The 72,089-nt window shown below is 34.8% G+C and overlaps 6 protein-coding genes, 1 long non-coding RNA gene, 1 other non-coding gene and 2 pseudogenes across 9 annotated transcripts in view; 5 read left to right on the top strand and 5 right to left on the bottom strand.

Annotated features, from left to right (window-relative positions):
- Positions 1-2,588: 2,588 nt before the first annotated feature.
- LOC148205124 (uncharacterized) lies at positions 2,589-3,026 on the bottom strand. The gene has a single exon (XM_088103178.1). It carries the CDS (start codon positions 3,024-3,026, stop codon positions 2,589-2,591), a length of 438 nt encoding a protein of 145 aa, XP_087959304.1.
- Positions 3,027-15,811: 12,785 nt separating this feature from the next.
- Positions 15,812-15,883, top strand: TRNAK-UUU (transfer RNA lysine (anticodon UUU)). Its single transcript has one exon. It is a non-coding gene; the product is annotated as a tRNA-Lys (tRNA).
- A 1,011-nt stretch (positions 15,884-16,894) lies between these two features.
- Positions 16,895-17,398, bottom strand: LOC148205123 (uncharacterized). The gene has a single exon (XM_088103173.1). It carries the CDS (start codon positions 17,396-17,398, stop codon positions 16,895-16,897), a length of 504 nt encoding a protein of 167 aa, XP_087959299.1.
- A 3,416-nt stretch (positions 17,399-20,814) lies between these two features.
- Positions 20,815-23,774, bottom strand: LOC124821984 (uncharacterized). Its single transcript, XM_088109939.1, has 6 exons — positions 23,436-23,774; positions 23,073-23,339; positions 21,706-21,857; positions 21,522-21,627; positions 21,291-21,437; positions 20,815-21,140 (listed from the first exon to the last, which is right to left on the bottom strand). Exons 1-6 carry the CDS (start codon positions 23,625-23,627, stop codon positions 21,009-21,011), a joined length of 996 nt encoding a protein of 331 aa, XP_087966065.1. The 5' UTR covers positions 23,628-23,774; the 3' UTR covers positions 20,815-21,008.
- Positions 23,775-32,406: 8,632 nt separating this feature from the next.
- LOC124849149 (uncharacterized) lies at positions 32,407-34,038 on the bottom strand. 2 transcript variants are annotated; one of them, XM_047327030.2, is made up of 5 exons: positions 33,719-34,038; positions 33,564-33,629; positions 33,364-33,449; positions 33,055-33,254; positions 32,407-32,650 (listed from the first exon to the last, which is right to left on the bottom strand). In XM_047327030.2, exons 1-5 carry the CDS (start codon positions 33,898-33,900, stop codon positions 32,549-32,551), a joined length of 636 nt encoding a protein of 211 aa, XP_047182986.2. In that variant the 5' UTR covers positions 33,901-34,038; the 3' UTR covers positions 32,407-32,548. The 2 variants fall into 2 exon arrangements, with proteins under 2 accessions (XP_047182986.2, XP_047182987.2); XM_047327031.2 differs by having other exon boundaries at positions 33,364-33,446; positions 33,719-34,031.
- Positions 34,039-48,022: 13,984 nt separating this feature from the next.
- LOC124820152 (WEB family protein At2g38370 pseudogene) lies at positions 48,023-49,035 on the top strand (annotated as a pseudogene).
- Positions 49,036-49,699: 664 nt separating this feature from the next.
- LOC124844095 (uncharacterized) lies at positions 49,700-50,296 on the top strand. The gene has a single exon (XM_047320952.2). The coding sequence runs from the start codon at positions 49,700-49,702 to the stop codon at positions 50,294-50,296; it is 597 nt and encodes a 198-aa protein (XP_047176908.2).
- Positions 50,297-56,667: 6,371 nt separating this feature from the next.
- LOC124845452 (uncharacterized) lies at positions 56,668-57,434 on the bottom strand. Its single transcript, XR_015785592.1, has 3 exons — positions 57,053-57,434; positions 56,844-56,954; positions 56,668-56,768 (listed from the first exon to the last, which is right to left on the bottom strand). It is a non-coding gene; the product is annotated as an uncharacterized LOC124845452 (long non-coding RNA).
- A 2,075-nt stretch (positions 57,435-59,509) lies between these two features.
- On the top strand, positions 59,510-63,195 carry LOC148205122 (uncharacterized; annotated as a pseudogene).
- Positions 63,196-71,371: 8,176 nt separating this feature from the next.
- Positions 71,372-72,089, top strand: part of LOC124847037 (RING-H2 finger protein ATL54-like) — a 1,662-nt gene continuing 944 nt past the window's right edge. The window contains exon 1 of the mRNA XM_047324427.2: positions 71,372-72,089. This exon is cut by the window's right edge and continues 944 nt beyond it. Within this exon, the coding sequence (XP_047180383.1) occupies positions 71,465-72,089 (625 nt within the window). The 5' untranslated portion in view covers positions 71,372-71,464.

Raw genomic sequence — 72,089 nt, 5'->3', positions numbered from 1 at the left:
CGAATGAAAGCTTAAGACAACCAATCGTTCTATCCCTATGTCTATGCAATAGTTCTCATGGGAGAAAACTCCCCAGTTCTAGGTTACTCCATATGTGTCCATATTAAAGAAAACCAATAATCATACCATGAATGAGTTAAACATAACAAGCATTGAGCAAAGGAGAATAACCCTAACAATTAATAAAAGAAGCATAAATAAGTTGGAATTATTTCAAATACATGAGAGTTTAGAGGTTACATCTTTCCCAACAACAAATTGAATTTAGTTCCCCCTTATAATGGAGAAACTAGATGAACAATGGAATGAGAATGAAAGATAAACCCTAAAAACAGAAAAGGAGAGCTTCCGCATCCAATTCTGCCTCTAGAGAGCTGAAAATGTTTGAATTTGCATCCCTTCTATCAAAAGATACTCCCTCTAGGACGTCCAAGTCCTTAAATACGGTTGAATTGGATCATGGGCCAAAGTTGTCAGCGCTAGCGCCCCTACTTAGGGCGCCTAGGCAAGCTTGCGAGAGAAAATGGCGCTCAGCACCCCAAGAAGGGCGCATAGGCGTGAAATGGTGCTCAAAGGCTGGCGCTCAGCGTCCCTGAAAGGGCGCCCAGGCGTGGTTACGAAACTTCCAGCACTGAGGGCCCTAGAAAAGGGCGCCCAAGTGTCATTGCGACCTTCTGCAGCCTTCTCTTCTGGTCCTCTTTTTGTCCTTTCTGGGTTCCAATTTCTTGACATTTTAAATCATCTTCGAATTCATCCCAATTTCCCTACAAAATCAAGGGAATTTAGTGATAAAATCCTCAAGTATAACCTCAACTCTCTTATTCATCAAACTAAGTTAAAAACAAGAGAACTAGCAAGTTTATAAGTCAAAAAGGGTTGATTTAGTATTACAATTGTATATCAGATAATGGTATTTTCAACCGTTATCACAACTCCAAACTTGAAACTTTGCTTGTCCTCAAGAAAAAATAAACCTGGCTTAACAAAATATCCAAACCATAATGGTCTAGCACAAGTAAATCACTCATGTATGCTCCTCATAAAAAGATTAGTCAAGATATAACAATGCTTTAGCCAATCAATCTTCAACTATGGTTCTCACATAATCAAGACATACACAACAAATGCAAACTCATGAATGATCAACAACCAAACAAGAATGTTATCCTATAATGCATGGAACAATTACTCACCAAGGATAGTGTTTCACTCAACTCAAAAATGTATGGTGAGGTGACACTCTTACACTATACTATCACAATGTCACATGAATCAACTTTGTCTTTCATTTAACCACAAATCAAACACACTCACAAGCAAGTTATCATCACAAGGACTTTTTGAGGCTTGTATTGAGGCTGGGCTAAGAAAAAAAATTGGTTTTTCTAGACAACAAAATTCCTTGAGTTAAGAGAGTGGACAATTTACTTCACATTAACCGTAATCTCTCTTTCTCCTTTTATGTGAGAAACCAGTCTTCAACTTTTCTTCTCTTTTCTTTTTCTTTTGCTTTTGCTTTTGCTTTCGCTCAATGCTCTTTAATGAATTTAACAAAGTTTGTTCCAGTTTTTCACAACCCCAAACTTGAACCATTCTCCATTACCATATAAACATACTCTACTAAACTCAAGGTTAGGATTTCAAAAAGGGTTTTATTCAAAATTTCACATTTAGGCTCAAGGTTCAAAGGTTAAAGAAAAACATTGTTCTTTGTTGGGTTCACATATTGGCATTGGCTTATAAGGGAGAAGAAAACATGGCCTTGATCATGTGTAACAAGCAAGCAAGTGGTTCAATCATAGAAAATTAGGAAAAATCAATCATGCTTCCAAAGTAATAACATTCAATCAATCGAAGACTCTAGAGTTCAATCTCTCATGGGTTAACTCAAGTTCCACATTTTGATAAACATCATGCCCAACATATTAATCATAATTAAAATCATGCATCACAACTATGAGCAACCACCATCTATGCTTGAAAGCGAAATCAATCATCATCTCAATCATGCATCTCAAAACAATAAAGCAAACACAAGACAATATTACTCATCACAAAACACCAAATCATTGTAGCAAACTATTTATCCAGTTAACCAAGTACATAGTTCAGACTAAAAACAAAATTCAAAATTGCATAAACTAAAGAAGTATGTTTAGAAAGTTGGGTTTCCTCCAAGTAAGCGCTTGTTTAACATCATTAGCTTGACACCATTAAGCTCCATCTGGATCTTTAATGTTGGCGTTCCTCCTTCCTTCATGACACCAACAAAATCTTAGCAATTTTCTTGTCACCAACTTGACTCTCTTAGAGTAAGGAGCCTTTATCTCAAAAACTCCATTTGCCTTAATAGTCTTGACAACCCATAACCTGTCCCTGAATTTCACTGGTGTGCCAAGTTTGGGTTCATCACTTTTCACATCAGGGTGTTGGTGAACCAGCTTTTCTTTCTTCTCTTCGTCCTCTCCTTCCACTTTTATAGAGAAACAACTAAGTTCTCTTTTTACCAACTTGGCAACTTTATCAGGTAGACTAGTCATTGATAGAACTTCATCTGTTGTTTTAAGACTAGTCTACTTAGTATGCTTTTATTGAATTGGCTGCCCAGCTTCAAAAACATTGAAAGTTACCTCTCTCTCTTGGTCCTTCAATGTTAAAACTCCATCATCTACATGAATGACAACCTTAGCTGTCTTCATGAATGGTCGTCCAAGAATGAGTGGTATCTCTACATTTTCCTCCATCTCCATCACTACAAAGTCCATTGAAAATTGGAGTTTATCTATCTGAACCACAACATTTTCCACTACACTATAAGGATGCTTGATGGACCTATCCACCATTTGCAACACCATTATTGTGGGTTTGACCTCTTGACCACCAATCCTTTTGAGCAAAGATAAGGGCATCAGGTTGATGCTAGCCCCTAAGCCAACTAGAGTCTTCCCTATATCATGATTCCCAATGGTACAAGGGATATTGAAACTTCTCGGATCTTTGAATTTTGGCGGGAGAGTCTTCTGCATAATGGCATTGCAATTGCCCTACACTTCAATTGTTTGCTCATCTAAATATTTCTTCTTCTTGCTGTGGAATTGCTTTATATGCTTAGCATAGGCAGGAGTTTGCTATAGTGCTTTGGTCAAGGGCATAGTAATCTCCAATTGCTTGAAGATCTCCATGAAACGCCCAAGTTGTTTCTTTTTCAGTCTTTGAAAAACTTTTTGGATAAGGAAGGGGCTTCTCAATTATTTTTTCTTTTTTCCTCTCATCCTCTTCTCCTTTCTTTCTCCTCTCAACTTTCTCACCTTCTTTTCTCTCAGCCTCTTCTTTTCTCTCTTTATTCATCTATTCTTTTTCACTCAACTCAGCTTTTTCTTTTCTCTCAACTTTTCTCTCATCTAGCATCGTGCCACTTCTAATCATGATGGCATTGCACTCCTCCTTAGGGTTAACTTCAGTATTACCCCAAAAATCCTGTCAGGCATCTCTTCCAAGTTCTTAGCTAGTTGACCAACCTGTATCTCCAAATTTCTAATGGCAGCTTCAGTTCTTTTATGGTTGGAGATTGACACTTGCATGAATTGTTGGAGTGTCTCTTCTAACTTTGTAGTTCTTTCAAATAAGGAGGGTTGTGGTTGACATTGCTGCTATGATGGTTTATTGAATTGTCCAGCTTGTCATTGACCCACTCTTGGGTGGGGTTTCCATCCTTGGTTATAATTACCTTGGCGGCCATGATTACCCATAAAATTGACTTCTTCTTGGGTAATAGCTTGCATGGCGCATTGTCCATTGATATGATCTCCACCACATAGCTCACAAAAATGATGTTGAGCTTGAGACACATTCTACAATTCTTGAGGCAGTTGAGAAATTTTGTTCATCAGAGTCTCCAATTGTTGAGTCATTATTTTGTTTTGAGCTAATAAAACATCTTGAGATTGTAATTATAGAACTCCTTTTTGTTGAAGTTGAGTTCTTTCACTGTGCATCTCATTATCATTGGTAGTCATATTTTCAATCAACTCAGAAGCTTCCTTTGGAGTCTTGCACTTAATATTACCTCCAACTGAGGCATCCAACACCAATTTAGTCTTCAAGCTTAGATCTCCAAGGAATAAAATGACTACTGTAGGATCATCAAAGCCATGTCTGGGCGTCTTCCTCAATAAACCTTTGAATCGGACTCATGCTTGACCTAATGTTTCATCCATGCCCTGCCTGAAAGAAGAAATTTCTTGTTTACCTTTGTTCACCTTTGATTGTAAATTTGTTCTCTAGAAAAGAGTTTAACCACATCTTAGCATTGCCTCTTGATGAGAGGGTCGCACCTCCCACAAAAGTTGTGCATAAAAGAATGCAGTATAGACTAGGAAGTGACTCCTAGGTCGTCTCTCAAGGACCAATTTGGGTTCAGTCTCAGATCACACACGAAGGGGGGGGTTTTGAAAGTGTTTTTGCGATTAGAAATTAACAACATTAAAACTGGAAAGTAAATACAACCAAACATAATTGAAAACACTGAAATAAATAAGCAAACCATGAGGACCAAATTGTCCAACAGATGACCGAACGGCTCTACATTGAGACTAAACGGTTTCTAAAACAAGATGTGTGAACTACTTAGAATGCAGGAAATGATAAAGAAACATATGATATCCTATTCAAATGCAACACTTAAAACTAAAACGCACAATGCAACTTGGAATAAACTTTCAAAGAAATGCATTTAAGGCTGTGGAGCTGCACCGTTTCTCCCTCATTCTCGGTTCAAGCTTGAAGATAATAATAATAAAAAAAAAAACCCGTGGAGCTCTCTCTCTTGCTGGACATAACAACCATCACCGCACACTCCTCTAAAATCAACCACCGTCTCTCCTAAAAGTGAATCCCGTGTGCACTTCAACAAATGAAATTAAGGGTGCGTGTGAGTCTAAAGAAAAATGAAGTATGCTTTTCATTTGCGTGAATCAATTAAAATGCAATAGAGAAATAAGAAAAATGCATATAATGCATTAACATTGGGATTACCGTGCAGCAAGAATAAAGCTTAATGGCAAATTCGAAATGAAGTCAGCACCTAAATTTTTTAAAGCAAGCCACATAATAAAATGAAAATAAAACCTCTGCTGGGTTCTTCTCAATCAATCATCACCGCTTTCTCTAAAAGAAAGAAAGGAAATGCATTGCTTTTTTTTTTCTACAATAATAATATCACCGTGCAGTGAGTCAGCTATTGTTAGAATTAAAAGATGAAAAGAGAAAGTGTTGTAACCACATGGCATCAGCAACGAGAATTCAGAAAAGATGCTAAAAATCATTCGATTCCTTCATTTCAATTTTCGGAGAAAATATTCAAAAACCCCAGAACAAGCAAAGCAAAGTGTGTTTTTTTTTTCACCGCCCGAGAAAAGAAAAACTAAAAAAAACCTAACAGAGTGTGGCGGCTGGGCACCACTTACTCCCCTCCATCTCTCTCTCATTTCCGTAACCTCCTTTCTTCAAAGCCAAGAAAGCCAAACTCATAGGTGGTGGCTGGACCTCTAAGTGTGCACTGGACAAAACCTTTTTCACCTCCAACCGAGAGCTCTCGCTTCTTCCTCTCTTCTTCCTGCACCGTGAATAATTTTTTTTTTCTTCCAGCACCACGTTTTCACTTCTCTGCTGGACCGTGAGTGCTGCAGACCGTGTGCACCCCTCCAATAACAAGCCAAAATCAATTCTTCATTTTTTCACTCCGTGACGGCTGGAACAGCTCCCTCTCCATCCCGTGAGTTTTTACTTACTCCGTGCAGCCCACCATTTCTCTGGACCGTGTGCTTATTTCTGCTTCCAGCCATGGGCTCCTTCTTTGCTGGACGCACCCCTTGACCGTGAAGAATGAGCGTGGACGTGTGCTGGATCGCTGCCCTCCAAAGTTGCTGTGTGCACCGCCTAAGATGAAGAACGTGCTGGACCATGAACGTGGCAGCTGCTGGGCCACTTCTGTGCTTTCATTTTTTTCTCCATGCCACCTCCAAAGTTCAACTATTCCAGCTGCTCATGGACGTGGCAGCACTTCACATTTAAATTGCTCTGCTGGACCATGTGCTGGATGCACCCCCAAAATTGAAATCCACACCTCCTCTCTCATTTAGCCTCTAAATGTCCCAAATTGTATTTCCAAAAATTTTCCCTACAATTAATAATGCAAATAATTAGCTCAAATCATTCAAATTAATTAAAATAAGAATTTCTGATCAAATTAAGCACAATTAGGAAAAATGGGAAAATACCGGACATTTAAGCACAATTCCCCGATTAATTCTAGTACAATAAACTAAGTGAAGTGAATAAAATATTGACTCATCACCTCTCAAAGAGAAAGGGAATAAGCTAAGTCTAATAGCTTCATTTGGCACGCCATTGATCTTCACAGTATTACATATCTCATTGAATATGGTCAGATGCTCATATGGATTTTCATGTGATAATCCATTGAATTGGTTGCTCTTTAGCAATTGAATCAATGCAGGCTTCACCTCCATATTTGCAGCATTAACCCTCAGCTTTGCAATACTATTAAAATGATGAAGGCCAATAATTGTTGCTTAATCTGTCAAGGTACGTCTACCATTCTTCTCTTCAGCCATATTTTTTGTTTCTTGGTCCGATCTTTGAGGTGAAGACTCTAAAAGAGTCTTAGAAGAAGGGAAAAGTTCTTTGGACGTCTTGTTCCTAATTTTTCTTCTACTATTGTTCGGACTTGCAAGAAGAGGTTCAGAAACTTTTGTGCTTCTAGTTCGAATTGTACCCTGCATACACTAGAGAACAAAACACTAGAGTACCCAATTAGCACCAACAGATAAAAAAGATAATTAAAGATAAAACAAAAATTAAAAACAAAAAGATAAAATTAAAGATAAAAAGATAAAATTAAAGATAAAGTCTAATCGGTTAAAAATCACACAAAAGTATAGTTTAAACCATGAGTCCCCGACAACGGTGCCAAAAACTTGTTAAGACCTCGGCAAGTGTACCAAATCGTATCAAGTAATAATAAATGGTAAGACCAAGTATCGTTTCCCAAGAAACTAACGACACTAAACAGTCATGTGATTACTCAACTAATTAAGACTTTGAAGAACAATTTAGGGTTTCAAATGCAAAACAAGAAAGTAAATATGAATGCAATTTTGATCAATTGAAGAGAAACGCAAAAGTGAATGATGATGTTGGTATTATGATATGAAGATGTTGTTGGGGTTTAGATTTCACCCAATCACTCTCATGCATATATGAATTCTTCTTCTTTATTAATTGTTAATGTCACTTTCTAAAGTACTTAGAACCTGATGTCTCGGCGAAAAAAGCTTATCCTTAATTACTAGTTTATAATGTCTTCTCTCTCCCTAATAATTAATTATGCATTACGAACGAAAGCTTAAGACAACCAAGCGTTTTATCCCTATGTCTAGGCAATAGTTCCCATGGGAGAAAATTCTCTAGTGCTAGGTTTCTCCGTATGTGTCCATATCAAAGAAAACCAATAATCATGCCATGAATGAGTTAAACATAAATAGCATTGAGCAAAGGAGAATAACCCTAACAATTAATAAAGAAGCATAAATAAGCTGGAATCAATTCAAATACATGAGAGTTCAGTGTTTACATCTTCCCCAATAACAAGTTGAATTTAGTTTCCTCGTGTCATGGAGAAACTAGATTAACAATGGAATGAGAATGAAAGATAAACCCTAAAAACCGAATACGAGAGCTTCCGCATCCAATTCTGCCTTCAAAGAGTTGAAAATATTTGAATTTGCGTCCCTTCTATCAAAATATACTCACTCTAGGACGTCCAGGTCCTTAAATAGGGCTAAATTGGATCATGGACCAACGTCGTCAACGCTCAGCACCCCTACTTAGGGCACCCAGACGAGCTTGCGAGAGAAAATGGTGCTCAACGCCCCCAAGAAGGGCGCAAGAGCGTGCAACGGTGCTTGAAGGCTTGCGCTCAGTGTCCTTGAAAGGGCGCCCAAGCGTGGTTATGAAACTTCCAGCGTTGAGGGCCCTAGAAAAGGGCGCCTAAGCGTGATTGCGACCTTCTGCAGCCTTCTCTTCTGGTGCTCTTTCTGTCCTTTCTGAATTCCAACTTCTTGACATTTTAACTCCTCTTCCAATTCATCTCAATTTCCCTACAAAATCAAGGGAATTTAGTGATAAAATCCTTAAGTATAACCTCAACTCTCTTATTCATCAAACTAAGTTAAAAACAAGAGAACAAGCAAACTTCTAAGTCAAAAAGGGTTGATTTAGTATTACAATTGTATATTAGATAATAGTATTTTCAACCGTTATCAATGTGAAGAATAGATTATTACATCACGTTTCCTAAGATATAATGCTTTGCGAAAGGTATGCGTTGCTTGATCATGCATCAGATTTGAAACGCACAAAGGCAAATATCGAATGTCGGTAGCCGATGTAGCGGTATCAGTTTTGTCATTATTTTTTTTTATTTTTAATAAGATTTTATTGTTTTAATTAAGTTTTTTATATTTTAATTAATTAGTTTATATTTTAAACGCCAAAGTTGAGTTGTAATTTCTGTTTGATAGTCAAATTTTTTATATTTTAATTTTTGTTGTTTTCAATTATTTTATGTTTTTATTTGTGTTTCTACTGAAATGGGACGAGGATAACCGCCTGTCTGAAAGTCCCGTGTGCCGAATGTCCTCCTTTCTCCTCGCTCTAGATAATCGATCGGTGTAGGGGGTGACATGCAGAACACACTTCGATGCTCATGTCAGAATTTGTTTATGTAGGCTTTTAGTAACTCAATAGTGACTAAAAGGTGAGTTTACCACAAGATTAAACTCTTATTTATAGAGTTCATAAAAGTCTGATCAATTGATTTACCTTTTAATGGTCATTTAATACCTGTAATAACCAGTCATCAGTAGTCGTTACCGTATTGATTGCACTTTAACTGCACATAACTATTGTTTGGACCGAGCGGTTGAGAGGCTTCTTCCTGCACATTGACCGCTTGGTCCTTTCAAGCCAGTAGATCATCGTACCTGATCGGTCGGCTATAAGCCCATAGTAACATAGGCCCCCCAAGCCCTAGCAAAATCTTAGATATTGCGTAGGGTATACCAAGTTACCCCAATCAGTAAAGGAATTTACCTAAGTTTCCAAAGGTCATGAAGATTCACACAACGACATGTCCCCTTAGGCTCTGCAAAAAGGCGGGAAGCCGTTTGTCCGTTCGGTCCATTAGCCTAACGGGTACACATACAATACACAAGTTCCCCAAGTCCAAGCACACTCTTTATTGTAAGAAGTGCGCATGGCTTATTGTAGGTTTAAGAAAAGCCGCGTACATGGTTTTAGGGAGTTCGCACTTCCCTAAGTCGAGGAAACTCAGGTGAGAGTTACGAAAACGTTCCTTATTGAGCGGTAAACTCTAGGCGTTCACTTGGAATGTTCCCTAAGTCAAAAATGTTAAGGTGAGAGCTACGGAAGTGTTCCTCACCGTTCGGGGGACCCTAGGCTTTCACTTGGAACGTTCCCTAGGTTTGAAAGATTCAGGTGAGAGCTACGATAGCGTTCCTCACCGAACGGTGGTGGGAACTCTGTAAACGTTCCTAACCGAACGGTGGACACTAGGAGTTCACTTGGAACGTGTTACCAATGAGAAGCATTGGTGTGTTGAAGACAATGATTTTGATGATGTTACAAAGTGAAGAATATGAAGACCCTTGTTGCATTAAGCTTAAAAGCATTCTTGTATGTTGGTCTACGAGGAAAGGGAACAAGAGCTCAAATGCTAACCAAACAGTGTATAACAATTGAAGACCAAATGGTCTCTAACAAATAAAGACCGAACGCGATTAAAAACCGAACGGCTACAATCAAATCAAGGTTGAACACTATTCATGGCCGAACACAACTAAAAGACCGAACGACATATAAAAGTTGAAAGTTGAACAACGTACAACAGTTAAAGGGTGAACACTGTTCAAGAACGAATGATCATCATCAATTGAAGATCGAACCGTCGTATCAAAAAGGCTGAACGACGTATAGCATGTTAAGGCCGAACACAGTTGAAGGCTGAACAAAACTAAAAGACCGAACGGTCACTAACAGGTGGAGGCCGAACACAGGCTAAACACATGTCGAACAGTTAATGACCAAATGGTGTCGAACACAAGCCGAACACAGTTACGGACCGAACGACTCTATAAAGAAGCCGAACGATATTTAGTCAAAACTAGAATAAAATGAAGTGTTGGAAAGTATACAAGAATTAAGCTGAATGATGGAAAGTTGTGTGAGAGAAGGAGGTAACCAAACGGTATAAGGCTTTGAGTGATCGAACCGAATGATGGAAGGCAGTAAGCAATCAAGCCGAGCGGTGGAGAGCTGTGAGACCAAGCAAGGAATGACCGAGACCGAGCAATTAGCATCGAACGCTAGAAAGCTGAGCAACCGAGCCGAACGACAGAAGGTGATAAGGGGTTCAACCGAACGACAAGAGGCTTTGACGAATCAAAATCAAGCGGTAGAAGGTGAAGAACTCGAGCTGACCGATTGACGAGTTAAATATCCTAACTGGTCCATGTCTCAAATATAATAGATTATTACTTACAATAATCGATTATCACTAGTAGTTGTAATGCGTCTTTTCATTTTCAGACCAGTAGATTATAAATCTCTTTGCCAGAACCTTAAAAAAAAATAACTTTTCATTTTGAGAGTATTAGAGCTTTGTGTCTAAGGGAAGCTCTCTAAGAGTGAAAAAGGAACTTTGCGAATTTGAGAATACAGTGAAATATGAGGAAGTTCTCAAGTGCTAGTTCTTACTCTTGTCAAGTCTTATGAATAGGAGAAGCTCGTGCTTTGTGTGTGATAACGGTTGAATTTACCGTTATTAGATACTTAATTTTGATACTAAAAACACCCTTTTTGACTTAGAAACTAGCTTGAAATCATAGTTTTGTGTGAATAAGAGAGTTGAAGGTGAATTTAGTGATTTTATGCTAGATTTCCTTGTTTTCAATAGGAATTGAGATGATTTGGAAGAAGAGTTGGAGTAGTAAGGAGTTGGAACTCAGGAAGAGCTGGAAAAGCATTAGAAAGGAGGAATGCAACAACACTGAGCGCCATTTTAGGGGCCCTCAACACCGGATTACACTGTCTCACGCTTGGCTGCCCTTTTTCTGAAGCCCTCAGTGCACGAAGTCCCTGGCTCGCGCTTGGGCACCCTTTTTGGGGCACTGAGCACCACTTCCTTGAGTCGTACCACGCCTGCTTGCCTTCTGAGCTGACCCTGAGCATCATATGATTCGGCATGCCGCCTAGGCACCCTAAGTGGGGCGTTGAGCGCTAGTTTCGTGGGCTTGGACCCGTTTTCTGTTATTTTTATGTTCTATTTAAGGACTTGGACGTCCTAGGGATTGGATCTTTGGACGGAAGAGGTGCAGAAACACACCCTTTGACCCCTCGGAGGCGGATTTGGATGCAGAAGCTCTTATCTTCAACTACTAGGGTTTTATCTTTCATTCTTTCCCATTATTCATCTAGTTTCACCATGTCAATGGTGAACTAAACTCTATTTTTTGTTGGGGATTGATGTAAACCTTTGTAAACTATCATGTATTGAATTGATTCTTAATTATATATGCTTCTTTCATTAATTGTTAGGATAATTCTTCTTCACTCAATGCTTGGTTTGTTTAACTCATTGATTAGCATGATGTATGATTTGCATGAGTATCGGAAGGTATCTTACAATTCAGGTTTTGGAGAATTATTCCCAGAAGCAGTATTGCCTAGGAATGGGGATATCAGTTTGGTTGTCTTAAGCTTCTGTTCGTAAGAATTAATTATTAAGGATAGGTTTTCTTCGCCGAGGAATCGAGTTTTAAGTAATTTAGAAAGTGACATTGACATTAATGAAGAAGTAGAATTCGTATATACATGAGAGCAAACTAGGTGAAATCTAACCCCAACAACATATTCATCCCATAATATCAAATTCATCTATTCATATATGAACTTTTGTCTAATTGATCAAGTTGCATGCATATTTACTTTTCTGTATTTGCATTTTAAACCAAAAGATTTATTTTCAAGTCTTATTTAATCAAGAAATCACATAATTGTTTAGGCCGTGAGTCTCTAGGGAAACGATACTTGGTCTTACCATGTTTATTACTTGATACGATTCGGTACACTTGCCGGAGTCTTAACAGTGTGTCAAAGATCGAAGCGATTCTCTTCAAGTTGGCAGAGTTGTTGCTTCCGGTTCGTTTGTCGAAAAAAGGTGTTCTCGTTCCTTAATTTTTACTTGAAATCTTCTAATATGTACAAACAATAGTTTAGTGAAAAGGCTAATCACTACTTATAGTGATTAACGACTAGACGTAGAATCTTTTGATTCGAACCAGAATAAAAATCAGTTGTGTGATTTTTTTCTACTCCCTACACTCTTATATTTTCTGCTCATCAACTGTTTGTTAAAAAGTTTATAAGAAAACTAAAGGAACCATTTTTTAAATTGACCGAACAAGCTATTTGCTTTTAACAATCCGTATCGTACTTTGATTTAATATTTCTGCTGCGTAAAATCGGTACCGGTTGTTCCAACAGAATGTTCCCTAGGTCCAAATTGCTAAGGTGAGAGTTACGAAAGCGTTCCTCACCGTTCGGTGGACACTAGGCGTTCACTTCGAACAATCCCTAGGTCCAAAAGACTTAAGTGAGAGCTACGAAATCGTTCCTGACCAAGCGGTGGTGAGAGCTATGTAAGTGTTCCTCACCGAACGGTGGTGAGAGCTACGTAAGCGTTCCTCACCGAACTGTGGACACTGAGATTTCACTTGGAACGTTCCGTAGGTCCAAAAATACTAAGGTGAGAGTTACGAAAGTGTTCCTCACCATTCGGTGGACACTAGGCGTTCACTTAGAACGTTCCCTAGGTCCAAAAAGCTAAGGTGAGAGCTACAAAAGCATTTTTCAGCGTTCGGTGGACACTAGGAGTTCACTTGAAACATGCTAAGGTGAGAGCTATGAAAGTGTTCCTCACCATTCGGGGGACACTAGGCATTCACTTGGAATGTTTTGTAGGGCAAAAACTAAGGTGAGAGCTACGAAAGCGTTCCTCACCGTTGGGGGACACTAGGAGTTCACTTGGAACGTTCTCTAGGTCCAAATTGCTAAGGTGAGAGCTACGAAAGCGTTCCTCACCGTTCGGTGGACACCAGGCGTCACTTATAAAGTTCCCTAGGTCCAAAAAACTAAGGTGAGAGCTACGAAAGTGTTCCTCACCGAGCAGTAAGGGATTTAACCCTCTTGGAAGGATATTTTTTCTCACAAAAATATGTGTTAAATAAAATATTGAATATTTCATTTTTATAATGATAAGCCCTTCAAACTTGGTATTGATCCAAAGTAACGATGTCGAGACCGAGCGCTCATCTGGCTCCTCATAGTTTCATGAGGATGCCGCTCGGCCTCACAGTGGGCGCCAAAATGTTTCTGCTGAAATGAGAGGAGGATAACTGCCTGTGTGAAAGTCCTGTGTGTTGAACGTCCTCTTGCTCCTCGCTCTAGATAACCGATCGGTGTAGGGGGTGGCCTGCAGAACACACTCCGACGCTCAAGTCAGAATTTTTCTCTATAGGCCTGTAACTCAATAGTGAGTAGTAAAAAGTTAGTTTACCACGAAATTAAACTCTTCTTTATAGAGTTCATAAAAATCTGACCAAATGATTTATAAAGTTCATAAAACTCTTATTTAACCAGCCATTAGTGGTCGTTACCGTATTAATTGCGTTTTAACTGTGCATAACTGTTATATTAAAATTTGAATTAATTATATTTAATTTGAATTAAATAATTTAGTTTGTAAATATTTAATATTAATATTTTTGTAAAATTTTATAATATTTGTTGTTTTAATTTGTAATAATATATTAATGAATTAATTAAATTGACTAAATTTTATTATTTTCAATTATTTAATGTTTAATTTGTTTTATAGTTTTTTAAATTTTGATAATTTTAAGATATTTTGTTACTTTAAATATTTATAATTATTTAAATATTTTAATTAATTAAATTTTCTTGAATTAAAATTAATTGTTTGTAATTATTTAAAATTTATTTTAAATTTGTATAATTTTATAGATTTGAATGTTTGATTTGTTTTATAGCTTGTTAAGGTTTTATAATTTGAAGATATTTCGTTAAATGTTTTAATAAAATATCTCGATTTATAATTATAATAAAATTTGAATTAATTAAATTTAATTTCAAATAAATATTTTTGTTTATAAATAGTGAATAATTATTTAAAATTTCTATAATTTTTAGCAATTTGTAATAATATATTATTTAATTTTATAATGACAAAGTTATATATATTTTTTTTGTGAAATCTGATTCTCCCTCTATCGAATGTTATCCTATAGGAAGAATTAGATTTTGAGATCCATTGTTCTTCCATACTCGTTTCATATCCGAAGCATACACATCTTTATATCAACAGGACTACCATCTTCTCGAGTTGCCTCACCACCACCTCCACATCCTTCCAACATGAACAAGAGCTGAATAAAATATATCTAAATGTTTGAAGGACCACTAAAGAAAATAAATAAAGTAGAAGAAATTAAATGGGTGCAAAGTGAAGCCCCTATAGATAGTTGTCGTTAGTGAATGATTTAATCAATGAATTGAATCTTCAATCATTTTTGGTCAAAATGATTTAATGCAAAACCACTTCACAAAACCCATTAATTGCAAGGGTACTTATGAAATTTGGAAGTGTATGGTGGAACACTCTAGTGTTTAGAATGACAATCTAGTTCCGATTTTTCTGCATAGGTTTAATAGGTTCGGAGGTCCCTATATTTGCGGGTTCGTTTCACTTGGGTCCTCCAATTTTAAAAGTGATCAATTAGGTCCCTAATTTAACAAAATTGAGTCAATAATACCCTTTCCGTTAAATGCAAGGGAATCTGAATGCAAATTAAACAGGTGGCATGCTGAGGCATCATTTTATTTGCAGGTGGCAGAGTTTGAGCTTAATACGTGGCAGTTTCTGCAATTTTTAATTTGCATTCAGATTCCCTTGCATTTAACGGAAAGGGTATTATTGACTCAATTTTGTTAAATTAGGAACCTAATTGATCACTTCTAAAATTGGAGGACCAAGTGAAACGAACCTGCAAATATAGGGATCTCCGAACCTATTAAACCTTCTGCATAATAACATACTAACATATGAGTTTGTGGGTCCATCCACGAGTTTGCAGGCTGACATGAAATAAATATTTTAATAACTTTATTTTTATTTAATTAAATTAGTAAAAAATAATTTTTATAAATTTATTTTTTAAAATAATTAATATTTTTAATTTTGTAATTTATAATTTTTAAGTACAATAACATAAAAATAATTCTCAAATAAATTGAAACAAGTTATTTTTTAATAAATTATAGCAAAAACATGAATCAACCAGTAGTATTAAATTTTTAGAAATTCAAGTAATTCTATCAAACCCATGGTATACTTTTTCAAGCTGACCAGCTTGCATGAAAAGTTTATTTTATTCTTTTGAAAAGTTTATTTTAGTAGTAGTGCTTAAAGAAGTTGAAAAGTTTATTTTATTCTTTTGTAAACAAATATTAAATAATGAATCAACTGTGACACTACTGCAGCTCAACGGCGTCAATTTCTCTGTTTTAAAGCTTTAGTTTAAAGCTGATTTAACTTAAATTTATCGATTTCAATTTTACCTTAGGTAAACCTGCCGTCTTAGCTCAGTGGTAGAGCGCGTGGCTTTTAACCACGTGGTCGTGGGTTCGATCCCCACAGACGGCGTCAATCTTTTTTCCCTTCTAAAGCTTAATCAGTTTGAACCAATTTCATCTTAAAAACCAGTGATTTCAATAATAAAGGACCACTGAATTGGTTTCCCTTGAGTTTTACATCACTAAGCAAGAAAATAAGCAATGATCTATGAAGAGCTAACTTCCTTTTGAGAATAATCTCAATTGAAAGACTTTAAGGAATATGTTGTCATAATGCTTTATGTGAACTGCTATATTGATAGATCTAACTCAACTAAAGATGGTAATGATAAAAATACAAGGCATGAATTGCTGTTGATTTATGTTTTTGTTTAACTGATAATAATAATAAGTTTGGTGCTGCAATGGGAAAAGTGCTTGCGATTAACTTGAAAGGAAAATAAAAGTGTTGGTGGTATTTATAGTCCATTTTTTGTGGGAAATGCAAAGGGAAAAATGATAAAAAATACACAGTTGTAGCATGCTGGAGTTGGAGCCATGCATGGAATAAAGAAAAAAATGTCATAATTATATAATATAAGTGGAAGAAAGTAATGATGAAAGTTGGATAGAATGTAGCAGCCATGATGAAAATAATTTGATTGTTTGAATCTCATACGACTTGTTCAGCATTATAGAAAAATGCCGGTCACACTTCTTTGTATATTTTTTTCTTTCACATTATGGACTAGAATTAGTGATTCTGAATAAATTGAACTCAATCGTAACGATTATGCTTACTTCGTGATTAGATACAAACAAAAGAATACACTTCGTTGTAATGCAAACAAATTGTTAGGTTCTTTTATTCAAAGAACCGAACAACAGCTTCTATTCTCACTCAGACACTCAATAGAAGAAAAGAAACTGTATAGAAAGAAAAATATAAGTATAGATTTCTCCCAAGGTAGGCTCCCTTCCTCTACTGGCCAAGAGGTCCAGTCTAAACCCAAAATAATATATGATCCCCTCCTCAACAACTTAGCTTTTATTTTATACTCTCTCTCTCTACCCCTAACAAACTAACAACCTTTCCCGCTATTTACTTCCCTCCCTTTTTATTCCTTCTTACATAAACTTGCAACTTCCTAACATTACCCGCTTCCTCAACATCAACCTTGTCCTCAAGGTTGAAATCTGGAAATTGTTGTTTAATATACTGCACTTCTTCCCAAGTCGCACCTTCCAATCCACCTTTTTGCCATTGTATTAACACTTGGGGTAGTTCCTTTCCTTGGTGTTGTATGGTTCGTTTTTGGAGGATTTTCATTGGTTGATACACATGGGGATCAACCTGCATTTCTACTGGTAGTGCGCCTTCCACATGATGTGCACCAATAGCAATTTTCAACTGTGAAACATGGAATACTGGGTGTATTCTCACTGTTTCAGGTAGTTGTAGCTTGAAAGCCACTGGTCCTACTCGTTTTTCCACCAAAAATGGTCCATAATAACATGCTGACAATTTGGGATGTAATTTTGTAGGCATAGAAACTTGCCTATGGGGTCTGATTTTAAGGAAAACCCAATCTCCTTCCTTTATCATGGCTGCCTTTCTTTTCTAATTAGCAAAATAGGTCATCTGATCCTGGGCCCTTGTGAGATGATACCGCAACTGTTTCAACGCTTCGTCACGGTTTTGCAAATCCTGAGCGACTGCTTCCACTACTGTCTCGCCTGGTATGTATCTTGTGATGGTTGGTGCTGGTCTCCCATAAACGGACTCAAAAGGTGTGCATTTCGAGGCTCCTTGGTAAGTGGTGTTGTACCAATATTTTGCCCATGGTAGGACACTACTCCAAACCTTGGGTTGTTCCGAGCTGAAACAACGTAAATATGTCTCCAACACCCGATTTAATACCTCGGTTTTCCCATCCGTTTCTGGATGGTAAGCGATGCTCATACGAAGTTGTGTTCCCTGCAACTTTAAGAGTTCTTTCCAAAATAGGCTGATGAAAGTAGGGTCTCTATCACTCGCAATAGATTGCGGAATCCCGTGAAGTCTGATTATCTCCTTCACGAAAATTTCTGCTATAGATTTGGTCGTGTAAGGGTGTTTGATGGGAATAAAATGGCCATATTTACTCAGCCTATCCATTACTACCAATATCGCATCATATCCTTGGGATTTTGGGAGTTTCACCACAAAATCCATGCTAATTTATTCCCATATCGCCTTAGGAATAAGAAGTGGTTGAAGAAGTCCTTGGGGAGAAGATGCTAAATACTTATGTTGTTGACAAACTAAGTAAGCAGCCACATATTCTGTTATAGTCTTCTTCATGCCCACCCAGTGGAGCGATTGTGCCATCCTCTTGTACATTCTATAAACTCCCGAGTGCCCTCCCGTCAACGTGTTGTGAAATTCTGCTAACAGTTTAGGTATCCACTTCGATTGGGTAGAGAGGACTAGCTTCCCTTTATAATATAATCTCCCATTCTCCATTGTGTAAGCTGAATGAGAATTTGGATCAGCTTTTCATTCCTCCACAATTTTTTTCAGCCTTGCCTCTTGCATCGGTGCCCAACTCTCGGTTTCCCCATCTGCCTCCACCGCTTCTGCTTGACTTAAGCTCCACACGAGAGTCATGGCTTCTATCTCTTTTTCTTTTAAAAGAACTTCGGGTGTCACCATTCTACGTGTTAAAGTGGGATCTCCTTTTATCTCCACTTCTTTCCCTTCCTGCTCCACCTTCATAATGAGTTGTCCCCAATCCACTTTAATCTCTCCTAGGGAAGCTAACCAAGTCACTCCTAATATTACATCCACACCGCCTAACTCAAAGAGATACAATTTATCTCGGACTTCCAAACCGTCTAATTCTACGGGGACTCCTGTACAATACCCACTGGTCACTTTCTTTTGCCCATCTCCCAAACACACTTTATAAGGACGTGTGTCGGTGCTTTCCAAACCCAATTCTTTCATCAATTTGATGGATATAAAACTATGACTAGCTTCGATGTCAATTAACACCAGAATTCTCCTCCCCTTCATCCAGTCTTGCAACTTCATTGTATTAGATTGCGTAAGTCCTCCGGCAGACAATCCCGATAGTTCCATCGCCGTTTGTTCCATCTCGGCGTTCTCCTATGTTTCGTCTTCTCCATCCTCCTCCGCTAATATCATGACCTGCATGCTTCTCTCCGCACAGCAATGGCCAAGACTATAAGGTCCGCCGCAGTGGAAGCAACGTCCTTCTTCGCGCCTCTTAATGTATTCGAGATAAGGCAAGGTCCTTACTCCTCTTCCTTGAGCATTCCCGCCTCCACTATTGCCTGCTCGGGAGACTAAATTGCTGAAAATGCCTTCTTTCTTCATTCCCGATTCGCCACCAGCGTTCACCGACCCATCCGTCAAACTGTGGTAGGTTTCTGTCCTCGCGACAATACCTGAACTCGGGGTATATCTTCCCCAAGTCGTCCCTCCTTTATCTCCCGTTCCGCTATTACCTCGCGATACAGCTCTCGCCTGCTCGACATCGCGAGCTCGCTCCATCGTTATCAACGGATCGCGTGGATCGTAAGGCCTCACTAGATTTCTCAATCCTTCCTGCAATCCAGCAAAAAAATATCCTAATAATTGTTCCTCCTTTACTCCAGCTACTTGTGCCACCAGGAATTCGAACTCCTGTATATATATTCGTAGACATTTCCCCTTTGTCGCACGACGACCAATTTCTCATAAACGGAACCCCTGTTTAATCCCCCAAACCTCCGCGTCAAGGCAGCAGTGAACATGCTCCAAGTTGGGTGTCTGGTCTTCTTCCTCCAGAACCAATAACTAGCACCTCCCTCCATACAGATGTATACCAACTTCATCTTCTCCCTCTCCGTTACGTTTTGGAGATCAAAAAATTTCTCAGCCTTCGTTATCCAGCCCATGGGATCCGTTCCTTCGAACGTTGGTAGTTCAACGCGTTTCATCCAGCTTCGATGCACGTCTCCTCCGTCATCTTCCGCTTCGTCCTCCGAACATTCTGGTGGTCACTGAGCAACAACTTCTTGATAAGCAACTTTCTTTAAGGTCCTTCTCATGATATTTCGTTTTTCACATAATCAGGAATAAGACAGGACTTTTAATAACCGTAATAGAATATATCACGTCTAAGGTCGCACCTTATACTATTGAGTACACTACAGTCGGCGCATGTCTGTTCAGGTAGTAACCCATACTAAAGTCATAGGACCCTTTCAACCACGACATCTGTATGAGCCAGACCGCATTGAATGCAAAGACTCCCAACTGAATGTATAGTATCCCTACTATGTGGAGTAGGGTCGCGAACCATCTTATTCCCTAAAGGTATAGCCACATGGGGGGGACTTTTTTCATCGTTGATGGAATCGCGACTTCCTTCAGAACTCCGATCATGGTTCCTGGAGCATCATCCTGAACTTCACTGAAACGAGAGTCATCGCTCGCATCCCTGCCTTCAATTCTTCCATGGTTGACTCTATCGCAACCATCTGTCCCTCTATCCTTCCTTCTAGTGCGTTTAGTTTCCCTTCCATTCTTCTTTGCTATGGTTCCTCCTTGCTTGCTCCTCTTTCCTCCGAAGAGATCCGGCAGGTCGGACCAAATCTGTTAGGTTCTTTTATTCAAAGAACCAAACAGCAGCTTCTATTCTCACTCACACACTCAATAGAAGAAAAAAGAAAATGTATGTATGTGTAGAAAGAAAAATACAAAGTATAGATCTCCCCCAAGGAAGCTTCCCTTCCTCCACTGGCCAAGAGGTCCAGTCTAAACCCAAAATAATATCTGATCTTCTCGTCAACAACTCAGCTTTTATTTTATACTCTCTCTCCCTAACAAACTAACAACCTTTCTCGCTATTTACTTCCCTTCCTTTTTATTCCTTCTTACATATAAACTTGCAACTTCCTGACACAAACTTGACGATGTACAGAAATATATTCAAGCCATCAGTGTTTATTATACTTTTTCTCAGTCATAAATGCCAATAAAATTGAATATTGAATAGCAAATACATTTTAACAATTAGCTAGTATTCAGAAAGTTACATATCATCAGTTCAACCATTAAGAATATGGCATCGACTAACCAAAACCCCTATCATCAGAACTTTGAATTGAAGAAACTGTCAGGCCTGTCTGTTAATGAGACATTAGTAGTCACTTTGATTTTTTATTCATGCTGCAAATTCTGGGAGTTTATTTCCCAAAGGTGACAAGGGTGTTCTTGCTGAGTCTACTAAATCTTCAAAATCAATCTTTCTCCCCATTGGGCTACTCGTCTTGCGACTAGACTTTCTCTTGTTTGACTGCAAAAACAAAAATAATCAAATTAATAAAGAAGCATCCATTTGTTACATGTCAAGTGCTTCTCATATTATACAAAGATAAAATAAGTTTTTGGAGCTACATGTAACAAATACGGCAATTATAAGCAAAGAAAGACTGTTTTCTATCACCTTCACAGATGCGCTGCCGGTATGGGTATGGGTATGGCTATGGCCATGTTTACTATCAGAACCGCTATGGCTCCTTTCCATGCATCGCTTGGCCAATCTTTTATTCTCGTAATGCAACACGCTATTTTCCTCAAACAATAATTTGACCTATGGTATACCAAGTCAAGTTAGTTATTTCTTATGTTCATTAACAATCTGAAAATCGGAAAGGTCCACGAAAGAAATCCTAACCTCATCTTCAGCTCTGTGAAGATTAACCCTTAGATTTTCTTTATCATTTTCTAGAGATTTGACTTCAGCAACAAGACCCAAAACTCTCTGTGTTGATGGCTTCAAACTAGCAAATCCATAATAGAAAATCAGTATGAATTGATAACATGAAAACATACTGATACTATGGTTTAACCAGACTCACCAGTTCCAGGTTGTCAGCAACTTCTTACACTGATCATTTTCACTATTTGAATTCAAGAATGCAAATGTAGAAGACTCATCCGCAGTAGTAACTGTTGCCCAAAGGGAGTCAAGCAATTTTTCTTCATCGACTGTTCCGGAAGAAGAATCAACCTTCAATAGAAAGTAAAAATATCATTCATTAACATTCATGACCAAAGGACTAAAATTTGGGAAAGGCTTGAAAGCCATTACCATTTCACAGATAAGAAAATAGAGAAAAACAAAGAAACTATAAACAAGTGAGCGTGCCTGTCTGCCAGTAACTAGTCCAAATTCAGTAATATGGTTTTTAACTTAGCAATTAGCAACACCATTGTACCACACGTACATCGTAGATATACTGAACGAGTGTTCCAGATTATTTGAACAGGGTATATTGCGGCCACAAGCAATGGAAAATTATTTCAATTTCCATGATATCAAATTCCAGGCCTCTTTCCACAACAGATTTACTTTTATAATAATTACTTAAAAAAATCGTATAATTGAATGACCGAACTAATCATTAAACATAAACTAGTTTACGTTTGTTTCCATCATAGAAATAACATTAACTTCTTTTGAACAGGGTATATTGCGGCCACAAGCAATGAAAAATTATTTCAATTTCCATGATATCAAATTCCAGGCCTCTTTCCTTTAGCTTAATAGAAACACCACCAAATTCAAACTTCAATCTAGTTCAGCACATGTACCTAGACTGTAAATAAACTGACAATTGCAAAACAATGAGTAAAATAAGTTCCAAAGTTCCTCCTGACAGATTTCACAATCAAGTTTCAATCCCCTTCCCATCGGATATCATTCAATAATTCTCTCAAACAGTTCGCATTGGCTTTTTGCATAAGAAACCAAACAAAATCTACAGATGAAATGATTTCAACTAAAAATTTATATATATATATATATATATATATATATATATATATATATATATATATTTATATATATATATATACACACAAACAGATAAACAGAAATTCCAACGAATCACCTGCAACATACAAAAATTATTAGGTGGCGCAAGCCCACCAAGTATGGTCTTAGTAACTTGGGTTCACAATAACCCACATACTCGATAAATCAACTAAGCTAGACTCAGGAACCGTGTGATTACGAAACATCTAATAATCTCTCCACACACTGGGACAGCCTTTTCTGCACTGAATTCATCTACCCTTAATGTAAACATCACAGTATACACAGAATCCCTTCCACATTACCAATATGGAAAAGTCTCGGTTACTTTTGTGAACCATATAAATTAGACACAAGGAATAATCGTAGATGAGAAATCAAACAATAAAGACAAAAGAAAAACTATACCGACTCGTTTTGCTGTTTGTATTCGTTCAATTGACGCTCCAACAGACACAAATCTCGTTCCAATTCGCAAGCTCGAGCGTGAGCCACCTGCGCGCGTTCATCAGCCTCGTTCCCAAACTCCATCAACGCTTCCCTGTCGTGGTCGTAGAGGGCGCATTCCCGTTCCAATTTCACGCACTGCTCCACCAGTCTCTCACACTCCGCCGCCAACTTCTGATTCTCCTCAACGAACCTCTTCATCGCTTGCGCGTTCATGGTCGCCTCATTCTGCTCAAAACAAAACACTCCATAAATAAAAAAATAAAAATTAATCAATTAATTGCAAACAATTATCGTGGAAGCAAAACAGAAAAGATTACAAACTCTAGCGAGTTCGATGAGATCGTCTTTCTCCTTGAGTTTGGCGAGGAGAAAGAGGCGTTGCTGGCGGAGTTGGCGCCGCAATTCTTCGGAGGCTTGAAGCTTTGTGAGGAGGGTTTGATCCGATACGGGAAGACCCACAATGTGGTCGATGGATTCCTTGATGTAACAATCGATGTGTGGAGGAAGATCCATTGTTGTTGCTCAAAGTCAAAGGTAGGGTTGCGATTAAGGAAGAAAGTGATGCCACCAAAACCCCAATATTTAAGAATGGGCTATTGTGAATTCGAAAGGGTTTAATTGAAATTTTGGTAGCCGTTGGGAGATTCAAATTGAACTTTTGTAGCCGTTGCGAGGTAATGTAAGCTGTAAGGTTTCCGCTCTTTATTACCTTTACCCTGTAACCATTGTCAATTCATTGTATACACATCTCCTCCAATCCACACTATATTATTTTTAAATTTATAATAAATAAATATTTTTAATATATATATATATATATATATATATATTTTTTTTTCTTTTTCTTTTTATTACATTTTAGATTTATGAAAAATACAAACTTTACAATAGGATATGAAGTTTTTTTTTATATTCTTTTTATTTTCTCTAATAGAACCATGATACCTTGTTGTGTGGCCTATTTATTACTCAAGTGAGAGAACGAGATTTTCGTAAACACAATGTCATTCGAAAAAATCCACAATAAATTGTTGATTCCTTCAAATTGATGGATATAACTTAAAGATTTGACTGACAAATTCGTATTAAGATCTTGCAATCCAACCTATTTTAAAACTTATTATATAGTTAAATTGTTGTTAAAAAATTTATTAAAGAAAGAGGCACTAATTTTTTACCTATGTTTTTTATGCTTAAAAGTGTTTTTTCTTAACTAGGCACATTCTCATAACACGTGAGTTTTTATCTCTCTTCTTATCAATGATATAGTTAAATATTTAAAATTGACTAACCAAATTACGTGATGATAAAGTTTAAATAAAAAATTTCCAACTTAATATTAAACTAGTAGAAAGAAAGTAATTTACGGTAAAATCTAACAAAACTTTTCGGTCTTAAAAATTAAACTAGTGGAATGAAAGTAATAATAAATATATTTTAAAAAGTGGATTTTAAGTTTAATTTAACTTTATAAAATTGATTTGTTAAATGATGTTTTATAAATTCATTTGGTTTCTAGTTAAGGTAAGAACTTCAACGCACTCTCCCTTACACCAAAACATATACATTTAGAGTATAAGACTATACATCAATGAGATATTTGATGCGGTCTAATAGAGACTAACAATATAGACCTAACAAACAACAAATTTTACTATACGGTTGACTTTAGATGATTTTCATTCCATCTTAAAAGAAGGACTTTAAGTTTAACTCAACCTTACAAAACCAATTTTGTAGAGTTAGACTTGAATTTTGCTTCTTAATTAGAACTACTTGAAACCTATCATAGCAAGAATAATTATTTGTTATAATCATTGTTACTTACTATTGGACCACCCATTAATATTTAGTCTCATGCTCGATATGTAAATGCCTTGTAAAGAGGGGGTATGTTAGAGATTTCACATCAAGTAGAGAGATAAGGCAAATTTAAAATATATAAGTAGGTGTAAACTCCACATTTCAGGTTGATTTTGTAAGATTGAGTACACTTAAAGTTCACTTCTTAAGAGAATAAAGTTCTTAGTCAAAGTTGAAATTGAGAAGTTATTATTCAATCAAATGAAAATCGATTATATGATTGATTCAACCTATCTTTATATTGATAAAATAAAATGAAAATGGTTGACCAAGTATATATATACACTAGTACAAAATTAACCTTCTAACATGCCTAATACTCTTCGGTTTTAACGAAACCGCAACATAAAACGACACTGTGACATTTTTTAAAATTTTACGAACATATATGCCTCGGTTCACCTAAGAACTGAAGCCATATATACCTTCTAGCCTCACTTAAAAAACAATTGAAGCCTAAAGGAGTGCCAAATCGTCAAATTTTTGCAGGAAGACGTTATTTACATACAATATGTAAGAGAATTCTTAAAGAAGTTTAAGTTGGACAATGCAAAGGAGATGAAGACTCCAATGCACCCAATGACCAACTTGGAACTAAACGACAACACAACAAAAGTGGACAACACCGTTTAGAGACAAATGATAGGTTCACTACTATTTCTCATAGCGTTTAAGACTGATATCATATTTAACGGTTGCTTGTGCACTAGATTTCAATATGACCCTAGAAATTCCTATCATACTCTTCATATCACAACAACAAGTATTTCATCCTCTTCATTGATGACTTCTTTAGAATGACATGGGTCTATTTCTTAAAGGCAAAGTCAGAAGTCTTTGGAATATTCAAGAAATTCAAGGTCCTTGTTGAGAAGTAAAGTAGAAAAAAAAATAAAAGTACTTAGAAGTGATCATGGAAAGGAGTACACATCTCCTGAGTTTGAAAAATTCTACGAAGAGGAAGGCATAGAGCGACAACTTATAGTAGCATATTCTCTAAAACAAAATGGTGTCTTAGACACAATCATGGAGATGGCAAGATCAATATTGAAAGAGAAAAGTAGACCTATAACATTTTGGGCTGAAGCAGTCTACACAACAATTTACATTATAAACAAATGCCCAACTAAGGAAGTCCAAGACAAGACTCCTATTGAAGCTTCGAGTGGAAGAAAGACATCAGCTAAACACCTACGAGTATTTGGATTTATCTGCTACATACATGTTCCTGATCAAGGGAGGTACAAGGTTGAAGACAAGACTATACAAGGAATATTCTTGAGATATAACACACAATCAAAAGGCTATCAAGTCTACAACTTACAAAAGAAAATCTCATCATTAGTCGAGATGTCAAGGTTGATGAAAATGCTTATTGGAATTGGGAATATGGAAAATTTGTTAAAAATAACATTTTAGTTCTAGTGCAACAATCTTAAGAAGAAACTCAAGAAGAGGCAAAAGATTCAGGTTTGCTTTCTCCACCTCCAGCAACAACAAGTAAGATCTTTGGTAGACATATACGAAACTTGCAATATGACCGTGATTGAGCCTAAAGAGAATTAAAATGATTGAGAAAAATAATATTTGAGAGCTTGTAAATTTCCCTCATTGAAAAGACACCATTGGAATGAAATGGGTATATAAAACAAAGTTCAATCCTTATGGAACTATACAAAAGAACAAGGAATGATTGGTTGTTAAAGGCTATTCACAACAACCAGGAATAGACTAGAATGAAACATTTCCTCAAGTTGCTCGCTTAGATAAAATTAGAGTTTTAATAGGTCTTGCAACACAAAAAAGATGCAACATCTATCAACTAGATTTCAAATTAGCCTAATTGGAGTGCTCGAAGAGGATATTTAAGTTGAACAACCACAAGGCTTCATCAACAAAGGCAATAAAGGCAAAGTATGAAGACTAAAAAAAAGCCTTATACGACCTGAAGCTAGCTCCTTGAGCATGGTAAAGCAAGATTGATCAATATTTCATAAATCAACAATTCAGGAGAAACAAGAGTGAGCCAACACTATATATGGAGATACAAGGTCAGTATCATCTAATTGTCTCCATTATCTTATTTATGCAAGAAATAATGTAAAGATGATGAAAGAATTTAAAGAAGACATGATGAAAACATTTGAGATGTCTGACCTTGGCTTGATGAATTATTTCCTCAGTATAGAGGTGAAACAACAAAAAGAAGGGATATTGATCTCTCAAAAGAAATATATTGAAGCTTTATTAAATAAGTGCAAAATGTATGACTGTAAACATGTCACTACTCCACTGGTGGTCACAAAAAGATGATGGAGCACAAGAAACATATGCACCACCCTACAAGAGTTTGATTGAAAGTCTCTTATATCTCATAACCACACAATTGGACATTATGTATGCTACAAGTCTTCTATCAAGATTCATGCAAAAGACAAGTCATATTCATTACGAAATACGAAAACTAATTTTAAGATATCTACAAGACACAAAGGAAAGCTAGTACAAAAATATCGTATAACGTCGTTGTTTTTTGGCCTTTCACGTCGAATTTGAGGTCGACGTCATATCAGGAGACGTTAAATTGACATCGAATTTAAAAAATTCGACGTTAATCGAATTGACATCGAATTTTGTTAATATTCGATGTTAAGCAATTTTTTTGTTTTTTAAAATTAATTTGTAATCCTTTTTTACAACTCTGTGAGACCTGAAAAGCATAAAAACAATAAATTTCAGTTTTTGGTATTTTGTAAAGCATGAACTATGAACATGTAGTATAGTATCAATAATAACAAACAACAAACAAGTTCAATCAAACAACAACAAAAAACAAGTTCAACCAAATAACAACAACAAACAACTTCAACAAAAAACAACAACAAACAAGTTCAACAAATAAGTTCTTCAGAACGAAAACGAAAACGAAAGCTAACTTTCAAAAGGTGGGTTCGTCGGAATAAAGTGTTTCCACTAGTGAGAGAGAAAGCATAATGTGCAATTAAGGGCAAGAACACCAAAATAATCGGTCAAAACAAACGAAAATTATACATAAAGTAGTTAATTAACATGCATTTGTATCAAATGAAAGAAAAATTACATGTGATGGTTGTCAAACTTCGTTTGAGAAAAGTTTGAGAAGAGAAGAGGGTCTCGCGCTAAGATAAAGTGAATGAATTTTCAATCTCCCACTCAAATTAAAAAGGGGAAACTTTTGGCTGACAAATAATACGTCGAAGCTCCTACAAAATTCGATGTATTATATGTGGTTTAAAAGAAAAAAGAAAAAAAAATTAAAAAGGGGTTACTTTTTGGCTTCTGGCTAACAAAGAATATGTCGAAGCCCTTACAGAATTCGACGTATTATTTGTTGTTTAAAAGAAAAAAGAAAAGAATTAAAAATGGCGACTCTTTGGCTTCTGACTGACAAATATTACGTTGAACGATTCGACGTACTATTAGTGGTTTAAAAGAAAGAAAAAAAAGAATAACGCACGAGTTTAAATAATTACCATCATAGACGTCGAATTGAATGGGGCTTCGACGTTCTACAATTGCATTTATTAACAAAAATGTCACCGATCATTTTTAACGTTGGTTATTTAGTGGTTGGACGTTGAACGCGTGACATTGTAAGCTTTTCTTGCACTAGTGAAGTTTGGTATATGGTACAAAACCATGACTAACTCAAGGATGATTGGCAATATAGATAGTGATTAGGAAGGATCAATGGACAACATGTTAGGATACGCTCACTAGGATCATGTATTTTATCTTAGGCATCAAAGAAGCAAGCAACTATGTCCCAATCAACAACATAAGTAAAGTATGTAGCAGTTTCTGAAACCATGAGTCAAGCAATATGGCTAGAAAGAATACTTGAAGAAATGGGTAAACCACAAGATGGATCGACTATTATCTATTATGACAACAAATCGACAATAGTAATAGAAAATAATCCAGTCCATCATTAAAGAACAAAACACATATCCATTAAATATCACTTCATTCGAGATGAAGAGACAACTAAACAAATTCGACTGTTGCATATATTTTTACGAAGGCATTAACAAGACCAAGATTTGAACTACTGCGTGTTATGCTTGGAGTTACCGAATGCGCATCAAAGAGGAGTATTAAACTGTAATGCAAGTTCTAGATAGAAAATCCTAAGATAAAAGTATTAAAATGTACTACAAATTCTAGAATATTGTAGAAAAACATAAGATAAGAAGAAGAAAAATCAAGAATATTTTATATAGATAAAAATCTAGAACATTTCACATTAGTTGTGACTAGCATTTTCTAGAATAACTTGAGTCTATAAATATTCATATATTCTACCATTTGATTTGATGTAATACAACATCTAACAACATATACATAACTAAAAAATATATTATTTCCAACTCCTACTTTAACATTTCACTGTTTCTATATTTTCTCTATCTCATTAATTATTCCTTTCACAATCTCAAAATACTATGAAAAGGTTGAAAATGACGATAAAGATCGACCTTTAAAGCATTTTGGTCTCGGTTATAACCACACCAGAAGCAGAAAGGCTTACGGATGAGAAAAAAAAGAGATCTATTGTCTCGGTTCAAGCTACAACCGAGGCAGTAGGGTGGCAAATACGGCCTCGGTTCCTCTTAACCGAGGCATATAGTCCTACAAAAAAAAATAAAAAAACCAAAAACACTACGGCCTCGGTTCCCCTGAACCGATGCCAAATCCTCTCCCTTTATGCATCGGTTCACACCTGAGGCCAAAAGTATTACACTTTTTGCCTCGCCTGAATATGCCTCGGTTCAAGAACCGCTGCCTATTAGGAAAAACAACCGCTGTCTTTTCTCCTGGCTGTACTAGTGCATGCAAGTACACTTTTGAGCAAATGTTGTATTTGGCATCTTGTAAACGAATCCAATATATTCAATTCCGAAGATAACTATATTTCTCAATGAGGATGATGGAAGCTTTATAAGAGTATTGATCAACTGAATAAGGCGATGGAAAAGTTTATATGGATAACGTACGTACACCAGAATGTACCACTTTGTTTTTTATACAAATTTGTCACTTCTAATTAGTAGGTAATATTATTCAACCGACATGTTACATGAATAAACCAATGATGTGAGTGTTTGTTAAGCTTTCATGATAGAAAAGGAAACTATATATAGCTCCACGAGGGAAATCTATTGAGTAAGATAACCTGGTTTTTCTCACGGGTTTCACTACAGCACGCCATCATCTCTCTCGTTATCTCTATCTTCTCAATTTTATATAATTTAACTTTATTATCTATTGATTAGAGTACTAATAACTATGATAAAAATTAGGTATAAGATGAGTTTCAATAACAGCTTTAGTTTTTAATAAATTGAAAGTTTTAATCGTTTTATAGAAACAATTGTAGTTTCTTTATATATATTTATAGATCTGACCTAGTACAAGGAGATGGCCCACTCTGTTCTCTAATTTGAAATATCTTTTATAACAAATACTTTTAGTAACTTTTATGTCGGTTTCACATATTAGTTGGATATTAAATCATTCACACATATGTCATTATACGGCCAAGTTACCAAACTAGGTAAATTTGCCACAGATATTACGAAAGTAGACAAAAAAATTTCGAAAGACAAGTCGTGGGGGACCCAAACGACTTCTAATGAAGAAGTCGTGTCCCCCCTGCACGACTTCACCCTATTCATTTGACCAAGATTGAAGTCGTACATCCCAAAAACGACTTTAGGGTATGGTAATCGATTATTACATGTTGTAATCGATTACCATACCGTTTTTAATAAAAAAGTATAAAAAAAATTGAAATCATAGGGGGGTTCACGACTTCAATAAGAGAAGTCGTGCACCCCCAACACAACTTTACTTTCTTTTAATTTTTAACTTTTGTTAATTAAAATCATTTATAATTTCTAAAAAATATTTTTAAATGTATTTAAAATAATTAAAATTATATTTAATTAATAATTAAAGTTTTTCAATATTATTAAATAAATAAATTTTATACTTTTAATTATTTTTGTAATTAAATTAAATTTTTTATAAAAGAATTTTAATTAAATAATTACAATAATAATAGTTATAAATTATTTTATTAAAATAATTTTAAAAATGTGACTAATTTAATAACAAAAATAAGTTTATTTATTTAATAATATATTGAAACTTTAAATATTAATTATATATAATTTTTAATATTTTAAATACATTTAAATATATAATTTAAAAATTATAAATCATTTTAAATAAAAAAAATAATAAAGTGAAAGTGTATGGGGGAGCACGACTTCAATACAAGAAGTCGTTAACCCCCTCCACAATTTTAGTTATTTAGTCTTTTTTATTAATTTAATTAGTTTATATTTAATCATTTTATTAATTTAAATAGTTTATATTGAAAAAAATTATTATTAATTAATTATAATTTTGTAAAAAAATATACTATAATAATAAAAATTAAAAACAATAAATTATAATAAAATATAAATTTTTTTGAATTTTTAATTAGATAATTATAATAATTATAGTTATAAATTATTTAATTAAAATTCTTTTATAAAAAATTTAATTTAATTACAAAAATAATTAAAAGTATGAAATTTATTTATTTAATAATATTGAAAAATTTTCATTATTAATTAGATATAATTTTAATTATTTTAAATACAATTAAAAATATTTTTTAGAAATTATAAATGATTTTAATTAATAAAAATTAAAAATTAAAAAAAAAGTAAAGTTGTGTTGGGGGTGCACGACTTCTCTTATTGAAGTCGTGAACCCCCTACGATTTCAATTTTTTTTATATTTTTTTATTAAAAACGGTATGGTAATCGATTACAATACGTGGTAATCGATTACCATACCCTAAAGTCATTTTTGGGGTGCACGACTTCATGAACAGGGTGAAGTCGTGCAGGGGAGACACGACTTCTTCATTAGAAGTCGTCTGGGTCCCCGACGACTTGTCTATTTTTGTATTTCAAAATTTTTTTGCCTATTTTTGTAATATGAGACAAATTTGCCTAGTTTGGTAACTTTGACGTCATTATACACTTGTTTTAAACGTGGCTTTAATAAAAACATTTTATAGTATAATTTTATTTTGTACAGGTAATATTGGTACCCCATGTGAGTTCAATCCATAGTTTAAATATTACACGTGTCGAGTCTAGCTAAACTGAGAATAAATTTGTTAATTTGATGAGATTACTTAAAACTCTGTCCAACAATACAATAAATTCATTATTGACAAATAGCCAAAGCTATTTATATTATGATACAGATGACTTTAAATAATTTGATTATTGTCTATTTCCATATTGATGGTGATGTTTTTCTTTTGTGTAGATAACTAATTGATAGGCATGCATCTTTCAACATGAAAATAAATTGCACAAAATGTTATAAGCTTATGCGTTATAGAAGAAAATAACTTAAAGAATAAAATTTGTACAAGCAAGATGTTGCTGTAATAAAAAGAAAAGATGTAAAAACATGGTGTTTGATTTTTCAGTAGATGTTGTCAGCAACCGTGTTTTTCTCTATTTCTGTTCTTTTGCTTCTGAAGTCGTCGTTGCTCTACTTTCGTGATGGTTGGTTGATTCAGTAATGAAGGAATCCAACTCCTTTTCTATGTTCTCAACCTACACGTTAACCCAAATTCCAATCTCATCAATTATCGTATTAAGTCTAAACTTGATTAGCACCAATAAATAAATTCTGCAATAAGTAATAATAGCAATTTGCAAGTTATTATAGACTTGAACAAGGCAAACCAAAATTGAGTTTGTCAACTTTACGTGTTGGAGATTAAAACAAGTAACGTTCTGTATATTGAAGTCTAAGTTAATGAAGAAGGGAAGTTACTCTATCGATTGGCAACTTGAAATAGTGTCATTATGAGACTAAGTCAACTCACAAAATTTAACAAGATCTACTTATGTTGAAACTGAACTATTTATTACCTTTTATTAATAATTCTAATTATGTTATCTAAAGAGAAATTAATAAACAATTTGTAATATTACTTCAAGATAGAGATTGAAACCTTTTCTAATGCATCTTCAGCACGTTGAGCACGCTTCTCGACATCTTCAGCAACTTTTTCAACAAGTTCTACAGCGTCACGAAATTTTCCCTCTGGAAGATGTTGAACAGCCTCTTCTGCCACCTTATCAACCTCTTCAGCCACTTCTTCTATAATGTCTGCAACTCGATGTGCTTCATGTGTTGTTGTCTCAACTTTCTCTACGTACAAGGAACAGAAAAACATCATCAGATGAAAATCATTTAAGGTCTAACTTATCCCAATAATTAAAATCCTTTTTGGTAATGTTCAACACGGATGATCTCTTACCTTTCAGTTGCAACAAAGGTCCCCATTTCCCCCTCAAAAAGGATGCAAGTATTGAGAATATTGTGCCAAGGATCCAAAATTTCCTGCTAGAGAATATTTCTCAAACTTTTTTCTATTGCCAACTCAAATTAAACTAAAAGGGAAAAGAAACAAGTGAATAATAATACATATGATGTGAGATTGGTAAATAAATGAATTACCAATAGCCAAGAGAAGGATCATTAGAGTTTCCTGGTGTTATGCCAGAATAGACAACCATATTCCTCCTGCATGAAGGTGTAAAGAAATTGTAATTAATAAAAAAAAAATCCAGTGAAGAAAAGAAAATGTAATAAAAAACCAAGATTTTACGTACATTTTTCTTCTGTCATCGTTTTGAAATCTCAAAGCTATGTTCTTTTCTGGAACTGAGAAGCGGTTGTGTTTGATTCTGGAGTTGAATCGAATGTGATGATCAACTTTTGAAGCTGGAAATCTACCGAATGTCCCAACGGCTAAGGAAGTAATCGTCTGAGTAAAGATTGTATGTGCCATCATATGAATCTAAAATGTACACGCAGAGGTACAAGAGGATTGGATTATATATATGTACACGACTGGCTCAAGTGGATTATATATATTAAATGAATTTGTTTTCAAAAATACGCCATATTTTGCCAGTAACATTGTATGAAAAACGATTTCAGGGGAACAAAGTCAACGTAAATAAAAGTTGTAATGGATAGACATAAATATTATTGTGTTTTGTTTATTGTTTGTGCCTAACAAATCTGAGACCAAGTATAAGATTTGTTTTGCAATATCTATGAAGAAATGCTGACGTACTTCTTCTATTTCTTTAGTAAAAACACAGGTAAGTCTTAGGTTTCTGTTGGAAAATCATTTCTGGCTTTGCACATGCACACCTTTAAAAATCATGTAAAACCACCGTCCAAGATAGGCCTAAAGGTTACACCCACGATTCCCTTTTTTTTCTTTTTTAAAAAAAAAAAAAAAAAAAAAAACTCTTCATACAGTTTTATGCCTTTTAACTTAAAGAATCATATCAAAATGTTCTGAAACACAATTCAACATATTATGTTCTCATGTGTACTATTTGCACACAAAATACATAAGGTTTGGAAACCAAATACAATCCATACATACGTGATTGAATAACAACTGTGCACTCAGGGAAAGATCACCCAGTTCATTGATTAATTTTCATAATTTCGGATTGGATTTACGAGAATTACATAACAATAAGTTGCAAAAAAAACAAAACCAATTGTCATCATGTAATTAGGCATAGAAGGAATTGCATTCTGAACTAGGCAAGTTTGCCAGACGATATTTTATATGCTTTATAACTCGGTGTTCCAAAATCCTAATATAGTTTTTGTATGTTTTTTAAGTAAGACAATAAAATATTATATTTGTTGAACTGCTGGATGAATTTTATAATTTTTCCAGATCATTTAAATCAACTTTAAAAGTTTTTAGATCAACTATTAGGAATGTATATCAATTTTGACGATGAAGTTTTGGGACTATGGTTATTAAATATTCTACCAAAGTCTTGCGAGATATTAGGTTTTCATTACAAAAATTTGGCTCGTAATAACATTGTTTCTTTTCCAGTGGCAAAAAGTGATGCTCTTAATAAAGAGATGACAAGGAAGACACGTGGTTCCTCATCTCAGTTTTAGGTGTTTGTCATATAAAATAAGGGAGAAATAAGAGAAAGGAACCAAGGAGTGGTAGAGAGAAGAGTATGACCAAGTCCATGTCAATATACAAAAATGTGGAGAGTGACATTATTGTAATAAAACTGGGCACATTATAAAATACAATTTTAAGAAAAAAAAAGAGAATAAAGAAAAAAAATACGAGCAGAAAGAGAATGATCATGATGATGATGGTCACGTTACTACTACTATTACATGTGAGAATTTTGTTCTTTTTGTGCTTTGAGTAAGTTAATCTTGTATTTGATGAGAGTATGTGAATAAATGATAGTGTTACAACATTACACATTACAGCAAGGAAGGAGTTCTTCACATCTTATACTTCTAGTGACTTTTGAGTGTTGAAGATGGGAATAATGGTGTTTCAAAGATTGTTGGTGTTGATGATGTATGCTTGCAAACAAACATAGGAGTGTAGTTATTACTCAAAGGAGTCCAATCTATAAAAAAGTTGTTCAACTTCATCATTAGTAATGTATGATTCATTTTTTAAATTGTTTTCAAGTTGTTTCCTACCATTAGATTTTAGATCTAACTGATATCTTAGGGTGGGAACAACTTGAAGATAGTTTAAATCTTAGTATGATGTCGAATATTGAATGTGATGCTAACCAACGTCCTATATCATAGAGGATTTGATGGACGAACGCCCGAGAAGATGACGATAGAAGCTTTGAGAGCTCGATTCGGACTCCTCGAAGCTTCTCCGACGAAGAAGGATGCAGCGGAATGTTGAGGAACTCGAAATCAAAGAATGACTCGAATGAAATCTAAGGAAACCGAGAGTGAACACAACGAAACCCTAGAATCTAGGGTTTAATCGGTGGAAGTTGAAGGTATGGAGGATGAAGATGGTTTGTTCGGTGAGAAACACTATGAGGACGAAGAACTCTATCTTGACTGATTTAATCGATGGAACAAGGAAATGAACGGAGGAAAAGAGGGATAATCGGTGGAAAGTAACTTACAATCGGTGAAAATGGAGGAGAAAGGCAGATCTGTGGTTGGAGGATGGTTGGAGCCAAGGAAGAGAGCTCTCAAGAACGAGTGAGATGCCTCTCTTGCTCGAGAGAGAATGATCAGCAGTTGTGTAAAATGAGGATGCGGATTGGGAGAATGCGTGGATGCGAAGTGCTGATGAAAGGAATGAAGACGTGGCTGGCGCGAGAAGCTGATGTAACAAGGAGCTGACACGTGCACGAGATGTGGCGTGAGAAGTCAGCGTGGAGGATGAGAGAGAAAGCACCGTGGAATTTTGGAGAAATGGAAGAATGAGAGTGTGCTTGAAAGGTGGCTAGAGAGAGTCTTTGGACTCTCTAGCCTATCACTTTCAAGAGAGAATAATTTATGATTTCAGAAAATTCAATTCTCATTAATCTCAAAAGTGCCAATACAAGAGAGGAGTTGGGTATTTATAGTAACCCATACTCCTTACAAGCTAAAATATGTGCACAACAAAATGTAAAAACTACAAAAAGAGGACACTGATAAAACACATCAGGCAGGATTCCATCATGCCCTCCCTCTTAAAAAAAAGATTTGACCTCAAATCTGGGAATCGCCTTATGAAGAAGCTCCACACAATCTTTGGGAGCATGGCCATCTTAAAGTGGCCTTATTCTTTTATATCCACTTTTTCTTCCTCCTGAATCAAACACAAATCTACAATAAACATCAAATATATTTTCATTTAATATCAATCCAAGAAAGAATTTTTTCTATAAAAACAAGGAAATAAGGACTTCTAATATTTTGTTTTATCACATTTGGAAATTCTAGAAGTCCAAATTCACTTTTGTCTTGAGTTAATTGTTTTCTTAATGATAACAATAACTCAAGATTTGAATTGTCATATTTTGAGAATGTTTTCATAGAATATGAGATGACAATTTGTTTGGAAGAGAAGTTAAAAATTGAAAAATAATCAATTATTGAAAAAGAAGTAAAGATTTGGAAACCTTCCCTTTTAGATTCCATGATCTTTGAAAGAATAGGATTTGTCATCAGTAACAATTTCTCCTTTTCTTTCTTCTCTCTTTCTTGCCTTTCTCTCTTTTCTTCTTCTTTTCTCTCTTCTTCTATTCTTTTATCTTCTTCTCTTTCTTCCTTTTCTTCTTCTCTTCTTCTTCTCTCTTCTTCTCTTCTTAATTCCTCTCTTCTTCTCTCTTCTCTTTTCTCGTTTTCTTCTCTCTCTCTCTCTCTTCTCTTCTTCTTTCCTTTCTTCCTTTTCTTTTCTCTCAATCTCTCTTTCTCTTTTCTTATCCTTGATCTCTTTAAGTCTTGCCCCAAATTCTAATTCTCTACGAAGAAACCCATGATCATTTAAACTCTTAAGAAATAATTTTCCATTATCAATGCAATCCCTAATTAGTTCTAGGTTTCTTTTAATGCTTGAAGACACAAACTTTCTTCTCATGCAAGCTTTTAAATCATGCCAATCACGTATGGAGGACTTTCTACCTTTCCTAACATGATATTGTCTTTCATCCCACCACTCACTTGCATGCTTTTCTAACTTAGAGAGATATATGCTAAGGACATAATATTCACTCTCTTCATAAAACCAAGGATTTATTTTATCAATTTCTTTTTCCCAAGCTAGGTATGTTAATGCACCTATGTCTTTACCAAAGGATGGAAGATTCCTAGCTTGTTTAAACATGTCATCAACATTATCTAACCTAGAAGACCTATATGAACTATAACAAGACATCTTTGTTTTTAAAAGTTTTCTTTGTGTGAAAGGTATACAAGATTCACACTTAGACAAGTCCCAGGTAAGAGAGGTGAGTCATGAAGACTACTTAAGTACCAAGTCTTACCTTGCCAGAAATGTCTTAGGTTACTACTAGTTACCCTTTAAACTAAAATCACCTTTAAAATCAAAGAACACAACTCACAAACAATTACAAACAATTAAGCACAATTAAAAGACTAGACTCTCGGACTCTAATGTGATAAGGCTTAGAGTTTAATCCCTTTTAGCCTAAATCACCCCTAAACGTAAACACAAAATCAAACAAACAAAACACTTAATAAACCGTGTGCAAGTGTTGTGTTGCTTATAAATGCCTTTCAGGAAAGACTCCTATCCCACGTACTACTGCAGTTTATCTATACACCAAGATCCAAGAGAAACAAAAGAATCAGTATTTATAACAGCACAGTTCAGATTGGATTATTATCAACACAGAAAACAAATCCCAGCCCTAATCTAAACTTTCTCCCTGCATTGGTGTTTTTGAACCCTTAAGGGATCATTGCAGCTTCCAAACAACAATTACAACATCCAACTTATTAGTCTGAATTGACTCAAAGAAATAGTTTGCCTACGTTAAATCTGCTAAGCCAACAATAACACTAGACCAGCACTATCACTTAATGTATGGATGTCCAAATTTGCTAAACCAAATTCAATTTTCAGGAACAGTTAAACCATATGATATCCAACCATAATATTCAATCAAATATGGTTAACTATTTCTAATCATGCACAAATCTAACACGAAACTACACAACAGAACGAAGAAACTCCCTATTCAGCTTGGTGTAGTTTATGCAGGTAGCAAAGCTCCTTTTGCTCCACTGTAGGTATTCTTGTGTTAGACTTCCCACACGTACAAACTGTTTTTTAACAGTGTTAATCAGAACAAAAATTGCACAACTAAATGGTCAGCACATGGCAGGTTCAGAAGTTATTTCAGCACTTAGAACAAAAACACCTCTTAACAAGAAATTTGGTTCTTAGATGCAAATGTATGGAGTTCAATCCTTAGTCCAACTGATTAAACAACCATCCCAAACTAATCAAATCAATGGAGAAAGATTAACATGATGCAATGCAGAAATTAGCAGTTAAAACAGTGTTGATGCATAAATGAAGAAGCTCAAAACTAATTCAGAGCAGCATTTGCAATTCCTGATGCATCTACCAAGTTCCCATAGGTCTTATCAAATCAAAATCAGCATTCACATTCAAACAATTAATATACCAATGATTCCAGTAAACAATTTACAATCTAAAATGAATGCAAGAGCAGATTAAAATGAGTACAATCACAGCTGCTCTAGTTTGATCACTCAAACTCCTTTTCCTGCACAATGAACAATCAGCAACACAGTTAGATGAACAATGAAATTCTCTATTTCAAATTGCCAAGGAATTAGGCCAAGTCAGCCTTACAAAACTCACAACACTCAGGCTTCTCTTTTGAAATTTAAAACACATAAATGAAAAGGTTTGGAAAGGAGATTCTCCCTTGGCAGTTCAAGGCTTGAGAGTCTTTCAGACCACCACCACCTAAGATGCTACCAAGCACACAAACCCTCTTTCAACTTCCAGAAACCAGAGTGTAACAACTTCTCAAACAGGCAAAGGCTAGGCAAGGCAAAGTGATATGCAGAACATAACAGGACAGCCACAAAACAATGACAGCACAACAGATCTATTACTTAAGACAACTCTAGATCATATGAACAAAGCAATTAAAGCTCAAATTAAGAACAACAGATCAGAATGCACATATGAATTAGACAAAACTAAGACAGCCAACAATTGACAAACAAGAAACAAAGCTTTGGATCAAAGTAAGCACAACAAATAGAACCTAAGGAATAGAACTAGAACAAATTTTAAAAACAATTAAAAGGACTTAAGTTGAACCAGTTATGATTGAAGAAAGTTATATCTGATTTGATTTTGGCAGAGATAGTTTACTGAAACAGTTAACAATATTGTGAATTGCACCAGCTCTCTTTGCTTTTTTTTTTCACAATTTGATAGCCAAATCTAAGTTGGATAACACTTTAGAACTTGCTATTTTCAGTCACAGTTCACAACAGATCACCTAATCAGTTTTGCAACTTAATCAGATTTTTTTTTTGCCAAAGGAAAGTGAACATGGTTCAACTCAAAGAAAAAAAAAACCAAAGGAAAACAAGAGGCTAATCACTCTCAGCCACAGTTATAGTTTCAAATACCACTGGTTTAGGCTTCCTTGAGTGACCAAAAATTTATTCTCAATTGCAGAATTGATAGCAAAGTGAAAACAGTGAATGCACATTATGGATCACAAACTCAGAAGTTCAAACTAAGTTCAATCACTGTTGTAAACAGTTTTAATGCAATTCTGCAGATTCATATACCTCAATAGATGCTAACGAAACGAAGACAATACTGTAAAAATATTTGAATCAGAACTTGGCAAAGAAATTAAAACCAAGTATGAATGACTCACAGACTCTTCAAAGAAAAACCAGTTCGGTGTAGCTGGCCAAATCACAAATCTATTGATTAATCAATGTGCAACCGAGCTAGGCTGAGCCTTTCATTGCTCACTTGGTATGCACTTGTTATTGATTAGGCAGAAACCAAGCAAAGCTATCATTAAACAGATTCAAGAACATGAGATTCATTATCTCTACCACTGAAATCTGCCACCAAGCTCATTTATCTAAATGTCATAGCTTATATATGGTGAACAGAACTTACTCAGTGCAGGCAACTCAAATGAATCACAAAACACAAACATCAGCTAGTTAAACTCAAATTTAATTGACAATTAAAACAATGCACAAGACTAGAACATGACAGAAATGTGATTTTCAAATGAAAAGACTCAAACCAAGACTTACACCGAAATAAAATGAAATAATACTCAATATAATGACTCAAAGGCACAAAACTACATGAACAAATGCACAAAATCACAAAATATAATTCAACACAGATTACAACACAAGACAGTGAAGGAAAATGATGAACAACTCAGAAAAATGAACAACAATAAACGAAAAATAGAAACGTGACTCAGAATCAAATGAACAAAAAATGAATCTGACAAGACCGAATCAAAACAAAACGCAAAGAACAGAATCAAACCGAGACAAAATAAGATGAATGCATAGAGACGCGAAACAACGCAAGAACAGAAGAAAACTCGAAACAGAGACGCGAAACACTTAACTCAGAATTAAACCGAACAACTCAGAATAGAGACAAACCGAGATACTTACCTTCGAAGCTTGATGGACGAACGCCCGAGAAGATGGTGATAGAAGCTTTGAGAGCTCGATTCGGACTCCTCGAAGCTTCTCCGACGAAGAAGGATGCAGCAGAATGTTGAGGAACTCGAAATCGAAGAATGACTCGAATGAAATCTAAGGAAACCGAGAGTGAACACAACGAAACCCTAGAATCTAGGGTTTAATCGGTGGAAGTTGAAGGTATGGAGGATGAAGATGGTTTGTTCGGTGAGAAACACTATGAGGACGAAGCACTCTATCTTGACTGATTTAATCGGTGGAACAAGGAAATGAACGGAGGAAAAGAGGGATAATCGGTGGAAAGTAACTTACAATCGGTGAAAATGGAGGAGAAAGGCAGATCTGTGGTTGGAGGATGGTTGGAGCCAAGGAAGAGAGCTCTCGAGAACGAGTGAGATGCCTCTCTTGCTCGAGAGAGAATGATCAGTAGTTGTGTAAAATGAGGATGCGGATTGGGAGAATGCGTGGATGCGAAGTGCTGATGAAAGGAATGAAGACGTGGCTGGCGCGAGAAGCTGATGTAACGAGGAGCTGACGCGTGCACGAGATGTGGCGGTGAGAAGTCAGCGTGGAGGATGAGAGAGAAAGCACCGTGGAGTTTTGGAGAAATGGAAGAATGAGAGTGTGCTTGGAAGGTGGCTAGAGGGAGTCTTTGGACTCTCTAGCCTATCACTTTCAAGAGAGAATAATTTATGATTTCAGAAAATTCAATTCTCATTAATCTCAAAAGTGCCAATACAAGAGAGGAGTTGGGTATTTATAGTAACCCATACTCCTTACAAGCTAAAATATGTGCACAACAAAATGTAAAAACTACAAAAAGAGGACACTGATAAAACACATCAGGCAGGATTCCATCAGGATTTCTAAAAGAAATCCATTTTTACAAAACATAGCGTAAAAAATGAACATCAACACAAGAAAGAATACATTAAAATGAAACACAGGAAGTAAATAAAAAAACAACAAAACAATGGAGAATGTTTTTGAAATTCATAAGTGTTAACATTTTCCTCTGGTTTTCCACCATGCCTTCATCATTAACAAATAAATGTCTTCGTTTAGTGGAGGAATTGATGGAGAAAACTTTTGGATTTCTATTCCTTCATGCATCTCCCAAACCCATCATTAACTTATTTCTTTGGATTTCTATTCCTTCATGCATCTCCCAAACTTTTGTGACCTTCAAAAGAGCTAAGAGAAAACTAAAGACAAAATGTTAACAGAGTAACAGGTTGCGCCAAAATTTTATAAGTGGAGGTCTAGATCAAGGATCCGAAACTGTATTTAAAGAAAATGGACTTGAACTTTGACATCCAATTTTTACACCATTCGACGTCTACTTTATATGGGAAAATGCTTTGTTGGTCATCATAAATGCTATTATAAGAAACAAAGATATGAACGCTGAATTTGGAAAGTTCGGGACGTTAATTGTGCATGGGAAAGTGTATTTGGTTAGTCTTGATAAATACTCTTTTCAAAACGAAAAGATGCACGTCGAAGATGGAAATTGTACAACGTCTACGTCATATGGAAAAAGGTAGTTTGTTGGTCATGATAAATGCTCTCTTTAGAAACGAAGATATTCACATCGAATTTGGAAAGTCTCTAACGTTAATTGTGCATGCAAAAATGTATTTGGTTAATCTTGATAAATGTTGTTGTTACAAACGAAAAGATTAACGTCGAAGTTGAACATTGTTCGACGTCTTGTCATATGGGAAAAGGTAGTTTGTTGGTCATAATAAATTCTCTTTTAGAAATGAAGATATTCACATCAAATTTGGAAAGTCTTTGATATTAACTATGCATGGGAAAATGTATTTGGTTACAAATGAAAAGCATAATAAATCCTTTTTTTCTTTTAAACCAACGTTGAATTATGGCAGAGTTCGACGTAAAAAAACTTCAAAGATTTCTAAAAGAAATCCATTTTTACAGAAAGTATGTTCATAAATGAAAACATAAACAAAAGAAAAGCATAATAATACTAAACATAGGAAAAAATGAAAATCTAACCACGAAAAGATCCATGGGATAGTTAAAATGTCGAAGGATTTTGAAAGGGTGCAAAATTCAAATCTCTTAACCTTTTTCTTTGGATATTTATCACTCCTTCAAACTTTTCACCATGCACAAAGAATCAAACCACAAGGAAATGACTCGTTTTTGTGACCTTGAAGGAGATAATAGAGAAACAAAGAAAAAATTAACAGATTGTCACGAGAAATTTTGTGAATGGAAGTTGAAGCATTTTGAAAGGGTGCGAAATCCAAATATATCAACCTTTTTCTTTGTGTTTCTATCATTCCTTCAAACTTTTCAACATGACAAAGAATCAAACCACAAAGAAATTACTCGTTTTTGTGACCTTGAAGGAGCTAATAGAAACACAAGGAAACCTTTTAGGAGTTGTTACAAGAAATTTTATAAATGGAGGTGTAGAGGTTATCCAAGGCTCTGAAACTATATTTATAGAAAAAAAAAAGAGTAATTGCTGGGAGCCAGAATTAATGTGCCCATCACATCGAACCCCCCAATGAATTCGACGTTTTGTGAAGTGACCCTTTGGCTTCATGCGCATAATAAATCGTTGAAGCCCCCAGTAATAGGACGTTTTATGGGTTGGTTTAAAAGGAAAAAGAAAAATATAATAAAAAAAGGGATTGACCCTTTGGCTTCTAGCTGGTCAATAAAACGTCGAAGCCCCAAAAGAACTCGACGTGTTATGGAGTGACCCTTGGCTTCATGCGCATAATAAAATGTCGAACCCCCAGTAATTAAACATTTTATTGGTTGGTTTAAAAGAAAAAATAAAAGAATAACGGCTAACAAATAAAACATAGAAGCCCGCAAAAGAGTTCGCCGTTTCGTAGTTGGTTTAAAAGAAAAAGGAAAAATATAATAAAAAAGGGATTGAATTTACGACGGGTAGGTTCTGGTCGTGAAGTTAATTCGTTTTAGATGGTGAGTTGGATTCTAAAATGATGTGGAGCGATTGAATTTATTTACAACAATATCACCGGTCATTATTAACGTTGGTTGTTCTGTTATGGAACGTTATACGTGTGACGTTATACGCGATTTTTGTACTAGAGATATTAACCTACACTACATTGTAATCAAGTTTCTATAATTTACTAACACTTAAAATAAAAGAAGCCTACTTGGTTCTGATGTCTTCAATGTTTGGAGCTTCCATTGGAGATGAATCATTAAAGATCTAAAAATAAAATAATTAAGTTAGAACAATTTTGTAATGAACATTTAGATAAGTATTTAGTTAGTTTTCTAATACCCTATTCCATTAATCAGTAATGTTTGTACAAATAATGGTGTGCATGTGCTTCATTACGTAATACCCACACTCATAATTGTCCAATTGACGTCGACACTGCAAATTAAATACACATAATCAAGACTCATTCAAACTAAGGACAGACAAGATCATATTATACTCTAGTTATAGCCTTTGTACCATGTATCTTTGATCAATTTTGGTAAACCAACAAAAACCCAAATTCCACAAAAACCAACAAGCAAATTCCTCATAAAAATAGCAAAATCAAAAAATACAGAACAAAGGTCAACTTCTTACATTAGGTGTCTTCTTCCTAGATACATATGGAATACCGTACAACCTTGAATGAGCTTCCAAAGACCTACAAAAGGTAGACATTCATTATATCATTATAATCATATAGGAAGAAAACAAAATAGAAAGGAAAACTTATGCCTCTAAAATATTTTTTATGGACAATGTGTTAGCTTTCTTATGCAAGGAAGCTAAAAGAACTACAAGAGAACGATCCAGAACAATTACTAGCAATTGCCAATGACCCCTACAAGTGACAATCTTTAAAATCATCTTTAATATCTACAACCATCACTCGCAACATATCATCTTTAATAGTCTCATGGTGGATGGTGCTTTCCAAATTATATATTTTCCCTAAGAACAAAATAGATGAAAATTGTTGAGTACAATGGTTGACACTAATAAGAATAACTACAACATTAAACTTGGTAAATATTAAGAAGTTTATTCAACAAAGCAAACACAATTTATATATTTTTTTTTTCAAACAATCAGATACAATATACAAGTCAATATATATTTTTTTTTCATATAATCATCTAATGTCTTTCTTCATCCTAAGTAAACATATGGTTTAAACAAGATTATTGGATGGAAAATTACAAACATCTCCATAGTTTCTAAACCTCTCGATTCCTCATTGATTTATCTACATAAAGAACATCTTCAATCCATGAAACAATGTTGAATGCTAAGCTTCCAAAACTCTAGAAACCCTACTACATCCTGCAAAACATAATCGCCATTCTTAGTCGATCACTAGTGCAAAAAAGGTTTTTCATACCTGTTATAAAATGCTTTTTATACTTGTTTTTTGAGTGAGTATAGAAGTAAGGGTATAGAAAGTTTCGATTTTTCACACCTGTCTAGAAATAGTGTAAAAAGTTCGATGTTTCACACCGGTTTTGTCGATAACAAGTATAAAAGTTGGTATTCATACCTGACGTTATTATATCAGGTATAAAAGTGATTTTTTTTTTAATATTTGATTTGTATGTGCTTATATCCATATCCAAACATGCATAAAATTCAATTCTATAATACAGTGTAAATAATCAATAACAAGAAAAATAATCAATATTGTTTCTATTATTAATACATCAAAATAGTCCCTCAATATAATATTTACCTAACAAAATCCCTAAATATATTTACATAATATAATTACACATAAAATACTTCCTCAACTCAAAATGTAATATTGAAACATCTAATCAAAATGTAATATTGAAACATCTAATCATCTAGAAATAGTTATACATAGAAATTGAAATTTACATTGTTTGTAATCCAACTTAAAAAATTCACAATTACATTGTCTATAATTCAATAACTTATCTTTCTAACAATTAATCACTTGGAGAATTTTATAGTCAATTTATCACCTAGACTCAACTTCTTAAAGCGTGAATCATATTCTTCTAGTAGATCAAGCTCAAATGCAACCATGTCAATAGCTCGAACCAATTAATCACTTGTTTGTAATCCAACTTAAAAAATTCACAATTACATTGTCTATAATTCAATAACTTATCTTTCTAACAATTAATCACTTGGAGAATTTTATAGGCAATTTATCACCTAGACTCAACTTCTATATGAATCATATTCTTCTAGTAGATCAAGCTCAAATGCAACCATGTCAATAGCTCGAACCAATCTCTTATCACCCACTTTTCCAAAAACTTCCTGCAAATTGCCTGACAAGAAAAAGGATTGGGACATCAAATTAATAAACTAATATTATACTAAGAATGATAATTTTCCAAAGATCAACCTTTCAAATAATCTATAAAGTTGCTACATGTTTTGATTACATCATTACAAATTGGTTAGTGATAATTGAGAGGTAAAATAATAGGTTGATTGCATTAGGAAAACAAAAATCATGTAGTTTTCATTGTGGAAAGAGTGAAATGGAAGAGGAAATTGTGAAATGATGAAATGAGTAGCTATTTAGACTAGAAGAAACTATACATTGTTTTGAGTCAAACATATGCAATTAGAAATTAATACTTTAAATTATATGCCAGTCCAAGAACTAATTTCCTCCATAGAACTTTCAATTGTGTGCCCAAGAAAAGGATATGAGTAAACCATATTTAACTCTTGAACTAGTACATTTCCAATGGAGATGTTGTGTTGCATGATAGATTCTCCAGGATATCATTAAGAAATGAAATAAAACTGTCCTGGCATTACTAATCTTAGAATTTGAGTTTAAGACTATTTCAATCTTAGAAATTTTCCAATATATCATCATTCAACTTATACATTCTTCAATTCTCGACAATATTTCCCTTCACACTTAATTATATATCTTTCCTAAAACTAAATATAAGTTTCTTTTTATGCTTGAGTAACTACCCATCACCTTCATTGGAAAATAAAAAACTTTTCTTGTAGACTTTCCAGGCATAAAACCAAATTGGTTCCTAAAATTACAGACCCACATATTCCACGGGAGACAGGGAACATAAACAGGTAAATAAGCACGTCTAGTTAACTTATACTGATAAATATTATAATTTACTCATACTGATTTTATGAAATTGAAAGCACTAAAATAATTAGCCTTATCAATTTCACTCATCATTAACCAAATAAACCAAGGAAGAATCAATGTTATATTAATGCTTTAATACCTTAAGCTTTGCAGCACATTTAGATATATGACGTTTTATTGGTTGCGTTGCTTGCTCCTCATTTCTCATCCCCTTATTTCTCATCCCTGTCAATTTATAATCTTCACAATTTCTAGATTAAAATCATTTATTTATATAAATACAACTTTATATGCTTTGATGTGTTAGTTCCAGATGTCATATAATGTTAAAGAAGATAAAATATTACACATGTATAGCTTTTCTCACAACTATCTCATACTAGAACTAAACACTACTTTTCTTTATACCAGAACCTTTCGTTATAAAATTAAGAAAATAAAGGTAATGCTTTAGACCAGAAACTCTGCTCTTAAACACTTCAAACAACCATAATATCATCAAATTTTAAACTTTATATATAAAACCTGATTAACTAAGATGAGAAACTAAGAATATAATGAACTAAAGTTAAAGTTTAAATTTCACTAGTGCAGTGAAGGAAAACAACATCGATTGTTTTTGACAATTTTCGGTTGTGGAACCGTGACATATACGGACGAGGTAAAAAGATGGAAGACTTTTGGCCTCGGTTCCAACCGAGGTAATATCTCAAAGGATACTGCCTCGGTTCTTCAACAACCGAAGTAGTAAGGAAGAAAAAAAAGGGGGAGGGTGGACCTATGGCACCAGTTCTAGGTTGAACCGCTGCCAAAGCCCCTTTGTTTTTTTAAAAAAATTAGTATTGGAGAAAGAACTGATCTTGAAAGAAAGGGAAACTCTTGATGTGTTGAAAGAATTGGAAAGTACCAAAAAGCTTGTTGAAGAATTGAAATCAAAGATACAGAAGGAACAGTCTGAAGTGAACTTGAATCTTCAGCTTGGCGAATGTGATAGAAAATCAGTTGTTGAAGAAAATGAAGAAAAGGAAAACCAGATGAGTCAATTGAATGTTCTTCAACCTTCCAGACAAGGTTTTGCTTCCCATCTTCCATCTGTGCCGGGTTTAATATTACAGGAATTGAAGCAGGCCAAGTTGAATTTAACCAGAACTATTGTTGATCTCGCTGATGTCCGAACTTCTGTCAAATCTCTAAATAAGAAGTTAGAGAAGGAAAGAATCTCACTTGAGAAAACGCGTGAGAGGTTAGCTCAAAATACTTCAAAAATATCTTCTCTTAAGGAAGAGCTAAACCATACCATATTAAGGTTGCTAATAGCAAAAGGGGCTTAAATTAAAAATGCTTCAGATGATCCTTCGATTATTACTAGAGAGCTCCAGCGATTGAGTTCTGAGGCCGAGAATTTCAAAATAATGGGAGAATCTGCAAAAGCAGAAGTTCTGAGAACAATGTCCGAGATTGAACAGACAAAAACCATGATAAGAACGGCTAAAATCAGATTGGTTGCTGCCAGGAAAATGAAAGAAGCTGCAGAAGCTTTTACCCTTGTAGAAATTAACGCATTATCTAATAATGAAAATGAGACTTTACTTGGAAATCATATTACTCTTTCATTTAAAGAGTATATCGTTCTGACATGCAAAGCCCATGATGCAGAGGAACAATCTAGGGAGAGAGTTGCAAATGCAATGCTTGAAGTTGATGAAACAAATTTGTCAAACGTGAACATTTTGAAAAGGGTAGAAGAAGCTAAAGAGGAAGTTAAAACCAACAAGAAGGCCCTTTTGCAATGACTTAAGCAACATAACAAGCAAACTTGGAGACCTAACACAGAAATGCAGATTCAAGAACAAACAAAAAAATTGAATATCATTCAGACCTTTAATCAAACAGTTCATAAGCAAAAACTGAACTATTGAAACCAGCCAAGCAATGCTCCACCAGTGGCGCACCAACATGTTTGAAAATATCCAGCTGAAAAACCAGATCCGAAAGTGCATCAAACACCGAAATCAATAATTCTGAAGAAGCGAGAAAGCAAGAGCGGCCTTCATCCTTAAGCTGAAAATGGGGGAAGAAGCACTAACGACGACGGTGGCAGTTGGGCAATGACGACAACTGGGGTGACGAAGACAGACTGGGCGACGACGGCGACGACTGCAGGGACGAAGGCCGCGAGGGAGAACAGAGAAACTTTAGCAATGAAAGAGCAGTGATAATGATTGAGGGGAGCACGAAACAAGTGACCCGAACCTCTTCTTCTTGGTCCGGAGGACATGGTTTGGAATTGGTTAGTAGTTACTTTTTTATGTTTAAATACTGTAACGTTTCCATCATTTCACAATCAATAATACTGAAGTATTTTGTTTCAAGCACGCTACTGTGTTGCTTTTTTAAAAATAACAATTGGTACCAGGAGCCTTCTTCTTGAGGGACCTGTGAGAAAAATCTGAAAGCATGGAAGGAGATTCAAGTTTTTCAGCAATGGCACCACCAGTCTTCAATGGTAAAAATTATCAAATTTGGGCGGTACGAATGGAAGCCTACCTAGAAGCTCTCGATCTATGGGAAGCAATTGAAGAGGATTATGAAATTCCTGTGCTACCTGGCAATCCAACAATGGCTCAAATCAAGAATCACAAAGACGGAAAAACTAAAAAAGCTAAGGCAAAGGTGTGCCTCTTTGCTGCAGTTTCACCAACAATTTTCACTCGAATCATGACTCTAAAGTCAGCCAAAGCCATATGGGATTACCTAAAAAAAGAATACGATGGAGATGACCGAATCAAAGGCATGCAAGTGTTGAATCTCATTAGAGACTTTGAATTGCAAAAGATGAAGGAATCTGAAATTATCAAAGAGTACTCTGAGAGGCTTCTGAACATAGCAAACAGAGTAAGATTGCTTGGTTCTGAATTTAAGGACTCTCGTATTGTTGAAAAAAATTTGGTTACTGTACCTGAAAGATTTGAAGCTACCATAACCACCTTAGAAAACACTAAGGATCTATCCAAGATCACCTTGGCAGAGTTGCTGAATTCCTTGCAGCCATAAGAACAATGAAGAGCTATGAGAGAAGAAGGCTTTCTTGATGAAGCCTTGCCTGCTAAACATGAAGACAGTTGGAAAAACAAAAAAAGGAACCAACAACCAAATAGAGAAGGTGTTGTCAGAAATGAAAGTAAAGCTGGAAGTTCCAAGGGAAAGTATCCTCCTTGCAAGCATTGCAACAAGATGGGTCATCCTTCATTCAAGTGTTGAAGAAGGCCTGACGCTAAATGCACCAAGTGCAATCAACTTGGGCATGAAGCTGTCATGCAAAATACAAACTCGGCAAGAGGAAGAAGATGCTCAAATTTCAAATGAAGAGGAGGAAGATCAACTTTTTGTTGCAACCTATTTTTCAACCAATGCTTCAAGCGAATCTTGGCTAATTGATAATGGTTGTACTAACCACATGACCTTTGACAAGGCACTCTTTAGAGATATGAGGCCAACTAATGTCACCAAAGTCAGAATAGGCAATGGTGACTATATCTCAGTCAAAGGAAAGCGGACAATTGCAATTGCAAGCTGTGCAGGCACAAAATTTATTCCAGATGTTCTTTTGTTCCAGAAATTGACCAGAATTTGTTAAGTGTTGGTTAACTGATTGAAAGAGGATTTAGAGTTGTTTTTGAAGACAAAAAATTGTTTGATTAAAGATGCAGCTAGTCAAGATATGTTCAAGGTAAAACTGAAAGGGAAAAGCTTTGCTCTAAATCATTAGAGGAGGAGCAAGTTGTTTTCTCACTCAAAGAAAATTTGACAGAAAATTGGCACAAGAGGCTTGGACACCATCATACACTACACGAAATAATGGATTTATATACAGAACTTAATATACGGATTTAAATCAGTATATAAGGCAGATATTATATACGAAATTTATATACGGAATTTAGAAAAAATGTTATATACGGATATTATATACGGTTATTTATATACGAATGTTCTGTATATAAATTTCGTATATAAGGTTGGCGCGTGATAGCGGGAAAATTACCCAAGGATGGGATCCGTATATAAGTTGTATTATCCGTTTGTAGTTAGAACCAAGTGTTATCTGCGAATATTATATATGGATCAGGGAAATAATTATTTAAAAAAAATATATTTCTGATTAAGTGGAAGCTGGGTGTCATTTCTCAACCTCGAGCTTTCCTCTCTTTCTCGAACCCTCGAGATTTCTTCTTTGTCGAACCATCACGCTTTCCTTTCTCTTTTGAACCATCTTCGGTCTCAGTTCGGTGTCCTTCTGTGGAGCCATCTTCGGTGTGGGTGTTGCTCTCTGGAGCCCTCTTCGGTGTGGGTGTAGATCGTGCTTTGGTTCTTCCTCGTCTTTCTCTGTCTATTATTGTGACCTTCATCAATCCTTCATCAAACACTATGGTTGGGGCTCATTGTTGGGTGCGGTGCCGTAGTTGGGCGTTGAGTAGCTTAATCGGGTAGGTAAATCAAACCCTAATGCTTAGTAAATTTGGTTGTTCTCTGGCCATTCTTGTCATCAAGCGATTGTCATCAATCATAGGCTTAATCTCGAACCATCATCTTCGTCGCTCGAACCTTAAGAGTCCCTGCATCCAATCGTGGTGTTCCAGTCGTGGTGCCGTTGTGGGGTAATCGTGTTCTCCGTCAACGCCGCCGTGATCTTCCAGTTACAGAGGAACCCTAGGACTGCTGTTCTCGCACTCTGATTTTGGGTCGCCTTCATTCAGTCTTAGTGACTCTGTGGTAAGTCCAGAATGTTGTTACTTTAATATATATCTTTATTTCTTTGGTGTGTAGTGGTTTAATGTTGCGGTGATTCATTGAGAAGAAGAAGTTCGAATGTCTAAGCATCTTTCAGTGTTCGATGTTGTAGATATGCTGAATTGGTGATTGTTGTGGTAAGTAAATTTTGTTCATTCCTAAGTGATTTCATTTGTAAAATGAGAAAATCCTAAACCCTTTTGTTCTTTGGTATTTTGGGCACAAAATGGGGTTTAGTTTGGTTGGTGTGTTGTGGAATACTTTGGTGCATTGTTAGGACATTGAGTGAACATTAAGAGGCGTGTTAAGGTATGTTTACGCAATCTTTAAGGACTATAACATATAATTTATATTATTAATTACATATATGTTTTATATGGTTTTCTCTGGTTGAATTTGTGTGATATAGGACTGCAAAGTATTCGAAGGGTAAGATAAGTGGAGAAAGCTTTTGGGATTCAAAAAGGAAAGCACCACAAAAGGGTAAGTAGTTATTATGTTTTGTTTAATGAGTAAATAGTTATTCTATTTAGTTTAATGGTTTTGATGTGATTACTATATACATTGTTAATTGAGAAGCCATAAGTTGCTTTGGTGATTGTAGCTTGATCAAACATAGGATTTCTTTGTTAATTTGTACTATCAAGGATTTCTTGATTCACAAGTTGGAAAGATAATATTCTGTTAAACTCAAAAATGGAAAATTATCCAATTTTTTTTCTTTAGGAATTACTTGATGCCCACACTGGCCACCTACTAGCAGGGTTTAGCTCTGCAACTCCTTTCTCTGCCTCATCAAAAAACACCCTTGCCCTCTTTATCTGTCCCTTCATGAATTTCCTCCATTTATCTGTAACTTTACCCCGAAAAATGTCATCATCTGAAAGCCTAGCTTTTGTCAATTCATCTTGTGGCAGATATATTCTTCCTCATGTGGCACTGCAATCATAAAAAACTACACCAAATTACAGAGAACATAGTTTCAATGCTATGGACAACTAAAACTAGAGTCTAACATAAATAGTGTAAAAGCTTTTGCATTGTTAACCATCAGATTTCGGCAAGATCATGCAACAAACTTCTTCACTATTGGTGCATATATTATTTAAACATTGTCTGTCATAGGCCTAGTTTATATTGCTTTTTAGTTATGTTGGTAATTGTTTTTCATTTCTTAGCAAGTGAAGGTGAGATACCCATAAGTGAAAAAGAGGTTAAATGTCATTTCTTTTTTGTGTTTTGTTTAATTTGATGGCATTGAAGTGTTCAAAGAAACTTAGTCTTCTCTTTGTAATATTTATATATATGTTTTTAAAAAATTAACAACACATTGGTTGACATCAAAAGTGACAATGTGGTTTACATATAACGATGAGGAAGAAAGCAAAATTATTTTTGCAGTGAAGAACTGACGCCCATGAACGGAAATAAAAAATACTCTAGTAAAAATATAATTTTAACCCTGACATACAAATAGACCTGACGGAAACATATACTAATATAGACTTAAGTTATTTTAAAACCAAAATTTTTATTTATAAAAAAATTTAAAAATGTCACCACATTTTAAAAAACTTTATTTTTCTTAAAACGATTTTAAAAGACCTTTAATAAATGAATTTGAGCTTACTTTTATTAAGAATCATATTATATATTAGATATGATACATGAAATAAATATTTATGACATTATCATGAAAAGATAAATAATAAATTGAAATATATTATAAATATTTAATGATAATATAAAATAGGGGTTTGCTAACGTGCGTACGCCTGTTTTTCAGTTGGTACATTTTAGCAATGTGTACCGGGTTTTGATAGACAAAAATACCCTTATATGTCATGGATTCTAAGTTTTAAGGTTAGGGGTATTTTAATAATTTTCATTCTCAAAACTAAAAAAAGAAAAGAAACCCCCGAAACCCTTACTCACCTCTCTCATTCCTCTCAACCCTTTCTCTTTTCTCTTTCTCACTCCAATCTTTTCTCTATCATCCCTACTGTAGCCCAATTGAAAAAATCAGAAACACTTGTCGTTAAACAATCTTACAAAAGAATGATTTTATAATGAGTTTTCATCTTATAATTTTTGTCTTATCTAATTTTATCCAATTCACAAGCATAAAGGAATTGGTAATTGACCTGAAAAAAAATCAGAAATACTCACTGTTAAACAATTTCTTACAAAAAATGATTTTATAATGAGTTTTTATTTTATAATTTTTGTCTTATGTAATTTTATCTAATTTTCACAAGCATAATGACATCAAAGGAATTGGTAAATTGGCCTGGAAAAAAATCAGAAACACTTAGTTGTTAAACAATTTCTTACAAAAAATGACTTTATAACGAGTTTTCATTTTATAATTTTTGTCGTATATAATTTTATCTAATTTTCACAAGCATAATGACATCCGAAAGAATTGGTAATTGGCTTGGAGGGTTTTTTTAGAGATGATGATTCAACAAATACAGATGATGAAATTAGAGAGGTTAGTGAAGATGGTGAAATTGAAGAGATCTTGAATGAACCTTTGCCTTGAAGGTGAATATGTCAATGACTCAACTCTTTACAAAGACAAATTTTTTAAAGACAAGTGTTTCTGATTTTTCAATTGGGCCTACAGTAGGGATGACGGAGAAAAGGTTGGAGTGAGAGAGATGAAAGAGAAAGGATTGAGAGGAATGAAAGAGGTGAGTAAGGGTTTCGGGGGTTTCTTTTTTTTTTTAAGTTTTGAGAATGAAAATTATTAAAATACCCTTAACCTTAAAACTTGGAATCCATAATATATAAGAGTATTTTTGTCTACTAAAATCCGGTACACATTGCTAAAATGTACCAACTGAAAAACAGGTGTACGCGCGTTAGCAAACCCTTATAAAATAATATCAAATATAATAAATGAAATATGTATTTTAAATTTAGAAAAGATTTATAAAAAAGATGCTTGAACTCACATTTAACAGTTGTCATCTCTAGCTTGTGATTAGCATTTCCATTTAATTCATAAATATAATTACCGAATGTGAATCTAAAACTATACTTTTTCTAAGACAAGGTAATGAATTTGTAAAATAAGAAACTGTAATTATCATAAACCTTGAGTTGTTTTAAATATTATTGGAAAAATATTTTAAGACTGTGATTTAGAATATTAAAACCATTTTATTGAAAATAATATAAAAAACATATTTGAAAAATCATAAAAATTATATATTCCTATATTTTAATGAAACATTTTACTCTTTGACACCATTCACCATTGTTCAACAATTTTTAGCAGTTTTCTAATAATAAAATAGAATAGATGGGATGCTATTTGGATCATAGGAGTATTCTTTACATCAGCCATTTCTCACAAAAATAGTTTAAAAACTCATGTTACTTGAACAAAATAGATTTTATTTATCGCAATATATTATTAAGTTAAGATAGTTTGTAAATAGTAAATAACATTAAATATATTTTTAATCTTGAACTCTAACATAAAATTTTGTTTTTTAAAGTTTAAAAATAAATGGATATATATAGTTATTTTAACTTAAGTATTGTAATTTTTTTGACGTATAAAATATGTTTCTTTAACAAACATTGAAATGAGAAATAAGTATAAAGTAAGGAAATATACATCCGCCTACACTACAAAAATATCCAATTTTAGATGGGGTTTTTTTTAACATTACTGGGGTTTTAATCCCTGGTAAATATGTTTCCAGGGGTTATAGGAACCATTGGGAAAACCAGCGTCACAAAGGTAACGGAGGTTTTTTTCCAATTTCTAGGGGTTTTGGGAACCGCCGAAACTAACCGGGGCTCGGCAAAACCGCCCCTACTAACAGCGGTTTATTAGAAATCGCCGGCACTCACTAGATTCTACAAACTGTACCTTTTCCAGGGTTTTTTGAAAACCGCCGGAACTAATCGGGGTTATATAACCGCCGGAAGTAGCTGAGTTCGAAACTTTCCAGGGGTTTATTAAAAAACGCCGGAAATGCATGCAGATTTTTTTTTTTTTGGAATTGGAGAATTTCGTAATTCTGATGCAGCAAAGACCTATCTAACAGTGTCAATAAAATGATATTAGAAATCTACAATAAAATCAAGTACCTCTCAATAATACTAATGATATTAGAACATTATTTGTTTCCTTATATTTACCTAAATAAAATCCATTTATTTACTTCTATATTGCAGGTGTAAATAACAATTACTAGGAAAGGATTTTCATGCTGTAATTACAATATTTAATCCCTATAAATCAAGGGATTTGACTATGCATTGATCATTACAACTTAACATTGAGAGTCAACATCTCAAGAATTTCAGAATCAATTACATTAAAATAAACTATTATTATGGAGCCAACTAACAAGGCTAATGTCACCTCCTCCCAAAGCAAAATGCAAAGAAAGATAATGCATTTTCAGAAAACCATACAAAACATGAACGAGAATTTTAATAACAAGTAGCAAATACTGATGAAAAGAAAACTTGGTAACATAGCAGACATCAGAGCAACCATGAAGACAGTTATTTTCAAGGCACTGGGAGTAGAGAAAAGTCTGTCCTAATTCTGGAATAAGGACCAAAATTCAACACTGAACAGGCACATAATATGTAATATGGTCGAGGGTGGACAAAGATGTTCAATACTAAAAATTAAATACACAGAGTTCTAAGGTTCTCCTTTTTCATTACATCCATCATTTGACACACTTCCTTGATCAGATACCTACAATATAACATAATAGTTAGTCGATTATATATTTAAAAAAAAGATCATACAAATAAATTTAGCAATTATTACCGATGATGGTTGAAATGTAGCAAGCTGTGAAGGCAATTGACCCGGATAATTTTGCAACAATAATGATATCACTGCCTTCATTTCATTGACTTGTGTTGTCAATGAAGATACCTTTAAAAGATGAAATTATTTAAAAATTAAGAAAAATGATATCTAAGAAGTTGATCATAAAAAGAACAAACCAAGTAATTGATAAAATATTCATTAACCTGAGTTTGTAATTCAACATTAGAAACAGAAGTTGAAGATGATCCACCATGAGAACGAGCATGGACTCTAAAGACTTTAGATGGGCAAGGACCCAAACCTAAATCGCGAACGCGTCCACAATGCTCTTTGATTCCTAAAGCACGAGCCAATGAATCTGAACTAGATATTTCTTTTGATTGAGTCGATGATATTGTAGATTCATATGCTTCAATTTTTTCCTACATACAACATTTAATAAAATAGTGAAATCATCTAAATCGGATAAAACAATTCACCCAATTTCATTATCAGTAGATATACAATTATCAATGCACAAACAATTTGATTCTAGTCCAAACAGAAACAACACCAGATTAAAGAGTTGCGATTCTAATTTCTAGAACCAGATTTCAAAGGGCTATTTTTACTACACTATCAGAAGACTTTTACTTCAGTTTTATTTGGTTCAAGTATATATTTTTACTCCAAACAACAACATATGCAGCAGCCCTTTGAAGTTTGACTATCATGGTCATGAAACTTATGCACATGTACTTCTGCTAAAAGTATGAATTGGTTAGATTAAAATTCAAAAAAATCATATCTGTAGAACGAAAGAAGATATATTTAATAATTAAAAAAATAGTAAAAACATCAAGTACACAATCAAAACCTCAAACACCACATGCCAGTAACAGAGAAACAATAATTCAATTGGCTAATGTTGTTGCACTAAACTGGAAAGAGTAAAACAATAGGTTATAGCTAATTAGTAAAACACGAATCAAAACTAGACTAGACTAATCGAACTACTAATCTAAAACAGTTGATAGAAATCAAAATACTCTATGAAACAATATTCCAAAAAACAAATCAAGTTTTCCAATTCATAAATTATTTCAAATTGATAAATTGAATCAAAATACATATCATATATTAATAACTTAACATAAAGTTATCCCTAAAGCTGAACCTAAAGTTGAACCTGCAAGTGAAAACTTAACATTCAAATTAATAAATTAATTCACGGTTGTTGTCCCTAAAGCTGAACCTGCAAGTGAAAAGTTGCTTGACGCAACTTTTGATTTCATGTTTGTGATCGAAGTCGAAGAAGCACTAAGCGATATTATAAAATATAGTATGAGTCTCCAATAAACATTTACAGTGACCTAATGATTCATATTGTCAATTTTTGGCCAAGAACAATGCACCATTTACAATGAACATTTACCCCTTCTTGTGTCTATGAAATACCATGATATTATATATAAATGGTGTCACCAAAATAAATCAATTTCATTGATAATACAAATCAAGTTTACCTGAATGACAGTGACACTGAAGTCTCTGCTATTAAAAATAAATCAACAAATAAATTCTTATCATTAGAAATGATGAAGATTAGGTTAGAATGAAAAATGAAGATATAGATAGAGAGATAGATGAAGATTAGGTTAGAGTAAAAGAAGAAGAAGAGGAACATACCTCGACCTCGCGTCGACCTTGCGTCGACCTCACCGCCTCAACCACGATGCTCAGCCCAAGCTGGGGAAGACACAACACAGACGAACACGAACACGCACACAAAGCAGGGAAAGCTTCTGATGAAGGCAGGGGAAGAAATGAAAGTGCTGGAAGGGAATTAGGGATTGGGGAAAAACCTTTCTAATTTGCCTACCGTAAAAACCTTTTCTAATTTGCCTCAAAATCTTACTTTGGTAGTCATCTAATATTAAACCACCGAAAATTATTTTAAAATAAAAATATATTCAGGGACGGCTTTGGTTAGTAAACGCCAGAATTAAAAAAAAAAAAAAAACTTACTTGCGGTTTTAAAACCTAAATCGCCGAAATTTATCCAGGGTTTCTAAAACTACCGGAAAAAACCCCCTTCTAAAATTCATTATTTTTGTAGTGGTAAGCATGAATCTTGGGTGGTGTGATTAGGTAGTTGTAATTAATTTTGATAATATCGGAGGAAATGTGAAAGGTTAGTGAGTTGTCAAGATTTGAAGGTCCACTCACACCTACATTCTACTGCCATTCTTCTCCTCTTCAGCCACACTATATACACTTCACTAAGAAAATTAAGTTCTTGTGAAGCTCAAAAAACAAAGACTTAACTCAATAAAAGTTTAATAATACATGTTAGTTTTGTAAATGTGAGGTTAAATCTTAAATTGAATAAAATACACAATAATAGTAGTGTTGGGTAAGAGATTTATCATCATTGCTCATAAATAACTTGCTAAATTTCTCATATATCATAAGAATTCATATTCGAGCAGAAAGGTTGGTTTTTATTAATCATTAGGAGGTTCACTCCACTAGAAATCACTCACAGGTCACACATTTGTTAAGGACCTAAATTAATTTAGGTTATTCTTTAGGAAGCCATTTGATAGGGCACGTGTCCTAATATGGAGACGTGTATTAACCATTGGCTAATTGTTTTGTAATCGATTTATGTACAGAACATGGATCATGCTCAACCAAATCGTTCATGGATGTACGATAAGTGTCATAGAGGAAGAGGTGCTTTGAAAGAGTCTTTTGTATTGGGTGTTGAAGAGTTTATAAGTAAAGCTTGTGAACAAGAACGTTATCATAGAGATTGGGGTCTTCGATGTCCATGTTTAAAGTGCGATTGTACAAAGATTATGCACGAAAGAGTTGTGAAGGTTCACCTTTACAAGAACGGTTTCAAGCCTAATTATTTCATTTGGGAGGATCATGGGGAAAGAATGCCAGAAGATGATGTACAGAATTATGAAAGTTGGATGGTTGTAGAGACGCAACATGGTCAAATTAACCAATTTCAAACAATGGAAGACATGGTGCATGATGCTCTTAGGCAAAATGAGTCGTGCCAAGCATCTACTTCTAATAACATTGAAGAGGCTCCGAATGAAGAAACACAAAGGTTTTTTAAATTTTTGTTGGATGCAAACCAACCGTTGTATGAAGGAGCATCAGATTTGAAATTATCAATGTGTGTCAGACTATTAGCTTGCAAGTCAAATTGGAATATTCCTAACCAATGCATAGATTTTATTGCAAAAATGGTTATGGATGCAACACCCATCAAATCAGGTTTGCCTAAAGCATACTACGATGCAAAAAAGTGTGTATCAAAGTTGGGATTACAATCGTAGAGGATTGATTGTTGCGTGGATGGTTGCATGCTCTTCTATGATAATGAATATGGTAAGAATGATGGCGCGTTGCTTGAATGCAAATTTTGTGGAAAGCCAAGATATCAACCACGTAACACGGGAGCAACTACTACAAAACAAGTTCCTATGAAATCAATGTTCTATTTGCCATTAATTCCCAAACTACAAAGAATGTATGCCTCAACCAAACTGCAGGACAAATGACATGGCACTATCAGAACATGTCCACGAATGGTGTTTTGCGTCATCCATGCGATGGAGAGGCTTGGAAGCACTTTGATAGAGTATATCCTGACTTTGGTATCGAGCCACACAATATACGACTCGGTTTATGCTCTGACGGTTTTAACCCATATGTACAGGCATCAAATATACCATATTCATGTTGGCCAGTTATTATCACCCCTTATAATCTTCCTCCAGAAATCTGCATGTCTAAACCTTACATGTTCTTGACATGTCTCATTCCCGGACCATTCAATCCAAAGGTTGGCATAGATGTGTACTTAGAGCCCTTGATTGACGAATTGAAGAAGATGTGGACGGGTGTGATAACATATGATATTTCAAGGAAACAAAACTTTATTTTGAGGGCCATGCTGATGTGGACAATTAATGATTTTCCTGCTTATGGTATGTTGTCCAGCTACAACACTCATGGTAAACTGGCATGCCCACATTGCATGGAGCATACAAAGGCTTTTAGATTATATCATGGGGAAAAACATTTGTTGTTTGACTCCCATCGGAGGTTTTTACCGAATGACCATGCCTTTAGGAGGAATAGGAATGCTTTCAAGAAGGGGGAAGTGGAGATGGATGACGCACCACCATATCTTACGGGAGCAAAAGTTTGGAATAGAATCAATGGTTATCCTAAAATAATTGAAAATGGTGCACCAAGAATTGATGGATACGGTGAGTGGCATAATTGGACGAAAAAAAGCATCTTTTGGGATCTACCCTATTGGAAGGATAATTTGTTAAGGCATAATCTTGATTTCATGCACTTTGAAAAAAATTTCTTTGACAACATCTTTAATATTGTGATGAATGTTGCGGGGAAGACAAAAGACAATGACAAGGCCCGAATGGATATAGCTTTGTACTGTAGACGAAAAGATTTGGAGCTAAAAAGTCATACCAATGGAAACATGTATAAGCCAAAAGCAAATTATACACTTTCAGCAGACCAAACAAAACTAGTCTGTCATTGGGTAAAAGCTCTTAGGATGCCTGATGGATATTCTTCTAACTTGTCAAGGTGTGTTGATGTGAATAGGGGAAAACTCATTGGGATGAAAAGCCATGAGTGCCATGTGTTTATGGAATGCTTACTTCCTATAGCGTTTAGTTCTTTACCGTCTCATGTTCTCAATCCCATTACAGAGATAAGTCATTTCTTTAGAGATTTGTGTTCTACTACATTGAACAAGGATGACCTAGCGAGGATGGAAGAAAACATTCCAATCATTCTATGCAAGATGGAGAGAATATTTCCTCCCTCATTCTTTGATTTTATGGAACATCTCCCTATCCATCTTCCATATGAGGCACGACTTGGTGGACCAGTACACTATAGGTGGATGTACCCATTTGAAAGGTGACAATATGACATCTTATTGTTCAATTTACTAGGCATAATTCAAAAACCCTAACATATCAGTTTCAAATTTGTAGGTTCATGGGATATGCTAAACGTTCAGTAAAGAATAAAGCTAGGGTTGAAGGATCTATTTGCGCATCATACTTGCACAGAGAAACAACTCATTTTTGTTCCCACTATTTCAAAAACTTCATGTTAACACCACAAAGCAGTAGAAATGAAGTAGACATTCAAATAGAAAGCTTTACGACAACATTATCAGTGTTTGACCAACCTGGCCATCATTCTGGGAGGGAATCAACACATTGGTTAAGTGATGAAGAATTGAGATCAACTCATGTTCATGTATTGATCAATTGCAATGAAGTTGAACCTTATCTTGAGTAAGCCTCCGAAATCAATTATATTTCCCAATTCTTTCATTTGATATAATTAATTGTCTTTGATCTAATCTCGTCACACATGTCGACAGCTCATTCTTACATACCTATCAACTATCTGAGTCAAACAGTTCGACATACATACATGCTAATTTCCCATTGTGGTTCAGGAAAAAAGTACGACTTCCTATCATTCTTACACATTCATTTCTTCCTTAATTCTTTAATCATTACATTGTTGAATAGGTTCATATCCTGAATGTTTGTAGGTTCATAACGATCCTTTAAGTGTAAGGAACCAACATCTTAGAGATTTATCACTTGCTCCTTTAAGGTGTGTAAAGGAATGGCACACCTTCTTTGCTAATGGATATAAATTTCATACTCATGCATGGAGTCAGGGCAAGAGGACAATAAATAGTGGGGTTCATGTTAAAGGGCTAACAGAAGGAGGTCAAGATGATTTCTATGGTGTCATTAAACACATCTATGAGTTGGAATACAATTCAACAACCACTGAAAAGAAAATTGAATTATTTTATTGTGAATGGTTTGATCCATCGAGAGTAGGTACAAGAGTGGATTCAAAGTATGGCATTGTGGATATTCGAATGGATAAAAGATATGTGTTGTTTGATCCTTTTATAATTGCACATAATTTACAAGTGTATTATGTACCATATCCTACATCACGCACGGACAAACGAGGTTGGTGTGTTGCGATAAAAATGAAGCCTAGAGGTCGCATTGATTCTAATGATGTAGAAGCCGATGTGACATACCAAGTGGAGGAAATGTCACATGTTAATGATGTCATTGAAGTTGAAGAAGTAGTCCGATTACAAGATGTAGAAGCTGGTCTTGAAGAAGTGGACCCTAACAATATTTCATCATTTCAAGGGAAAATAGATGAAGATATAACAGAATCAGAAGAATACAATGCAGAAGGACAGGGTGAAGATGACAATGAAGATGAATTTCATAGTTCTAGCACTGAATAGAGTTAGGGTGTGTTCCTCCTTATTTTTGTTGCATTTATAATGTTGTCCACAATCTTAAGACTTATCAATGTAAGTCTTAAGATTAAACATTTACTAATAGAGTTTTATTGGAAAGCCAGAAACAATGTGACTTCATCTGTTGTTGACATGTTTGGTTTTTACTCGTGTTTTTGGTTTGTTTTTGGAGTATAATATTGTTTTTGGTTTACTTGTTACACATTTTTATCTCTGATTATACTATTTCTAAATTTTCTTTTCTTATATTGTATAAAAATATATATTATGTTCAAGAATATGGCATCAGGTGCTTCTGGCCCTCCTATTCCACCTTCAGGAAATTCTGATAAGGGGAAGGGAAAGAAATCTTATGTAGTGAAGTTGATGACACGTTTCAATAATGAAATTGGTTCAACTAGTCAGCCAACTACACCTACCTCTACCTCCACTGGTAGATCTATTCCACCTCCATTAGTTGTTCCTGCCTTGACTCCCACTCCATATCAAGTTCCTACATCTACACCTACCTCCATTAGTACATCTCTTCCACCTCCGATACAAGTACCTGGCTTGACACCCACTCCATACCAAGTGCCTCCTCATCGAATGGCTTCATCTCCCAATGTTGGTTCTAACCCATCAACTCCCAGAAATATTACACCATCACCTGGTATAGAGGATGCAGATCCACATTCCAGTTCAGCCGTCAATTATGTGAAAGAATGTTCCAATAGTCGTCCAATGGTTACACCCGTTGGAGGAGGGTAAGAAAAAAATTAACTCAATTAATATATAGACAATTCATTGTTGTATTATTCTAATGTTTGAGTTTAATTTTGTTTTAGATTTTATCCTACAAAAACTGCATCGAACGCAATCACAGCCACCATCAAGCAACAGTTTGATGAGCCATGGCTAACATGGGGCTCAATCCCTAAGTCAACCAGAGATGTCTTCTTCGAACGTTTTAAGGTACACACTTTTCAATCCCAATCTTGTTACACTGAGCAATTATTCTCTGTATGTGTAAATCAAACCTATTATTCATGTGTATAAAAGATAATAGAATATTGCAATCTTCCTGGAACAAAGTCAATAGTTGGTGTCCTGCATTTAATTTGTACTGCAACAATACCAGCTAGCTGAAATACAAAATAATCCAATGCATGCATGTTTCCAGCCCCTTGTTTGTTGTGTGCTTCAACTCTCATGCATTCATGATATAACCATTGCTGTCATTCCAAGGAAGGGATTACTTTGGTGCAGCTACAGAAAAATAATTTGTTTTGTTTCCTTCACAACCAGAACATTCATTTCTAACAACCAATAAGATTAATTTCCTAAATTAGAAAATGTTACTGATACACTTTTATACTTTGAACTTGTTTACTTATTCAAACCTATTATTTCTAATATAACAGAGAAAGGTTTCATGGAAGCCTGAAGATGAGGAAAAGGTAAGAAAAAATTATCACACCAAGGCATCTCATAGACTCTCAGAGATGTATAAAAAAGCTAGAACTCTAGGAAAAAGACCTGATTGGCTGGGGGACGATACTTGGAATGCTCTTTTGGAAAAGTGGAACATGCCACTTTATAGACAAAAGTGTGAAACGACAAAGAAGAATCAGACATCTGAAAAGGGTGGTTGTTTGCACACTAGAGGATCTATAAGCGTGCATGAGCATGCTATTCGTTTGGTATGTAACTTGTACATTTTTTTCCTTATAATTGTAATCATAAACTTTACAAATATTTATTAACAACTCATTTTGTTTGCAGTCACAGGAGCTTGGTCGGTCTGTGCATGTTGATGAAATATTTCAGCAGACACATATTCGTCAATCAACAGGGGAATTTGTGGACGAAAGGTCTAGGCGGACCCATGTACGTTTGTACTAACTCTATCACATTATAAATTTTCGGTTTTTAAACCTCATGTTTAATGATAATATTTATTCATTTAACAGGAACAATATGTTGCAAAATTTTCTCAAATAAGATCTGAGACTGCATCTGTTGGTGTCTCAGCATCTTCTCCTCTAGACCCTGCAGAGGAGGAAAGATTGAGAAACCGATGTTGGTTAGAGGCTGCTGGTGGAAAATACGCGTATATGGCATTGGAAATGTCACTTCCCAAGATGACTATGTTGATAGTTACATCCAACAGACACAGGCATCTTCTACTGCTCAACAACAAAATTCAGAAGAAAATGTTCACCTGAAATCACAGTTACAACAATATGGTCAGTAGCTTGAAAAGTTTGAAGGCTTTATTGGCGTTCTCCTGCCATTCCTTCCGCCTTCAACAGCCGCAGCTGCACAAGACTTTTTAAACCTTCAAAATCCTCAAGTTCACAATGAAGTACCCAATGATGTCCAATCAGAACAGCAACCTCCAGAACAGCAACCACCAGATGAACAACCACAAGATGGAAATGATTATATGCATTATTAGGCATTTTATAGAACTTATTTCCATTATTGTTGAACTTATTTAGAACCACAACCACAATCTGTTTATGAACTTACCTAATGTTTATTCTTGCAGTTATATTGATGTAAACAATATTTATGTATTCATATACAATGTTTCCTTTGTGGATTAAGTGTATCTGAAAAGCTTATTGAATTTATATGTCAATGTGCAATGTATAATGTCCAGGTTTGCTTATATCAATTGTGAATGTTCACTATAATGTCCAGGTTTGTTTGTATATTGTGCATGGGGAACTGCTATATACAGGGTATTTATTTAGCTCTTCTTAAACCATTATATACGGATTTATCCGTATATAGGTTATATACGGATTTATCCGTATATAGGTTATATACGGATTTAACCGTATATAGGTTATATACGGATATATCCGTATATAATTTTCGTATATAGGTTATATACGAATTTATCCGTATATATGTTATATACAGATATATTCATATATAATTTCCGTATATAAGTTATATACGGATTTACCCGTATATACGTTATATACAGATATATCCGTATATAATTTCCGTATATAAGTTATATACGGATTTATCCGTATATAAACCTAGCTACGATAGTATTATATACGGATTTTTGCCCGTATGTAATCCGTATATAACCAAGTATTATATACGGATTTTGGGTCTTATATACGGATTTTTGCTGTATGTAATTCACATTTTTCTTGTAGTGATAAAGGGCTGCTGCAATTGAGTGGAAAAAGGTTGGCAATTGATGTTCCTAAGCTTGAGGATCGAATTTCTAATTGTAGAGCTTGTCAATTTGGCAAGCAAAATCGAAAAGCTTTTCCAAAGGTAACATAGAAAACATCAAGGAAGCTGCAATTAATTCACACTAATGTTGCAGGTCCTCAAAGAACACCTTCATTATATTTGCAGGTCCTCAAAGGTAATCTTTATTATATTATATTTGTTGATGACTTCACCAGGATATGTTGGATTTTTTTCTTCAAGTACAAATCAGAGGTAGCTCAAATATTTTGGAAATTCAAAGTCAAGGTTGAGAATGAAACTGGAAGATGAAGAATGAAATTCAGATGATACAAAGAAGGCAGATCTAGCCTCTACAAATGTGAACTTCAAGTTTTCAACTTCAGACATAGAACAAAATGAAGATGAAAGCTGACAAAATGAATTGGTAGATGATGCTCCTGTAAGAGGTACTAGATCACTCTCGGATATTTATGAGAGGTGCAACGTTGTTGTTTGTGAACCTGTAGATTTTGGAGCAGTAGAGAAAGATCAAAATTGGATGGCTCCAATGAAGGAGGAGTTGTCTATGATTGAGAAGAACAAAACATGGGAGCTTATTGACAAACCCCAACGTAAAAAGGTAATTGGGGTAAAATGGGTATTTAGAACCAAGTTAAATGTTGATGGTTCAATCAATAAGCATAAAGCAAGGCTTGTAGTTAAGGGGTATGCACAAATTTTTTGTGTTGATTATTCTGACACATTTGAACCAGTTGCCAGACTTGATATAATCAGGTTACTTCTTGTTGTTTTTGCACAATTTGGCTGGAAAGTGCATCAAATGGATGTCAAATCAGCATTTCTTAATGGAATCCTTGAAGAAGAAATTTATCTTGAGCAACCTGAAGGTTTCGTTGTGAAAGGCAAAGAAGACAAAGTCTATCATTTACACAAAGCTATGTATGGCCTAAAACAAGTCCCAAGAGCTTGGTATAGTCGAATAGATTATTATTTGCTTGGCCTTGGCTTTGAAAGAAGTCTTTCAGAATCTACGATCTATGTTAAACACAATAGCAATGAGATGCTTGTTGTTTCTCTTTATGTGGATGACCTTTTAATTACTGGGAGCAGTGCAAAATTTATTTATGAGTTTAAACTAGATATGATGCAGGCTTTTGAAATGACTGATCTTGGTCTGATGACTTATTTCCTTGGGATGGAGATCAATAAGGAAAAAGACCAGGTTTTCATTTGTGAAAAGAAATATGCAAAAGAAATTCTAAAAAAATTCAGAATGGAGGATTGCAAAGTGACAAATACTCCTATGAATCAAAAGGAGAAGTTGTGCAAAGAAGATGGTACCGATAAAGTTGATGAAGGGTATTTTAGAAGTTTGATTGGTTGTTTGATGTATCTTACAACAACTCATCCTAACATTTTGAATGTTGTGAATATTGCGTTTAGATTTATGCATTGTGCAAGTGAACTTCATCTCAAGGCTGCAAAGAGAGTGATTCGATAGGTCAAAGGAACAAGTGGTTTTGGTGTTAAATTTACAAGGAGCAAGGAGTTCAAGTTGGTTGGTTTCTCTGACAGTGATTGGGGAGGTTCTGTTGATGATATGAGGAGCACTTCAGGTCACTGTTTTACTATTGGATCTGCTGTTTTTTCGTGGAACTCAAAAAAAGAAACAGTGGCTCAATCCACTACTGAGGCTGAGTTTATTGCTGCAACAGCTGCAGTTAATCAAGCTTTATGGCTAAGGAAGATTTTAATTGATCTTAATCTAGAGCAGAAGGAAAGTACAGATATTTGTGTAGACAATCAAGTTGCAATTGCTATCTCTCATAATCCTGTGTTTCATGGAAAAACTAAACATTTTAACATCAAGTTATTCTTTCTAAGGGAAGTACATAAACATGGAGATGTGATTCTTATTTACTGCAAAACAGAAGATCAAGTTGCATATATCCTTACTAAACCATTGCCTACTTGCAAGTTTGAATTTTTAAGGTCAAGACTTGGTGTTTGCAACTCCTAAAGCAAGGAGGATTGTTAAGAAAATGCTTTAGGAGTTTTTATTTTTAAATTTAACTGAGTCAAAGTTTGTTCCTTATTTTTAGGATTTAGTTATTTTTAATTATGGGTTGAAGTGGTGGATTAAAATTAGGATAAAAGTGTTAGTGGGTAGTTACTTTTTTTATGTTTAAATACTGTAACGTTTTCATCATTTTACAATCAATAATACTGAAGTATTTTTTTTCAAGCACGATACTGTGTTGCTTTTTTGAAAATAACAAACTTACTACTTGGAAGAAACCCCACTCCTGTGAATCCCTAGCAATGTGTGACTTGCACTCTTCCTTCACAGTCTCGTCATTTTCCTCTAAGTAGTTGAAATCGATGACCGGAAGCTCGCATTCCTCAGCGGCCAACAGGAGACGCCATGGAGGCATTTCGTCGACGACGTGAAGGCTCCGACGAGTGTGCATGGCGTGGAGGCTTTGAGACATGTAAGGTTTCGATGAGTGTGTTTTGTGCTCTGGGATGAGAAAAAGAAATGTTGTGCGGGACGAGATTGGAATAAATGAAATGGGGACAAGAAAGAAATGTTGTGTGGGACAAGATTGGAAGAACTGAAATAGGGACGATGGAGAGATGTTGTGCACTCTGGGACGAGAGGAAGATGTGCTCTAGGACGACCAAAATGAAAAAAGTGAAATGAAAGAGGGGTTTTGCACCTATTATAATAGGTGTTTTAATATCTATCATAATATGTTTTTTCCATAATTTTCATTTTGCCACTGCGTCCAACTTATTATGATAGGTGGCTTTTACCTGTCAGAATACATGTAACTTTTATTACGAAAATGTCTCTGCTACACTTATTATGATAGGTTTCTTAAAATTCATCATAATATATGTTAGTCTTATTACAAAATTGTCACGGATCAATGTATTATGATAGGTGGATTTCACCTATCATAATAGTCTGTCATGGAATCCTCTTTTTCGACTAGTGACTTCATCAATCACTTTTAACATAAAAATATCGTTTAAGCATTCATCATGAAATGGATATTAGAAAAACAATTTCAATCTCTTTTATTGAGTTTTTCCATACTTTTACAAATATGGATAGAAAGAGTTTTAATATTTTTTGTTCCTACTCGGCCTAATAGGCATATTAGAGAACATAGTTCAATAAAGCCCTTTAAACCCCTTTACTATAGAAGAGTCCAATTCATGCCTATTTTGGCCATATTTACATAATATGACTAAATCTCAATAATTTGATATGTTGGTTATTATTTATCATTTTATTACTATTTATTATATTTCTCTTATACTTTTCGTGTAAGTATTATTTTATTAGGAACATAAGTCCACAATCTATGTTAATCGATTAATACACCTAGTATTATCAGAAAATACTCACTTTCATAATCTGATCCTAACTTTCTTATTAACTAAGTGTCGAAGAATCTTTTAAAGGTGAATCATCCCTATTTCAACAACAAAGAGACTCTTTCCATACAAAAAGAGTGATTAAATCACTGTTAACATCTCGTCACCTATCCAAAAGTTTGAGATGGATGAAGAAGCATCGGAAAGAGTTAAGGCAGTAGCGGGATGAAGTCAAGAAAGACGGGGAAGAAGGAAAGTGTGCGGTTGCTAAAGAATTGAGATTGTTGGATGGAAGAGAAAATGGGTGTATTTGTTCGTTACATATTCTAATATATATGATGAAATTGTTTTTAATAAAAGCGTTTAGAAAGTATCTGAGATTATTTTATTTTTTTTATCAATTGATAGCGTAAAAATTCTTCTTCATAGTCGACGAAAATAAGGTCTATAACATATATAATTCTAAAGTAGTTATATTTGACTCCTTTCAGTTTGATAAAGTCATTTTCTATTCTCGTTTATGGCGCTTGCTGAGTAGTATGTTCAGGGAAATGGGAACCCTGGGGAACTATAAAAATGAAGAACTTATAAGGGAAAACTGATTATGGATATAATATATAATTATTAATTGATTAGAATATCCGTAACAAGTCTTCTATAACCAAAACTATTTAAATTTATGAAAAAGAAATACTCGAATTCAATGGCAATCATTACCTCAAGCTGTTCCATATCAATTCGTTGAATTTATTTTGTTTTGAGCTTTGAATACGATTACTGAATTATTTCACCAAACTTTAAGATGGGATATGGCTATCATGATAAAGACTTTATACCAACAACTTTCCAAGTACTCCTAAAATATTCATACTTTTAAAGAGGGTAATATTCTATTGAACCTTTAAGTGATATGACTATATTTAAATTTAAGTATTGTAAAGCTAATTAAGGTCAGATGGTGTAAACTTTTCGTATATACCATTATTCTCACATTGATAACGATCCATCATCCTTTATTTTGAACCTTAACAATTGAAGTATTTCCTCAAAAATAGCCTTGCTTTTTTTATTGGAAATTTCTAGACAAATATTTTTGCTAAATAGCTTTCAAATTTCGAAAGAGAATCACCAACGTATCTGAATATAATATTAGAAATGATCAGTAATTATCAAATATTTATTAAAATTTACCAAAAATTACAAATATAGTAAATTTGATTTCTTATATGATATTTCTATTAATTCTGTAGATTTTTAAAACTAACTTTACTAACAAAAACAAAAGTGATAGAAGTATGGTAAAAAAGTGTTTTCCTCGGTTTTTTTTACCAAGAGCTTGAACAAGTATGTATGATAGGGCCAAATTATTATACCTGAAGTGTTTGAAAAATGTTTATTGGTGAGACTTGAACTACTCTAATTTGTTCCTTGTTTAATGCGCCAACCAAACAAGATAAGGAGGTTCTTTCAACCTTATTACAGATTACCAAACCCAACAAACACCTAAGTAGTTTCCTAAACCTTAGAAAGAGACAGCAAAACAAAGAAAAATATTCCTTCTCTTTTAATCCAAACAAAATCCACCTCACTCTTAACCCTATTTTTCATTTCCTCTCTCTGTCCCTTTGTGTCCCTAAATTTCTTCATAAAACACACTTCAATGGCCAAAAAACTCAGAAAACTCTTCCCAGATGAAACAACAACCTCAAACCAAACCCAAACACAAGATTGCTATGGCTTATGTGACCCTGTTTGCCCTTACAACTGTTACACTAACCAAGACTACTTCTTATCTCCACCACCACCATTTGTTTCACCTTCAACACAAGTTAACCACATATCCTCCTATTTGATCATCCTCGGTACTCTCTTCGCTGTCATTTTTGTTGTCATAGGTTTCTACGTCATCAAACTGAAGTGCTATGCTGCATGGTGTGGGTGGAGGCTCAACGGATCCCTTCCTTCTCAATCAGACACCACCACGGAGGAGTTTCTCCATGAGAACCAAGTTGACCACCCCGTGTGGCTCATTGCCTCGGTGGGGTTGCAACAATCCGTCATAAACTCCATCACGGTGTGCAAGTACAAAAGCAACGAAGGGTTGGTTGAAGGAACCGAGTGTTCGGTGTGTTTGAACGAGTTCCAAGAAGAAGAGACCTTGAGACTCTTGCCAAAGTGCAACCATGCTTTTCACATCCCTTGTATCGACACTTGGTTGAGATCACACACCAATTGTCCTCTTTGTCGTGCAGGTATTCTCTCTAACAGTGTTACTTCTGAAGCAC

Source organism: Vigna umbellata, chromosome 1 (assembly GCF_029865625.1).
Source record: "Vigna umbellata cultivar VRB3 chromosome 1, Vumbellata_1.0, whole genome shotgun sequence".
Classification (NCBI taxonomy): Eukaryota; Viridiplantae; Streptophyta; class Magnoliopsida; order Fabales; family Fabaceae; genus Vigna; species Vigna umbellata.
The sequence above is the reverse complement of the archived record's forward strand: the minus strand, read 5'-3'. Positions and strand labels throughout refer to the sequence as shown.

Excerpts from the sequence above, each read along its gene's own strand:
- LOC148205123 (XM_088103173.1), bottom strand. The coding sequence starts at position 17,398 with ATGATAAAGGAAGGAGATTGGGTTTTCCTTAAAATCAGACCCCATAGG.
- LOC148205124 (XM_088103178.1), bottom strand. The coding sequence starts at position 3,026 with ATGCAGAAGACTCTCCCGCCAAAATTCAAAGATCCGAGAAGTTTCAAT.
- LOC124821984 (XM_088109939.1), bottom strand. The coding sequence starts at position 23,627 with ATGGATCTTCCTCCACACATCGATTGTTACATCAAGGAATCCATCGAC. Across the intron at positions 21,858-23,072 it reads ACAAACAGCAAAACGAGTCG|GTTGATTCTTCTTCCGGAAC; the intron begins GTATAGTTTTTC and ends TTTCTATTGAAG. Across the intron at positions 21,438-21,521 it reads TTCACAGAGCTGAAGATGAG|GTCAAATTATTGTTTGAGGA; the intron begins GTTAGGATTTCT and ends GGTATACCATAG.
- LOC124849149 (XM_047327030.2), bottom strand. The coding sequence starts at position 33,900 with ATGATGGCACATACAATCTTTACTCAGACGATTACTTCCTTAGCCGTT. Across the intron at positions 33,450-33,563 it reads GATCCTTCTCTTGGCTATTG|CAGGAAATTTTGGATCCTTG; the intron begins GTAATTCATTTA and ends AATATTCTCTAG. Across the intron at positions 32,651-33,054 it reads CTGAAGATGCATTAGAAAAG|GTTGAGAACATAGAAAAGGA; the intron begins GTTTCAATCTCT and ends GTTAACGTGTAG.
- LOC124844095 (XM_047320952.2), top strand. The coding sequence starts at position 49,700 with ATGGAAGGAGATTCAAGTTTTTCAGCAATGGCACCACCAGTCTTCAAT.